The 72,089-nt window shown below is 38.3% G+C and overlaps 2 long non-coding RNA genes and 1 pseudogene across 3 annotated transcripts; 1 reads left to right on the top strand and 2 right to left on the bottom strand.

Annotated features, from left to right (window-relative positions):
* Positions 1-39,896: 39,896 nt before the first annotated feature.
* On the bottom strand, positions 39,897-40,393 carry LOC112664500 (prefoldin subunit 5-like; annotated as a pseudogene).
* Positions 40,394-47,839: 7,446 nt separating this feature from the next.
* LOC112644211 (uncharacterized) lies at positions 47,840-51,093 on the bottom strand. Its single transcript, XR_003126239.3, has 4 exons — positions 51,007-51,093; positions 50,633-50,713; positions 49,647-49,728; positions 47,840-48,066 (listed from the first exon to the last, which is right to left on the bottom strand). It is a non-coding gene; the product is annotated as an uncharacterized LOC112644211 (long non-coding RNA).
* On the top strand, positions 47,984-64,480 carry LOC112644045 (uncharacterized). Of its 2 annotated transcripts, XR_004805646.2 has the most exons (3): positions 47,992-48,346; positions 60,695-60,841; positions 64,298-64,480. It is a non-coding gene; the product is annotated as an uncharacterized LOC112644045 (long non-coding RNA). The 2 variants fall into 2 exon arrangements; XR_007402780.1 differs by lacking the exon at positions 60,695-60,841 and having other exon boundaries at positions 47,984-48,346.
* Positions 64,481-72,089: the final 7,609 nt, after the last annotated feature.

Genomic DNA, 72,089 nt, shown 5'->3' with positions numbered 1-72,089 from the left:
CATTTTCTTAAATAATCTTTTCATGATTTTTTTTTTTTTTAACCAGGAGATTCCAGCTGGAAGAGACCTTAGAGAAAAACTTCTCTTGAAACTTGTTGGAAGGGACCCTATCAAGCACCATTAACAATAAAGACAGTAGTGAAACTCCAGGGAGATAATGTTTGGGTCTATGTTTCAAAACTAAAACAGAATTTCAGAACTACACACAATTGGAAGTCTACTCCAATAGGGTAAGTCAAAATGAGGATTCCAGAAACAATTGATCCTCAGAAATAGCTGACCCAACACCTTTAGAACAAGCAGATGACAATGGATATTGGACAGTTTCTTCCCAAGATGTTAGACCAACACTCCTCTCTAATTCCTTTTTTGTTTATCTGCTTGCTTATAATAATCATTTTATATAGATCTTTTGCTCTTTTCCACTCATAATCACCCATTTTTTATTATTTTTCCCCTCCTTATTATAATTGTTAGGTCATGACATACTCATACCAACACCATTCTTGAGGATTATCCAAACAGTAACCACTGCTGTCAATCTTACTGACTCTTGGATATGCTATCCATCATCAGACTCTGTGATAAAACCTCTAGACAGTTCTGGTTTCATCAAATGAGACCATAGGGATTTACAGCTGATAGCATTTCCACTTGTACCTACATGGACAAATGACCTTAAATAACATGTGACTTTGCTAACACTCATTTGTCCCAGATAAAGAACCAATAATTACAACCTATTGGTCAGACCCTAGGTAATTCTAAATTTGAATTGAGCAAACTTCAAAGGGCAATAGACCAAACACTTACCACCTGGAAGAGACTGATAAGAGATTCAAGTATGTAATCCAACTAATGGAAGGTCTGGTTCCAACCGCATGTCATGAATGACACATTTTTTTCCTTTATATCCGTGTGCCCCTGCTGGATACTACTTTGTGGCCAGGATACCTAGTCTTGTTTGCCTTTAGACTAGCACCTTATACATTTTAGGAATAGTATTATAAGACTTGTCTTTACACAGAGATCCAAATTCTCTAGGTCACCAAGTTTGGATTCAGATCTGAGCTTCAAAATGAGGTCACTCTTGATTATTCAGGCACACTACCTTGGGGAATTACTGACTCATTGTTTATATAAACAATCAGAGCAGTCTTTCCACTGGTGGGAATCACACAAATAGAAAAGACTGTAAGTAAGCCTATCACTAACTCTAGCAGAAGTCATTAAAGACATTATGTCTGCACCAGATAAAATACAGATCAGTCTCAACTCATTGGCATGTGTCATGATGAGTGATTGCATTACTCTAGATTTCTTGTTCAATAGTCATGGTGATGTCTGTGCCATTGCTAATACTTTTTTGCTGTACTTGGATCAATGAAACAAACAAGGTGGAACAGGATATATATTACCTTGAGGAAAAAACTATTTGGCTTTCTTTGGTTGATCCTATGGCCTATGGGATTTGTTTTCTTGGCTTTGGTTGAGCAGTTGGGGTTCCTGGTTTTGAAATAGCTTATAGGGACTATTAATTATTTTGCTTTTGTCATAGTGGTCGTGATGCTGGTCTACTGCATTCTATCCAGAGTATTAAATGCTTCTGTGTGCCTCTTCTCTCACAGATGATCATCATGATATAATAACTAAAAAGGTAAAGAAGATCTTGCAATACAGTTGACTGTGAAGGCAAATGGACAGTTGGAGTAATGAAGAGATTGGTGGTGACTGAGAGGGGTTATGAGGAATAAGTATGATTCTAGTTTAGTTTCAATAAGTGGCTCTGAAATTTCTTTTCACTTTCTGTCATCATTATCCTATGATATTAGTGGAATTGGATTCCTGATTTTGTTACCTGTGGTCTGGGTAGCAGAAAATCTGGCTTAATTGGACATGTAGGGCTGTGTATAGACATTGTTGGAAATGGGAGAGGATGCCTTGGAGCATCTTGTAGATTGGCCTTAGTTTTACATTATCATGGATCCTAGGAAAGTGGACAATGAGGTCAAAGTGATCCTAGATGGTCCCAAGATAGGCCTCTAGTACCCTCCTAAGTACTCTGGATCCTGAGGTCCTTAGTTCAGATAACTGAGATCCTGCATCACCAAGGAGGATAAGTAAACCTTAGTGCCATCCTTGAATTCAGGGTTCTGTCCGGGGCTTCAGAGTATGTCTGGTGGTCCTGAGCTATACTTGGGCTTATTTTCCTGAAACTATCCATCAGAACAGAGGAGCCTTTTTGCAATGAGCCTGGCCTGTTGCCAATAATCTTGGTTTAATGTTACTCCTAGGTTATGTTTGGCTTTAGCACTTCCATTTTGGTAAAAAAGGGAGCAGACCTCGTGGACTTAGTTGCACACTGGTTGTAGGAGAACTTAATGCCTTTATTTATTTTTGGGGGAGGAAAACTTTATGTCTTACACAAGCAACCCAACAGTAGGCCAGCTAGCATCAAGGTTAGACTCTGAAATGAAGGCCTTAGGACTTTGCTTTTAGTCTGTGTGGTCAACAAGATGGCTCTTTGGGAAAGGGAAACCAATCCTTCATTGAAGGGAGATTAATTGATAATGAAAAAAAGAACTTTAATAGTTCTTTATGTGTAAAGCTGAAGCAAAAGAGAGTATGGGGAGAAAATTTCTAATGGAAGAGGGCTTGGAAGGAGGTACTTAGAAGCAGCTTAGAAGGGTGACAGGTTGGCTTGAAAGCTGAAGAATCAGGGCTGGAGTTTGACAGTGAGGAGGCCAAACTCCAAGATGTAGCCAATGTCTCTAAGAACCACCAGTCATTGGGAATGAGACTTTCCTCAGAGAGACCTACTGGAATGTCTTCCAATGTAGATCAGTTTGTAGAAGTAATGCCTTAAAAGAAAGCTTTGTGGAAAATTAGAAGAGAAATTTTAAGAGAAAAGAAACTGCCAATGGCAGCTGACAGCAAAGTTGGTGACAGAAGGATTAAGGATTATTTAATATAACAGGTGAGTCTGAGTCATCAAGAATGCCTAAGAATAGCATGAAGAACATTGGAAAAGTATATAAACTCTATACTAAAGTTGCTTATATCTATTTAGAAAGATATTTCAGAATCAGGTGTATATTTCCTAGGGTCCTCCAGAGAAACAGAACCAGTAGAAACAGAACCGTACATATATATTCATTCATTCATCCATCTATTCATTCATTCATTCATTCATTCATTCTAGGAATTGGTTCATGCAGTTATAGAGACCAAGAAGTCCCACAGTCTTCCATCTGCAAGCTGGAGAACAAGGAAAGTTTGTGTATAAATTCAGTCTGAATTCAAAGGCCTGAGGACTGGATTTGCCAATGGTGTTTAAATCCTGGAGTCTGAAAGCTTGTAAACCAGGAGCTCTGATGTCAAAGGGCAGAAGAAGATGGATGTCCCATTTCAAAATGAGATGAAGGAATTCTCCTTTCCTTCATCTTTTTGTTTTATTTGGGCCCCCAGTGACTGGATGGTCCCTACCCAATTGGTGAGGACAGATTTCTTTACTCAGTCTACTGATTGAAATGCTAGTCTCTTCCATAAACACCCTCACAGGCATGCCCAGAAATACTATTTTATCAGCTATCTGGGCACTTAGGCCAGTCAAATTGACCCATTAGATTCACCATCACAAAGTGGTTTATAACAAATCTGTTCTGATCAATGTGTGTTAAACAGGGTATTACAAAGGATTTGGTAGAGTTGCTTATTATACATATTTCAAAGCAAGCTGCTGTCACAGTGTCACAAATAATTCGGTGTAAGCCATCCTATGAGGACTTAAATGATAGGGTTCTGGTATTGAGTTATTTAATTGACAGGAAGGAACAGTCTTTTTATTGTCAAGCAATTACCTATAAAATCATGCTTTGAAACTGCTTTTGATCAGCATTAGATGGCAGAATTGTGAGATTATACTCCTTCAGAAAGTCTGGATGGATGATATTCTCTATTAGATAGTTGACTTGGGTGTATCCAGATATCATGGTTAGAAAACTGTCTTTCTTTCATGAATGAAGCACAGATTTTATTTTCTTTATTCTATTTTACTTTGAAAAATAAAAAGTAGGAGCTTTTCTAACATCAAAACAAATGGGATAATGAATTCTAAGTTTTTAAAAAAGATTTTATTTATTTATTCATAAGAGACACACAGAGAGACAGAGACAAGGCAGAGGGAGAAGCAGGCTCCTCACAGGGAGCCTGATGTGGGATTTGATCCCTGGATCCCAGGATCATACCCTGAGCCAAAGGCAAATGCTCAACCACTGAGCCACCCAGGCATCCCTATTATCAATTTCTAAATAACATATTTATATCACTATTTGTTGACTCCCCAATTTCCACTTGTTAAATGAGTACTTAATACTTTTATACCTTCCACCCCTCCACACATATAACACTCTATCCTACTATTATCACATATATCATAAATCAATTTTTAAGTTTACTATGACTGTGTACATATCCACAGATGACCATGTAGTATACTATAATTTTGTTTACTTTTTAATACAATTTTAGGTTTTCTATGTATTAAATATAGTATTTATTTAAAATTTTCTAGCATTTCAAATTTATTATTATTTTTATTTATTTGAGAGAGAGAGCATGTGAGTGGGAGGAAGGGCAGAGGGGAAGAGAGATGGAGACAGAATCTAAAGCTGACTTCACACTGAGCGTGGAGCCCTATGTTGGGCTCCAATCCACAATTGGAAGATCATGACCTGACCCAAAACCATGAGTCCAACGCTCAACTGACTGAACCACCCAGGCACCCCTCTAGCTTTTTTATTGACCTATTTAGTTTAGTTCCAAACTGCATCTGTCAGAACTATACATTTCATCACAACACACTAACACATAGGTTACTTTTTTCTTTTGTTTTCTCCCTTTCCTTTCCTTCCTTCCTTTCAATCTTTCCCTGTTCCTTCCTACCTCCATCCCTCAGTCCCTCCCTTCCTCTCCTTCTAGCTCCCTCTACCTTCTCTATCTCTTTCTCTTTCCCTCCTTCCCACCCCCTTGAGCCTTGTGACTTTCTATAGCCCTGAGTTCTGCCCCAAACTGGATAGATTCTCTCCTAGAGGGTTTCTGAATATTGGTTTTCCTTTTACTATCATCCTGGAAATTCTTTTTCCCTCTTTCTTATGTTGGATTACATGCCTTCCTCTTTCTTAATTTATTCCTATACTTGGTTAAGCACATTCTCTAGAAACTTCTGGAAACAGGATTCATGTTAGTTAAATTTTTTGAGATTCTGCATGTTTACACGTTTTCATTCTACTCTTATAAGTCAGTGGTTTCAACTATCTATTAATCTGTTCATGGATCCTCTACCAGAATGCCACAAATGGGTGGCATAAACAGCAGACATTTATTTTCTCACAGTTCTGGAGGCTAGAAGTCTGAGATCAATGTTCCAGCTGATTTCATTTTTTGGTGAGAACTCTTCCTGACAGTTGCCTCCTGACTATGTCCTCGTATGGTTTTTCTTTGATAAGTATGGAAAGAGAGCAAGAGAGCTCTCTAGTGTCCCTTCTTTAAGGATACTGATCCTTTCAGATCAGTCCTACCCTTGTGACCTCATTTAACCTTAATTACTTACATAGGGTCATAGGGTCTCTATCTCTATATACAGTTATATTTGGGATAAGTGCTTCAACATATGAATTTTGAGGGTTCACAAATATTTACTCCATAGCAAACTATATATATGTTTTCTGTGCATTAGAAGTATTTTTCTTCTAAGCATTTCAAGGGCAATTTTCCATCATCTTCTGGCTTCCAGTGTTGTTGAGAAGTCTGAAATCATTTTTTTAGCTTAAAAAAAAAAAAAAAGGTTTACTTAAACATTTGAGAGAGAGCAAGTGGGAGGGCCAGAGGGACAGGGAGAGAGAATCCCAAACAGATTGTATAATGAGCATGGAGTCCATTGCCAGGGCTTGATTGTATCATCCTGAGATTACAACCCGAACCAAAGCCAAGGGTTGGATGCCCAGCCGCTGCACCTCCCAGGCACCCCTGAAATAATTTTCATTACTGAACTGTTTTTCTTTCTGGAAGCTTTTAAGATCCTCTCTTTATACCTAGGCTTCTGAAATTTCATGATACTGTGTTTTGTGTGTTTTCTTATTCACTGTATTGGGCACATAGTAGATATTTTCAACTGAGAAGTTCTGGAATATTAAATTTTTCTTAGATAATTTCTTCTCTCTTTCTTAAAAAGAGATTCTATATTTCTGATTTAGGTCTGATCTGTTCATTTTCTTACAAAATTTTATTTCCTCTGTCATTTATTTTTATTTTTATTCCCAATCTGTCTATTGGATTTTGGTATTTGTCTATATAGCCATGAGGCAAGGCAGTGCTTCCTACTACAGGAAGGCAACTACTTCTGATTAGATTTAATAAGAATGAAAAAAAAACAGCCAAATGCACACTAATTGCCAGGGGCTGATTTTTTTTTTAAAGATCTTATTTATTTATTCATGAGAGACACACACACACACACAGAGAGAGAGAGGCAGAGACACAGGCAGAGGGAGAAGCAGGCTTTATGAAGGGAGCCCGATGTGGGACTCGATCCCAGGACTTGATCCCGGGACTCCAGGATCACGCCCTGGGCCAAAGACAGGCACTAAACCACTGAGCCACACAGGGATCCCCTCCAGGGGCTGATATTAATTTGCTCCAGTGCTGATACCATATCTGAATTGCATAGTGATTGGCAACACTATTTGTTACTGTTTGTGATACTGTACAGTCATCTTTGTGCTCTTTCTGGCTTTTTCATTGGGCAAACACAAGTGTTAAATGGTGTGTTAAGAACACCATCCCTGGTATCTAAAGCAGTCAAATTGACAGAAACAGAAAATAGAATGGGGGTTACCAGGGCCTGGGAGGAGGGGAAATGGAGAGTTGTTTAATGGGTATAGAGTTTTAGTTTTGCAAGATGAAAAGGTTCCAGACATCTTTTACACAAGAATGTGAATATATTTAACAGTACTGAACTGTACACTTAAAGAAGCGTAAGATGTAAATTATGTCATGTGTTTTTTATCATGGTTTTTTTAAAAAGTAAAAAAAAAAAACAACACATGAATTATCTAATCTCTACATTTCTCAAATATTTGATGATGATGACACTGATTGCTGCAGTTACCTCAGGGATGTTGTATTGGATGTGGTTTACTATCTTGGAAAGGGTGGAAGTAGTTCCAGAGGCTTCCATTCTCCCCTGCCTACCCTTACATCAAGGCTAGGCAACCAAGGTAGAGATTCTTCCAGTTACTAGATCTATCTATTCCCACTCTACATTCTGGGATTAGGGGATAATCACAGATAGAATGGGTCTGTAGTCCCATTTGGGGCAAGACTCCATTTATCTCCTGATCTTAATTCTTCACTCTGACTCATAGACCACAGTGATATATCAAATCTCTGGAGAATAAGGTCATTTCAGAGACAGTATCTAGTAACTGCAAAATATCTGGTGTTTCATCTGCCCCAGTGTCCAGTTATTCTCTTAACTGGCTTTTGGAACTTCTGGGAAAGCCTTGAAGGATGATTTATGGATAGATATCTGTGACTGCCTTACAGGATCCTTCCCCAAAGTTCTTGCTCAGCCAAGGGGTTCTGGGTCTGTGAACTTATTAAGATGTGGGAACTGGTTAAGAGGCTGTGAATGCCTCACTACAGTAATTAGAGTTAGAGGTCTGCCCAGCAGACCTGGAATTCTTCCATATATAGAAACCCAAGCAGCATCCTCTGTAGATTGCCATCAACTTTATTTCAGGGGATTTCATGATCAATGAGATGATCTTACAGAGTCCTGTGAGTCTAAACCTTCTGATAACAACTTTGGTCCTTATGGCTTATTGCAGTAATTATGTCCACCTTTTCTGTGCTGGTGAGGGCTACCACCTGTCCTCTCTATTCCTGGACCCCATTATTTCCACTGAAACCAGGGAGTGTGGTTCCCTTGCATCATCCCTCCCTGATGTTGGTAGAGGACAGCTACTACAGAGCTTTTCAAAGTGGCTAGTTACCATCCTTCCTCACCAATAAATATCTTCCCCTCTCATTAATAAACATTTTAATTTCCTAATGTCTTGGTGGAGGACAGTTCCTTCTAGAGGATAAGATCGATTAGGTTAGGGGTGGTTGAGTAGGTCAATTAAAATAGATCTGGTCCAACATTTTCATCTAGTTGAGATTTTGGATTCCTTCTTCTATAGAAGCCAGAGAATTTTTGGGATTTTAACATCATTGACTGGTTGTTACTGTTGAGTCCAGGCTTTAATTAACCAGTCCAGTAGAGTGTTAACACCACTCCTGGGTGCTGAAGCCAATTTATTCAACTCTAATTCCTGCATGAGTGTACCCATGTCAATAAATCATTCCAATCAAGCTTTGTGTTTCAGTTCCTCTGGTGTCACAGTCTTCAAATCACTTTTGTATATGCTTTTCAGAATCCTGTGAAACAGAGATTTCACTCCTTTGGCTTGCTCTCTTAGTATTGAACTCCCAGTATGAATTTTGAGGCAAGAAAATGTTGATGGGCTGTCCTGAGGAGAATAAGCATCCATATTTGAAGCAACTACTCCAGGTACAGTCACTGAAATATTTTTCTCCCCTAGAAGGTTGCATCCTTCAGATGGAGAGTGGGGAGGGGTTGGCTCCACTCTTAAGGAAAGTTCAGAAAGATCTAGGGTTTCAGTTTTCTGCCTCATTTCTGATCACTCAAATAACCTCTTCCCACATCTCAGGTTCTCATTTCATCACCACCAGCCAATAGCCCTATGTTGGTGAAGAGACATAGAATCTTCTGCCATAGAGTCTTCCTGATTTTCTACTTATGTTTTCAGTTGAATGGTCAGAAACTCCATTTATTGTTTTCTGCCTATAAGTTCTCTAGTGCTGTCAGAAGCCAGCTGGTTTCTCAGTCTTTCTAATCAACTGCCTAAAATTTTGATAAGCAGAATTATTATCATAGTAGTGATAAGTCCCAGACATAGTCTTTCTCAGCAACTTGCCTTCTACCTGTAGTACATCCCATGCCCTGTAATAATTTGAGTAGTTGTGATGCCAACCATGTCATGGATTACTTGAATTCCATTTTGTCTCAGCAGAAAAGTTATCTGTGAACTTTTCAGATCACAGAATTCTGTTCTAAAATTTTTTTCCTAGGATCACTCTGGGTCCCAATTACTACATCAGTCAGGGTCCTGTCAGAAAACCAATGGTACACTCAAAGTAGTTATTTGAGGAGGACTTGATAAGGGACTATTTATAAATGTGTAGGTAAGGTTTAAGGAAACCAATAGGGAATTATGTACTACTGTGGGTTGGTAATTGTGGGGAGCTGATACCACTCTGGTCTGAAAAGGCAAGGGACAGAAGTGGTTCCTGGAATCTGAAGCAGGAAGCTCAGTGGAGAAAACTTCCAGATAGAGATTGTGGCCTTTGGGAGGAGGAGGCAGGCCACTTAAAGCAAACTGGAAAGGAGGGAATTGAAGGGGAAGGGAGAGAATAAATCCCCCAACCTCTTTCCTTCTTTCCTTCAATCTGTTCCCAGGGCCTTCCATTGGCCAAATCTAAATGGAAGTCAGCAAGCAAAGGATCCCATTGATGTAGCATCTAGCAAACCTCCTTGGGCTCACAGTGAAGGAAGAAGGTGGAAGTACATGAAAGAGGGCAAAGAGCAGATAGCATAGGGGCTAACTCTAACATAGTCTAAAATACTGGCTTGCTTGGCAGAAATTGGTCAAGTTTCTCTCAGATCTGTGATATGTATGTGCTATTCTCTGTTACCTGATTTAGTAAATATATATGAACTTTACAAGGGGTTATTTATTTATTTATTTTGTTTTTTGAAAAGATTTTATTTATTCATTTGAGAGACAGAGAGAGCACAAGCAGGGTGAGAGGCAGAAGAAGCAGACTCACTGCTGAGCAGAGAACCCAACCCAGGGCTGTATCCCAGACCTGGAGATCATGACCTGAGCTAAAGGCAGACACCTAACTATCCGAACCACCCAAGCACCCCAGGAGTTTTCTATTTAGGTCAATGGTATGTCTCCTGAAGAAAGTTCTATTAGAAAGTGGTGGTCCCATTTCTTGAGAGTTCCAGATAAAGCCTCATTTATTCCGCTTTTAATATAGGAATAATTAACTTCTAATGTAAAAATAACCTTCTATTCTTCCAAATATTAAAAAACCACAATTAAAAGGAATTACTTCAATTTTACAACCCAGGAGCTTCTTAGTGTTCAATAACAAAAATTCAACCAAGCAAATTTTAAAGGTCTAATTGGATTTATTAACTGATGCTAGTGAGTAGAAGGGAGCTCCAAAGGGCTACAGAAAAGGAAAGGTTTTTAAAGGTAGAGAGGGAGGGGGAAAATGGAAATTATTTCCAAAGAACCTTTTTTTTTTTTTTTTTAAGGCAAGGTTGCCCTCCTAATGGGATCAGAAGGGTCTATCAGTAAATGTCCTAGCCTAGTGCTGACCAGGAAGTCCTCATGCTGACTAGTTAAAGGTGACATTCCTAGGTGATTGGAATTGTAGTTAGGTTAGGCATTAAGTCTTGGTTAATTGACTTGAGGCTTTAACCCAAGTGATGCCATTTTGGGCCTGTGCATTTGTGTGTGTGTGTGTTTTTGTTTTGTTTTGGTTTTCATCAGTAAGGAAGTGATGGGTAGAGAAGAGACACATTTTAAAGATATTAAAATGCTTTGTTCAGCTTTTGAGACTGGATTGAGGGAAGCTCAAGTAATGGTGCTCAGCTTCTCTCCCGGGGAGAGTGGTTGTATGGTAGTGGTTTAACCAAGAGAGGGAAGCTGGCCCTGTTGGGAAGACTGCATTGAGAGATACCCAGCTGTGTGTAGGCTGAGTTTAGAGGTACTTCTGGGACATGCAGAAGAGGAAGAGGCAGGCTTCGAAACACATAGGGAAAGAATTTGGGAATTCAGGTAAGAGTTCCAACCTGGAGATGCTGATTTGGGTTTGGGGTGGTTTCCATGATGTGGATAGAGATGGTGATCATTCTAATTCTCTTTGGAAATGTTCTAGCAGTAAGACAAACCAGAAAAATCATGAATCTCAGGGGAGGGGAGATAATGTTCTATTTCTGCTCAGGAGCCCAAGGGGGCTGGAAAAGTATACTTTGGGAGGATACCAGGGACACATTCAACCGGCTCATTTTTTTCTTGGGCTGGCTCAGATGGTGGTTCCTGAATAAATCAAGTCTCAGGGGCACCGAGCTGCCCCCAGCCGGATTCAGAGTGACTCATTCTCTGTGACAGCCGGGTGTTGAGGAAGTGCTGGCCACCTGTCTCCCTCCAGGGCTGTAATTAGTTTGGGCTTTTCTGCCTTTTGTCATGTTAAATGGTGCCTGCCTGGGCCTAACTTCCGAGAGGCTTGCACTTAATCTGGGAGAGAAAAGAAAGGGTGACTCATTCTCCTTTTTCAGGCTGTTATAGAACTCTACCTTTCTTCAGCGGACCTCAGGGGGAACCCCTTCCAGGATCAGTACGAAATTTATCTTCATTTCATTTCAAACTAGTTCCCATTTCAAACTTTTCCTTTCCAACTAGTTCCCATTTCCTGGGGAGAAGCAGCCTTCTGCCTGCTTAATGATTGATTTTGGGGAGCCCTTATAGATTTCTCCTCTTTGCTAGGGTTTTTCCTATGTAATGTAGTGTATAGCTCTCTCAGATCTTGGTAAGTAGCCAGGCTTCACATCTTTCAAACTCACCAATAGTTCGATAGACTATTTATATCAATCCAACCCTCCAAATGCTCAAGGGGTAATGGCCATGAGGAATGGAATGAGAAGAGAATCTGTCTACAGTACAAAATCCATTTCAGTACTCACTCAAGGTCACCAGAAGGCTCATTTCCCAAGGGTTTTGGGACTTATCTTTCCATGGATGTACACTTTGGTCTCTGAGTTGATTTACTAGAAAAGCCTTCACCAGATGTGATGCTGAAAGGCCATCTGCTCTAAGGTTTAACGTGCTCTATGCCTCACAGAAACGGGATTTGTGATCTATAACAATACTTGGTTTGAGGTCACCTTCAGCTACCCCGTTTGTGGTTTCAGAGCTGAACAGTGGAAGCAATAGCTCTGTCCCTTAGGAGGTGATCTAAAATAGCTTTAAAGGACATTTACAGTGAGAAAGGCTTAAGTTGGACAGACTTCCTAAGGAGCTTCTTTTTAAGAGACCACAGAAAGAAATGAGTGGGGAATCCAGAACCTTCCTTTTTTAGCTTCTTGTAGCAAGAAGGTGGTGATCTATCCTTCCGGCTATTCACAGCTTCCTTGTGGCTCAGAAGTGCTGGCATTTCTGCTAGTGGAGTGTTGTTATGATAGAGCTATTCAGAGGAAGCTCCTGTTGTAGCTTTAGTTGTAAGAAGTAAGAGTTTTCTGTTTTCTTATTCCCCAAATTCCTCAGCATTTTCTCTGAGATGACTGCCAGCACTGGCAGATGATAGAAGTGGATTTTCCTTTGTTGTCAGAAGCTCTGGTTCATGATTACTACTTTTTTTTAGGTAATAAAAGCTGACTTGAATTTAATAAAGTATCTTAACCAGGGAGATAACCAAAGGATAGAGATAACCAAAAGATAACCAGGGAAATTTACCAAAGATGTAAATTAGGTCTACCCTAAATTATAGGTCTCTATTTTATAAAAAAAAGTTTCTCTTGTGAGACTCCCTAAAATGGCTTAATTATTTGAAATAAATTTGATTTACACACATTCAGATTTATCTAACATATAGACAATTACTTCAATTTTAATACTTGTTAAAAGATCAAGTGTGTACTTTTAAGCCAAACAAAACAAAACTGCTCCAGCTATCTGTTGATTGTAAAGGCATTAATATTCAAATATTAACTTCATTGTTTTATGCCCAATACTGTGATGTCTAAAATGGAAGTTTTTTTTTTTTTTTTTTAAGATTTTATTTATTTGAGAGAGAGAGCGAGCACACATGTGTGCACCCAAGTATGTGGGGGAAGGGTAGAGGGAGAGGGAGAAGCAGACTCCCTGCTGAGCAGGGTGCATGACCTGGGGCTCTGTTTAGGGACCCTGAGATCACGACCTCAGCAGAAGACAGATGCCTAACCCACTGAGCCATGCAAGCACCCCTAAAATGCAAGTTTTATGTTAACTAACTTGTTTGCTAACAAGTTATAAATGAAATTACTTTTCCTAGGTTCTTCCTACAATAATACTTCAAACTATGGTGTTTTTTTCATAAGCGGACTTAAAGATTCAACCTACTGTGTATGCCTGACTTACCAGGAGGCGGCTGGAGCGAAGAACTGGGTGCATTCATCCTGATGTGCACTTGGGGAGAGCAAATGGCTGGCAGCGCCCATGGATATCTGTGTGCTAGTCATGGGACACATGAGAAGAAACCAAGTACCCGGAGGTACCTGGCAGAACATGATTGTCTGATCATGGTTGTCTTTTCCATCTTATGACAGTCCCTTCTTTGCAACTAAATGCTAAGGAAAGTGTTGAGTTTGTGACTGGATCTGCTGTTTGGTAAGAGTTGATAGAGGATTACTCCTCTGTGTATTTGGCTATCTCCACATGGCTATGTGACTCTTCAAGTGCAGGGTTGTTTCTCTCAGGAGTTATCAGAATATGTTCCACATTTTCCCTTTACTTGTCTCACAGGGCAAGCTTCCACATGAAGACTCCCTTCTAATAGGTGTCCCTAGATATGACTTCATCTCCCCATGGAGAGAGACTTTATATTTGTCTTGGAGCTCCCACTAGAGTCCTGAAATAACTCTGAAAGGAGTCTAAAACTAATGAAAATCTTTTGAGTTTTGGTTATAAGAAGTTATCTAGGACAATGAGTTGAAGAGACATTGATTACATGGAAAAATATAGTCTCATTTAGGGCATCTGGGGGGCTTAGTGGTTGAGTGTCTGCCTTTGGCTCAGGTCAGGATCCCAGATTCCTGGGATTGAGTTCTGCATTGGGCTGCCGCAGGGGGCCTGCTTCTCCCTCTGCCTGTCTCTGTGTCTCTCATGGATAAGTAAATAAAATCTAATACACACACACACACACACACACACACACACACACACACACACATAGTCTGATTTTACTGATGAAGAAGAGAGAACTATGACTTGAGTATTCAGTGAGATTAAAAAAAAAAAGCACCCAGTATAGTCAGTATTATAAAAAGAAATAGAAAAAAAAGAAATAGAATAAATAGCATCTGAAAACAGATTGTGCATTTACCAGAAGCTAAAATATTGGCATAGTGTAACTATGTAGACGAAATTGTTGGTAGGATTTAAATACATTGCAGCTGTGTGTGTATGTGACTCTACAGGCATGTATATCTGTGTGATTGTGCATGATGAATAGGGTGGGTAGAGTTTAGCCTATAGGTTAAAAAAATAAAGCCATTAGATTTTCTCCCTGAGAAATTGGATGTGTTAAAGAACTGATCTACTTTTCACTTTCTGGTGGCGGTGCACAACTTTTCTTCCAATTTGATCCAGCTTCTCCTTGCTATTCTTTTTTTTTTTTTTTAAGATTTTATTCATGCATGAGAGACACACACAGAGAGAGGCAGAGACACAAGGCAGAGGGAGAAACAGGCTTCCATGCAGGGAGCCCGACATGGGACTTGATTCTGGATCCCAGGGACTTGATCCCAGGATCACGCCCTGGGCAGAAGGCGGCACCAAACCGCTGAGCCACCTGGGCTGCCCATCTCCTTGCTATTCTTATAGAGAGTTAAGATTTAACTCCTGATCTTAGTTGGTAGATAAATGGGTCATTAACCCTACTGTTTTAGAGGGTCAGGCCCACCAGCTGCCCCTAACCACTTTTCTCCCTTTCAGCCCCTTTGGTGTCCCAAACTGACAGTGTGCTATGTGTGCTCAGGACTCATATTTTGAAATGCAGTGTTACCTGATCATTTATTGAAGGTGAGAGTATTCTCATGGAGGTAGGGGTGTTTGAAAGTCTAAGGAAGCAGAGATCAGTGTGAGGAGCCCTCTAGAATTAGTTCTGCTCATTTATGGGATACTTAGAAGCCAGCTGCACAAAGACACCCACTGCGGGCTGAAATGTTGGGGGTAGTGATGGGACCCAACACAACAGTCAGACTCAACAACGTGCAGAACTTAAAAGAGAGAAGCATACTTTTAAAAAAAATCATTGACCCACCTAAAGCAAAAAGGAAAAGCATCCGCCGTTGGTAGCTTTCTGGAACATGTGGAAGGTGAAACAGTTTAGCTACTTACTTTCTGCAGGATCAAGGCTGTCCCTTGGCAGACTGGTGATGGGGATGAAGATGGGCCAGGTGTGGGGTCACTCCCTGAATAAGCCTCCTGCCTCTTAGGAAAACTCTTCACCCTTTGGGGGGGTCTCACATGGCCTGTGGGGTGCTCAGGATTCTGTTAATGTGTACCAATAGTGGGACAAGATTCATGCCCCAGAACTTCCTACTTCAAACTCAAAATTTACTAGTCAAATGACCTATTTTAAAAGTCTGCCCTATGTTGGGACAACTAATAAATTAATTCTTCTAATATGTTAATTACCTAATTCTTTACATTCTTTCCACAAATATAATATCTCGGCACAGTTAAAATGCACACTTCATCTTAAAAAAACTCGAGAATAATTCCTATGGCAACGTGGAGCTAGAAGAGATGTTCTGGAAGATGGGTTAAGTCCAATCCTCACATTTTATAATCAAGGCAAGAGAGGCCGCTGAATTGAAACCACCCTACAGTATTATATGACCACTTACTGTCTCTGGGCAGAAACCAAACCCTGGCCTCCTGACTCTGCATCATATGTGGTAAGAATCAGAGCCACAATAATATACAAATGAGGCCTTTTTGTGTTTTTTGTTAGGGGAAGTATGGCCACTCCCCAAATCAAGAGTCCTTTCTATATGTAGGACACTGTGCTTGGAGCTGGTAATAAAAGAGGGGAAGATATTGCTTCTGACTTAGAGGAGAGACAGCACAAATATGCTTAAGAGATAAATCCCAATCCTAGGGAATATATCTCTTCCAATGTGTGGAGCAGAAAATTACCTCCTGAAAAACTGAGTCCCTTACAACTCATATATTTTCCTTAATTTCTGTTTCCTCTGCATTTTATAACTAGTTAATGTCAAGTGTTATAAATATGACCGTCCTCAAAATACGCTTGTTGCCTCTTTTTTTTTTTTTTTCCTGAGGTTGGGAATAAATTAATTTAAATTACTCTAAACCCTGAAACTCAGATGAAAATAGAAGGGACTTGTTCCTGGAATACAGGTACCTCCAAGAATAAGGTGGTCCCAAAACTTAATAGAGGAATAGAAGGCAAAATCAGGTTTTAGGCTTGACTTCACAATAAGAACACTTGAGAGGTAAAAGGAAAATGAAGAAAATGCTGTGAATTGAGCTGGAGGAAGAAAGGAATTTCCTTAGGAGAAAGATCAGATCAGACAGATGGGAAATATGTGGGATGTGTGTTCCTTTGGGCATTGGCTTAGGAATAGGGGATCTTATGATGGTTAATGGATTGTTGAGTTGTTTGAGGAGCAACATTATAAATAAAACTACTCTTCCCTGTCTGGATTCAGAACCAGCTAAGTATGAAGATGCCAGGAACACAAGACTCAGAAGGAAAGTGGATGTTACAAATATGTGATATATGGAATGGGGGTGCCTGGGTGGTTCGGGTGGTTAAGCATCTGCCTACGGCTCAGGTCATGATCCCAGGGTCCTGGAATCCAGCCCCAAGTTGGGCTCCCTGCTCAGTGGGAAATCTGCTTTTCCCTCTCTCTTGGCCTCTCCCCCTGCTTGTGCTCTCTCTCTAATGAATAAATGAAAATCTTTTTTTTTTTTTTGAATAAATGAAAATCTTAAAAAAATGTGGAATGGATGCAGGGGGTCAAAGGTCACCTCAGGAAATACCTGGAGACTTAGAAGGACCACCTTGCAAATTTCCCTATTTCCTTGCTCATGGGGAGGATGTGACCTCTGGTTGACCCTAGGGCTGGACCTCTGCATCTCCTCCCTGCCTCCTGGGCTTTTGGAATGTACAATCCACCCGCATCCCCACAGCTGGAGCCATTGTCAAAAACACAGCCCTGAGAGAGTCATGCATCCTTGAGATCATCTAGGGGCTATACATGACCGAATCCAGTTAAGGCCCCTATATAAGATCCTAAGATTCTGGCAGGTAGGTGTGGAGATCTATTCAGCTTGCAGCCACCCAAGAGGAACCCAGTTGATCCTGCCATCTACCAATCTGGAGTGGTCTGCCTTTGGTCTCTCCTTGCATGGGGGTGTAGGGGCAGGGACAGTTTCACATTCACCCCGGGGAGCTCCTGAGGTTTCCAGCCAGCATGCTGGAAGGACATGAATGTGTCAAATGCCTTTCAGGGAGAGGGTGCAGAATGTGTAGGTGAATTGTCTTTCCTAGGACAGAAGGTGTATATATCACAATTACCTTTTTTTTTTCTTTTTTTTTTTTTATTTATGATAGTCACACACACAGAGAGAGAGAGAGAGAGAGAGAGGCAGAGACACAGGCAGAGGGAGAAGCAGGCTCCATGCAGGGAGCCCGACGTGGGATTCGATCCCAGGTCTCCAGGATCGCGCCCTGGGCCAAAGGCAGGCGCCAAACCGCTGTGCCACCCAGGGATCCCACAATTACCTTTTTGATGGTATATGTCTCCTAGTGTGATTCTGGATTGTTTTAAATCCTGGATTTTGAGGCGATTGTTTTGTTTGGAGAAACTATGGTAGGAGCTGGTCAGTTGTTTTTTTCTACATCTTGTGCCCGGGGTGCTAACGCTTGGTGTCTTATTTTTCCTGTTTACTCTGACTCTTTGGACAAGTGGTTTAAGGGAGAGACTTGGGTTTTGTTAATTCAGCTTGGGAGGTGATGAAGGAGCCCATTCCGTGACAGGGACCTGATTCTGCCCAGGCCCGGAGGTGAGATTCTCTTAAGTGGAACAAATTTGGGAATTCTTTCAACTGTACTGTACATAAGGATTTTGTTTCCAGAATCCAATTTGTCTCCGGATACTTACCATTCAAGGGGGTTCCTATTATCTAAATTTGGTGCCTATTTATATTGCTGCTGAAGGGTTTGGGGATTTAAGAATGTCCTCTGTGTGCCTTGCACACTTTTTGGGGAAGATATATTAGACAGTGTAGCTGGGCATAATGTGAGATGGGAAACAGGTAGGGAGTGAATTTTGGCTCAGGGTACAGTTTGGCCTTGAAGTTAATTTACTATATGTTCAGTTTCACCATCTCCGAACCTTTAGGTACAAAAATCTTGTCCACATAAGCCCAAAGAAAATGCATAAAGAGCAGTAATAGTTGTGGGCCGAGAGGTCTTGTAAAAGTAGAAGCAAAACTGGGGTGCCTGGGTGGCTCAATGGTTGAGCATCTTCCTTTGGCTCAGGTCATGATCCCGGGGTCCTGGGATTGAGTTCCACATTGGGTAGGGAGCCTGCTTCTCCCTCTGCCTATGTCTCCACCTCTCTGTGTGTGTCTCTCATGAATAAATAAATAAATAAGAAAGTAAAAGCAAAACTGCCCTGATATCCTGTAGGTTTTCTTCCCTGAGAGAGCCACGCTCCTAAATTGTATGGACTTGGTTGTTCAAGCACTGAGAAAGGCTCTGTGTATGTGTGTGTATGTGTGTGTGTGTATGTGTGTGTGTGTGAGAGAGAGAGAGAGAGAGAATGGGGTGTTATTATTTTGGGGTGTTATGAAAGGAATATCTCCCCCATGATTTTTGCTTTCAGGGAAGGGCTACCTGTTGGTTGGGTCCTGCTTTTCTGTCAGGAGGCGGTTAAATCTGCCATTGATCAATGCTCCTGCATCACATGGTTTCTTGTACCTGCTTTAAAAAAAAAAATTAAATTCAACTTGCCAACATATAGTATAACACCTAGTGCTCATCTCATTGTGTGCCCTCCTTAGTGCCCATCCACCTCCCCTTCTGCAACCCTTTGTTTCCCAGAGTGAGTAGTCTTTCATGGTTTGCCTTCCTCTCTAATATTTCCCAACTCAGTTTCCCCCCCTTTCCTTATGGTCCTCTTCACTGTTTCTTATATTTCACAAATGAGTGAAACCATATGATGATTGTTGAAAGACAAACTTGACTTTTTTCACTCACTGTAATACCCTCCAGTTCTATTCACGTCAAAGTAAATGGCAGGTATTCATCCTTTCTGATAGCTTAGTAATATTCCACTGTATATAGACCACATCTTCTGTATCCATTCATTTGTTGAAGGACATCATGGGTCCTTCCACAGTTTGGACATTGCTGCTGTGAACATTGAGGTGAAGGTGTCCCGTTGTTTCATTACATCTGTATCTTTGGGGTAAATACCCAGTAGTGCAATTGCCGGGTTGTAGGGTAGCTCTATTTTTAACTTCTTGAGGAAACTCCACACTTTTCCAGAGTGGCTGCATGAGCTTGTATACCAACTAACAGTACAAAAGGGCACTTGATGAGATGAGCACTGGGTGTTATACTATATGTTGGCAAATTGAATTTAAATAAATAAAAAAAAAAAAACCACAATGAGATACCACCTCACACCAGTGAGTGGCTAAAATGAAGACTGGAGAAAGGGGAACCCTCTTGTGCCTGCTTCTTAGGAGACCCTCCCTTCAGGCACCCTGCCTCTCAGCTTCACATTCTGGTTTCCCTACTCTGGGCTTTGCCTGATTTTCAAACTTCTTGTTAAGTCAGTGGGTAGTCAAGTCAGATCAGGCCTCTGCTACAGCTGTCAGGGGTTGCAGGAACTGATTATTAAAACTGGTAACTTGGTTCAGGTTAAGGAACGTATTACTTAAAAGGTTCTTTGCTTTGCCTTTTACATTTGGCATTCTTCTTTCACCTGGAGAGAGAGGGGGCTTGATTGGCTGTCATTTTAGTTCTTAGAGAAAGGCCTGAGCAGTTTCATGCCCAAAAGTTATTTTACAGAAGTTGCAAGAAGAGAAAGGAACAGAAGAATGAAATATACTCAAAGTTTCTTGTATCTTTTGGTCTTTGAGAAATCAGGCATAATTATTATTCTGTAATATTTGGGAAAAAAGAGGAAGCTCAGCTTTAAGTGACCCAAATAAGAAAAGTTACAATTTCCTCTCATTACGTTCATCGGCTCGATGTAAAAGGAGTCGGGTGACTACTCTTGGGGCACGAGGGGGCAGTTCTTACCCTTGGAGCTTGATGGTGGACCAACTTCTCTGGTTGCCACTGTTCAGGCATTTGAATGAAATGAAATAACCCTTACTAGCAGAAGTCTGAGAAAGCAGCTCTAGCGACTTGAATATTAATGATAATTTGGGTAGATATTAATCACTTACGTAGTAGATTTGGACCAATGTTTATCTTTTAGAATTCTGAATTTTTCATTACAGCTTTGTATTTATATTTATTTACTTATTTTTAAAAAAGTAAATAAATTTTATGTATTTATTTGTGTGTGTGTGAGAGAGAGCATGGGGAGGGGCAGAGGAAGAAGCAGGATCCCTGCTGAACAGAGAGCCCAACATGGGGCTTGATCCCAGGACCTGAAGATCATGATCTGAACCAAAGGCAGACACTTAACTGACTGAGCCACCCAGGCACCACTTTATTTATATTTATTTAAAATCTGCCAAAGGAAACGGCATATTCCCTGATCTTTGGTCAGGAAAGTCCCTAAACACTTTTATTACATTATTTTTTAATCAAAATTTTTAAACTTATCTGTAGTCAAATTAATCTTTTCCTTATGCCTTATGGATTTTGTATTCTGTTAAGAAAAGTGTTTCCACTTTGACATATCTATGTGTATGTCTGTGTGTGTATATGTATTGTACACACACATATATATAGATGTATACTTTATTATCTACATTCATTTATTCTTTGGTCTATTATATATGTATATTATATATATGGTAATATATATTTTTTTTATTAAAGGAGAGAGACAGAGAGGCAGAGGGAGAGGGAAAGTCCTAAGCAAGCTCCCCACCCAGTACAGAGCCTGACATGGGGCTCAATCTTAAAATCCTGAGATCATGAACTGAGTCAAAATCAAGAGTTGAATGCTTAATGAACTGAGCCACCCAGGTGCTCCTGGTCTACCTTATACATATTGTCAGGAATATTCTATTTGCCTCCTCAAATTTGCCTAGCTGCATCGTCTAATATAACGCACCAGACAACTGCAAGAAGTAGACATTTGTAGAGTTTATTGGGCAGCCGTATGGAGAATGGGTTGGAGGGATGCGGAAATGACATGAATGGGGCGGAAAAATCAATTAGGGCTATGGTGTGTAGTAGCAACTGGTGAAGGGGGAGGTTGGAGGCCCAGTCAAGTGGTAGTGTGGGCATGACTTAGTGACCATTGAATGTGAGCATGTGGGACAAGCAGCAGCAGCGGTGAGTGGAGGCTGGCAAAGACAGGAGGCTTTGGATGGGCATGTTTCTGCTGAGACATTGGGGGCGGGACCTTGGGAGGGAAGCAGGGTCACGCAGGGAAGGAGTCTAAGGCAAGTGCACTGACCTTCCCATCTACGATTCTACCCACTAACCCACTATCCGTTTTCTATTCCTCTCTCAACTAAGAAAGCCCAAGGAAAACCCACTTTACAAGTAACTGTTTTTCACACGTGGTTTCTCGTTTTGGAGGTGAAGTTGTAATTAGCAGTGACTATGTGAAACTGTTCAATGAAAAGCGAGCGGTCCTGTCCGTAAATGCCCAAGTACGAATGGTACAAGTGTCCCTGCAATTTCTGTATTAGCCACAGGGTGGCGAGCTCAGTTCACAGAAACCCGAATCTGCACCCCAGAAATTTCTTTTTCTAACATTGTTAACAAAAGGAAGACTCTGTTATGGCCGAGACTGGCTGCTATATATAAATGAGAGACTAGAAACTTCCAAAAAAATTATTTAATTGAATAATCAATTTGGGCATTTACAGCTTTATGTGTACCTTACAAAAGCTTATTGCTTTTTTATTTTCTATTCCTCCAGGACACTTGATTTGAGAAAGCAATTGATAAGGATTAATTTAGACAACCAGGTGCCACAATGACATAGTGATCAAATTCTATTCCTTAACTAGACTAGATGCTTTTCATTCGAAGACCATACATATCTAATGTATCCCTTAGTCCTTGCTAGGGGTTGAATTGTGTCCCTTGCCCCCACCCCCCCATCAATGTAACCGTATTTGAAGATAGAACTTTTAGGAAGTAATTAAGGTCATAAGGGTGGGGTCTTAATCTTAAATGACTGTTGGTCTTAAGAGAATTTAACATTTCAGAATTATTTTAATGATCAGTAATACTGGGAGTTGAAGAAGTCCTAAGACAGAAGACTAGTAGGATATCTTTCTCATTCCAAATGATCTTAAACAAAAACAAAACAAAACAAAAAACAACCCCCCCAGAACTTATGTTATATATATATAGTATATATCTATACTTGTGTGTACATTTTTATTAGGAAATTACAAGATATCCAAATGACAGAGCCAGAGAAAAGTCGACAGTCTATGGCAAAGCTTCCAGAGTCTTCTTTGCCAATTTTCCCCTATGTTTGCTAAAATTACCTACCTGAGGACAAGACCATCAAATCTGCAATTTGGAATGAGACTTAAAAGTGCATATTTCTAGAAAGTTAAAGTATTGTCTTAAATCCATCCCAAGGTGTCAAAGATGGATCATTTTACATGCAGATGTTTCAGGGAAGTAGACTGGTAGTGGTGGTAATAAAGAAGAGAGGAAAGATGAGGAAAAGTATAGAGACAGAAGGAGGAAAATGAGAGAAACTTTCCCTTTTGGAACTAATGAGGTTCAGATCTGCTCAGAAGACTCCATGTTTTGTTGTTTTTTGCTCACTTACAAAAGGGAGACACTTAAACATGGAAACAATCCATATTTTAACCGTAAATCAGAATTTGAGGTTCAGTTTTGACATGTATGCTTTTGGGCAAGGTGCTTTCTAATCCTTTTTCCTAATTTGTAAAACAGAGCTAATGCCTACTTGTGGAGGCCTGAATGAGAGGATGCCTACAAAGCTTCTAGCCTTGTCCCACACAGAGTTGGTGCTTGGGATTATTTGGTGGGGTTTAACATCCTACTTAAGAGTACAGCCCTTGGGGATCCCTGGGTGGCTCAGTGGTTGAGCGTCTGCCTTCAGCCCAGGGCGTGATCCTGGAGTCCAGGATCAAGTTCCACATCAGGCTCCCTGCATGGAGCCTGCTTCTCCCTCTGCCTGTGTCTCTGCCTCTCTCTCTCTGTCTCTCATGAATAAATAAAATCTTGAAAATAAAAAAGAGTACAGCCCTTGGAGGCAGATAGTCTGGCCTGAGTCCAGCTTGGCCAGTGACAAGGTAGGCTGCTGGAACAATCTACAAGTTTCTTCATCTACAAGCTGTAGGTCATATGTACTCTCTGTTGTTGTGAGGATAATACAACACACCTCAAGTTCTGTGTAGTGAGGGCTACTTAGTGGGAGCTCAGTGATCAGCAGCTGATACTGTCACCCATTAGGCTTGGACATGGTACTTGGCCCTTGGGGGAAAATCATGGGTGGAAGCTGGAGGAGCTTCTTCTGCTCATGCCTCTGCACCTGCTTTTACACTGTTCTCCTCTGACTTAGCTTTGATCATGCATCATGTGTTTATGGATCAATATTTAGTGCAACATTTTTCATTTTTTAAAGACTTATGACTCCTTTTGATAAATGTAAAAAAAGGACAACCTTCCTATTCCTTTTCAGATTTTGATTTCCTGCCCCTCTGTCCATCCCCTACTCCCATCTGGGCATTGCCTTCAGGGGAAAATCTCCCATCTGAAGGCTCGCTATTGCCCAAGGCAGAACTTCCCAGTCCCAGGCCAGGGCACTTGGAACCTGCAGTGGCTTATAGGAGTGGCAAGAAGATGATCCCCCCCAGCTAGGTGGGGAACAATCCATCCCTCTTCTTATTTCCTGGTGAAGTCTCCTATGAATCCTACAAGTTCCCTTTGAAACATCCCTGCTGTAGGAGCCCTGTCCTAACTGTGGCCCTTGTGTTTGGCATAATTCCAAAGTGACCCCAGCAGTCCATGCTCTTGTATAATCTGCTCTCTGTGTGTGAGCAAGCCTGTGAGAATGATGAGATCTTGCTCCTGTGATCCTGTTACATTGTACCTTTACACAGCAAAGGTAAAGGGATTTTGCAGATGTAATTAAGGTCCCTAATTAGTTGATTTTTGAGTTAATCAAAAGTGAGATTATCCTGGGTGGGCCTGGCCTGATTAGGTAGTTTTTAAAAGTGACAAGCAGCAGCAGGCATTCTCCTGCTGGCTTTGAAGCAAATGCCTGTGCTGTGAACTGCCTAAGCAGTGCAGAAACAGCCAGGAAGGTGAAAGAAAATCTGGAGAGAGGAATGTGCAACATTTTCAGCAGTGTGGAGCCAACTGCTTCGGAGAGGTAAATTAAGACAAGGGCTGCAAAATACACATTTTATTATCCAGCAAGCAGGTGGTCAGGATATATTCGGTGGAATGGCATGGACAAAATCAGATTGCAGTGTTATGCACAGTGAATGCAAGATGCGGAGTAGACGGAGCAAGCACAAGCTGAGTCTTTCAAGCAGCTGTGCTGGGGATGGAGAGTCAGAGGGCAGTAGTTGGAGGTGGGCCCCTAGGGCTACAATATGGTTTTCATAATGGGACATGCTGAGGCTTGTAGATGCTACTGGGAAGGACAAAACAGTGAGAAGGAGAAGAGGAAGGCACTTCATGGCATGATGTTCCCAAAGAGATAATCATGAACAAAGAGGGAGAAATGTTCCCTGGGCAGGAGTGGGCTAGCTCTTCCACTGTCCTTGGAAAGAGAGCTGTGTTAGGTTCAGGTGCAGGTGAGTGTGGAAGGGGGAGTGATTGATTGGGTAGGGCCGGAAGAAGAGGCATGTTTTACAGATGACCTCTACCTACTTTCTCTGTGAAGGAGGAAGCAAAGTCATCCACTCATAATGAGATGGTGAGTGTCTGGTTTGTGGAGTGGGGAATTAAAAATAAAAATCTTTAAAATTTGATTATAGCACACATACAGAAAAGTAGGTAAGTTGTAACTATACCAACCAATAACTTAATACAATTTGAATTCAATCATGTAACCACCACCCATTTAAAGACCTAGAATGTTACAGCACCCCAGAAGCCTTTTCTGTGCCCCCATTGAACAGCAAATGCTTCCTAAAGGAACTGCCACCCCGACATCTAACACCATACATTAATTTTGCTTTCTTTTTGGTACTTTGTCTGATTGGAATTCTATGGTATGTATTGTTTTATACTTGATTTCTTTTACTCAACATTGTGTTTGCAAGATTCATCATGTTGTTGGGTATAGAAGTATTTCAGTAGTTTGCATTGCTATATAGTATTCCATTTACAAATATATCACAATTTATCTTTTCTAATGTTGATAGATATTTGGGTTGTTTTGCTTATCACAAATAGGGCTTCTATGTAAAGACATACTACATATTTTTATAAGATTTTATTTATTTATTTATTTATTTATTTATTTATTTATTTATTTATTTGAGAGAGAGAGAGAGCACGTAAGCAGGGGAAGAGGTGAAGGGAGAGGGTGAAGCAGGTTTCCTATTTATTTCCTACTGAGTAGGGAGCCTGACAAAGGGCTCAATCCCAGGACCTGAGCCGAAGGCAGATACTTAAATGACTGAGCCACCCAGGCACCTCCATACTACATATTTCTTGGTGTCCATGTAATGCACTTGGGTTTAACAGAAATGTGGGAGTGGAATTACTATCAGAAATATAGGAGTGGAATCACTATATGTTGGGTTATACATATATTCAGCTTTCACAAATATTGCCTGGGAAGGAAGGATCTGGCAACAATCTTGCAATCAATTTTTCTCTCTTTAGTGAGGATGCCTGGGAAAGAAAAAAATAAATGACCTAGATAAACCCTTTGTAAACGTGCTAATAAAAAGACTTGCAGGCAGGTACGCTGATGGTATTTACTAGCATGAGAGTCTTTATCTATGGAATGCTTTTTAGGATGTACTTGAATCATTTAGGTTGCTTTTTGTAAATAAACCTGGTATATGTCTCCTTAAGGGTTATGATTTCCAAGAAAATAGTACCTATGATACTGAATAATCAGAAAATAAAATGTAGATGTTTCACAATTTCAATTCTGAAAGAGCTCCCATTTGCTTATGTGATGGCCATATGCATTATAGCCTCCTAACATGTCAAGGAAGAATGTGAACAGTGGTGGTGTTGATCACTGATCTTTTCTTGCTTTACCTATGCCTCACAATGACCTGTATCCTTGTAATTATTTGTTGAACATGGGAAGCCCTCTGAATCTTCTATTTGACTGATTCGTTGTGTTATCTCACTACCAAACAATATCCTACATGATTGCTCCAATTTATGCTTCCAACAGCAGTGTAGGAGAGTTCCAATTGCTTCCATTCTTGCTAATACTTGGCAATGTCATTTTTTTTATTTTAGGCATTCTGGAGTGTGTGTGTAAGTCTTTTGACTTTATTTTTTTTTCAAAATTGCCTCATCTCTTCTTTTATTTGCATCTTAATTATAAAAGTAGCTTTCCCATTTCTACAACAAATCTGCCTAAATTTTGATTGAGATAGCATTAGAGTCATACACAAATGTGGAAGAAAGGCCAAATTTTCAGTACTTCATGTTGTGGGTTGAATTATGTTTCCCCCACTCCCCCAAAAGTTATGTTGAAGTCCAACCCCCATATCTATGAATATGACCTTATTTGCAAATGAATCTTTGCAGATGTGATCAACTTAAAATGAGGTCAGAGTTGATCAAGGTAGCTCCGAAGCTCAATGACTGGTGTCTTATAATGATACCATAGTTGACTTTAGACTTCTTTCTTTCCAGAAATATATTTACTAAAGACTATAAATTCCCTTCTAATTACAGATTTAGTCATATCGCATATTTTTAAATGTGTTTACACCTTCATTTTCATTTGCTGATTTGCCATTTCTTCTTTGACCCAGGGTAATTTTGAAACACTTAATTTGAGAAATATGGATAATTTCTGGTTGTATTTCTGTAGTCAAGTCCTAGTTGAATTTCACTATAATCAGAGAACATATTCTAAGTATTTTTTTATTTTTATTTTTTAAGTGGTTTTGATCCTTTGGAATTTATTGAGAATTACTCTATGGGCCAACATGTGGCTTAATTTGGTAAATATCCTATATATACTTGGAAAGCTTGTGTCTTTGCAGTTCCTAGGGTCAGTGTTCTATATGAGGAGATCAATTTGTGTTTTTCAAATATTCTCTATCTTTAACTGATTTTTTTTGGTCTGCTTGTTCTATCAACTCTTGAGAAAGATATATTAAACTCTTTTAGTATCATTGTGAGTTTGTCTATTCCTCCTTTTAGTTCTGTCAACATTTCCTTTATTTTTAGATTATATTGTTATATGTGTACACACTTAAAATTGTTATAACTTCCTGCTAAAATGGAACTTTTATCATTATGAAATATCACTTTTCTTCTATAATAATGCTTCTTGCCAAAAGTTTACTTTAAGTAGTATTAATATAGGCACACAAGCTCTTTTGGTTAGTGATTGCATAATACATATTTCTCAATTTGTACTTTTAGGCCCTTTGTGTTGAAGGCATGTCTTTTATAAAGAATACAAAATTAAGTTTTAATTTTTGTTTTCTAAATCTACCAATATCTCTCTCTTAATTGGACTGTTTAGTCAGGCTAAATTTGTTGTTATTACTTAAATATTTGTCTTTAAATTTATTATAGTACTGTTTTATATTTTTCCAATCCATGCTAAGTTCTTTTCTCTCTTTCAATGTCTCTCTCTCTTTTGTAGACTTACTGGTGCTAAGTTCTCTCAGTTTTTATTTGTTTGAAAATGAATTTATTAAATTTTTACCTTTAAAGATATTTTTATTGTATATAGAATTTTAAAGTACTTTGAGGCTATTATTCCATTATTTTTTGGCTTTCAATATTGTCTTTAAAAAGTTTTTGCAAGTCTTAGTTTTTTCCAGTTTGAAAGTAATCTTTAAAAAAAAAAAAAAAAAAAAAAAAGAAAGTAATCTTTAATTTTTAAAAAAATATTAGCAGCAATGTCCACAATAGCCAAACTGTGGAGGGAGCCTCGGTGTCCATCAAAAGATGAATGGGGGGAAAAAAAAGAAAGATGAATGGATAAAGAAGCTGTGATATATATATATATATATATATATATATATATATATATATATATACACATACACACACACACAATGGTATATTACTTAACCATTAGAAATGACAAATACCCACCATTTGCTTCAACGTGGATGGAACTGGAGGGTATTATGCTGAATGAAGTAAGTCAATTGGAGGACAAACATGATATGGTCTCATTCATTTGGGGAATATAAAAAATAGTGAAAGGGAATAAAGGGTAAAGGAGAGAAAATGAGTGGGAAATATCAGTGAGGGTGACAGAACATGAGAGACACCTAACTCTGGGAAATGAACAAGGGGTGGTGGCAAAGGGGGTGGGCAGGGGGTTGGGTGACTGGGTGATGGGCACTGTGGGGGGCAATTGATGGGATGAGCACTGGGTGTTTTGCTATATGTCGGCAAATTGAACTCCAATAAAAAAAAATACAAAAAAAAGGAGTAAATAAGTAAAAAAAAATTGGCTGCTTTAAAAAGTTTTTAAAAAATTTATTTATTTATTTATGAGAGACAAACAGAGAGAGGCAGAGACATAGGTAGAGGGAGGAGCAGGCTCCCTGTAGGGAGTCTGATGTGGGACTTGATCCCAGGAGCCTGGGATCATGACCTGAGCCAAAGCAGACTCTTAAACACTGAGCCACCCAGGAGTCCCTAAAAATTTTTTTTATACCTTTGATTTTTAGCAGTTTTAGTTCAGTAAGTAAACTAGTAAGTTACAGTAAACTGTAACTAGTAAGTTACAGTAAGTAACTTATTTTGATATATTCAGTTATGATTTTTAAAAGAGATTTTATTTACATATTTATTTTTTCACTCATTTATTTAGAAAGAGTGAGCAGGGGAAGGGGCAAAAGGAGAGGGAGAGAGTATCTCAGGCAGACTCCCCACTGAGCACAGAGCCTGACACAGGGCTCCATCTCATGACCCTGAAATCATGACCTGAGCTGAAATCAAGAGTCAGACTTTCAACTGACTGAGCCACCTAGGCACCCCAAGATACGATTTTCTTGATATTTATCCCTCTTGGGGTTTGTAGAACATTTTGGGTCTGTGGATTGATATCTTTCATTATCTTTGGAAAATTTGTAATAGTATTACTCCAAATATTGCTTTATTCCCATTCTCTCTCTTTTTTTCCTAGAATCCCAATTACATGTGTTACATTTTTCTTTTTTATTGTACTCCTTTGGTCTTAAACTTTTTTAGATTTTCTATTTTTTCTCTCTCTCTCTATGAGTCATTCTGGATATTCCCTTTAAAAAAGCCTATTTTTTACACCAGTTTTAGGTTCACAGCAAAACTGAGTGGAAGGCACAGAGATATCCCATATATCCCTTTGCCCCTATGAATGTATTGGCCTCCCCCATTATCAACTTCCTCCCATTAGAATGGTCCATTTGTTGCAATTGATGAACTTGTAATGACACATCCTTATCACCTCAAGTCTATAGTTCACTTTGGGGATCACTTTTGATATTGTATGGGTTTGGACAAATGTATAATGACATCTGTTCATACATATAGTATCATGGAAAAAGTATTTTCACTGCCCTAAAAATCCTGTGTTCCACCTATTTATCCTTTATTCCTATCCCATTTCCTGGTAACCACTGATTTTTTTTCCTATCTCCATAGTTTTGCCTCTTCCAGAATATCATATAGTTTGTATAATATAAATGTAGCTTTTTCAGGTTGTCTTCTTTCACTTAGTAAAATGCATTTGAGTTACCTGTATACTTTTTCATGCCTTGATAGCTAACTTATTCTTAGCATTGAATATTTCATTGTCTGGATATGCCACGTTTTATCAGTTCACCTACTGGAAAACATTTTGTTGATTCCAAGTTTTTGGCAATTGTGAATAAACCTGCTGTAAACATACATGTGCAAATTTTTATGTGTACATAAGATTTCAACTCCTTTGAGTAAATACCAAGGAGCACAATTGCTGGATTGTGTGGTAAGAGTATGTTTGGTTTTGTAAGAAACCATCAAACAGTCTTCACAAGTAACTGTACCATTTTGCATTCCCACCAGCATTCCTACCTGTTGCTCCACATCCTTGGCAGCAGTTGATGTCACTGTTTCAAATTTTGGACATTCTGTTAAGTGTGTAGTCATATATCATTGTTTTAATTTGCATTTCCCTTATGATATATGTGGATTATCTTTTCATATGCTTATTTGCCATCTCTATATTTTTTTTGTAAGTCGCTGTTAAGCTCCTTGGTCTATTTTTTAATGGAACTGTTGTTTTCTTACTGTTGAATTTTTAAAATTCTTGTATATTTTGGATAAGAGTCCTTTATCAGATGTATATTTTATAAATGTTTTCTCGCAGTCTGTGTGACTTCTCATTTTCTTGCTAGTGTCTTTCATGGAGCATAGTTTTTTTAAAAAAAATTTTAATGAAATCCAGCTTATCAATTATTTCTTTCATGGATCATGCCTTTAGTGTTATATCTAAGTCTTTATCCCCATAACAAAGGTTATCTAGGTTTTCTCCTATATTATTTTCTAGGAACTTATAGTTTTGAATTTAGCTTTTAGGTGCACAATACATTATAAGTAAATTTTTGTTAAGGGTATAAAGTCTATGTATAGATTCATTTATTTGTATGTGGATGTCCAGTTGTTCCAGCACCATTTATCAAAAAGACTTTCTTTTCCCCATTGTATTACCTTTACTACTTTATAAAAAGGTCATGTGATTATATATATATATTTTTAAAATTTTTATTTATTTATGATAGTCACACAGAGAGAGAGAGAGAGAGGCAGAGACACAGGCAGAGGAAGAAGCAGGCTCCATGCGCCGGGAGCCCGACGTGGGATTCGATCCCGGGTCTCCAGGATCACACCCCGGGCCAAAGGCAGGCGCCAAACCGCTGCGCCACCCAGGGATCCCCGGTCATGTGATTATATTTCTGTGGGTCTATTTCTGGGTTCTCTATTCTGTTTGATCAATTTTAGAAATTCTTTTGTTAATATCACACTTTCTTGATTACTGTAACTTTACAGTAAGTTTTGACATTGAGTAACATCAGTCCTTCAATTTTGTTCTTCTTCAATATTGTGTTGACTCTTCTGGATCTTTTGGCTCTTCATATAAACTTTAAAATCAATTTTTTAAATCCACAAAATAACTTGCTGAGATTTTGTTTGAGATTGTGTTGAATCTATGGACAAGGTTTGGAAGAACTGATAACATGGAGTCTTCTTATCTACTCAATATTTTCTTTTGAATTATTTTCCTGTCATTAATTCTATCTTAAGTTGATAATATTGTGTTTTTCAGTTTCCAAATTTCTATTTGATGTTTAAAAATCATTTTCAGTTGTGAAATTTTCCATCTTGCTTTTTTATATAGAATATATCAGCCAAGGCTATTTTAAATTTTGTGTCTGACACATTCACTATTTGGATTTTCTATGGGTCTGTTTTGTTTGTCTGCTTTTTTCCCTTTAATTTTCAGGTAATTCTTAACTTTTTTGATGCCTGATCATTTTTTTCAAGGTTTTTACTTATTTATTCATGAGAAACACAGGGAGAGAGAGGCAGGCATACCGGCAGAGGGAGAAGCAGGCTCCATGCAAGGAGCCTGATGTGGGACTCGATCCAGGGATTCCAGGATCACGCCCTGAGCAGAAGGCAGGCGCTCAACCACTGAACCACCCAGGCATCCCAATGCCTGATAATTTTTGATTGGATGTTGTACATAGTATATGAAAAGTTATAAGAAGAAGCTGAGGCTGTGGACAGTGTTTTCTTTCTCCAGTGATGATTTACTTTTGCATCTGGAAGATAGGCCAGGGACTCTTTACCTCAATTCAATCAGCTACTGAGATGTTTTGAAGCTAAACATCAGTCTTTGTGAGGAGAGGCTTCTAATGACTCTCAGAAGAGTGAGGGATCTTTGTTTGAAGTAAAGTTCCTCTCAAGACTAAGTGGCCTGAATATGCTCATTTCTGAATCATTCGCTTTTGACTTGAATAATATAAGAAATAGTGAAAGGGATTATAAGGGAAAGGAGGGAAAATGGGAAAAATTAGAGAGGGTGACAAAACATGAGAGACTCCTAACTCTGGGATATGAACAAAGGGTAGTGGAAGGGGAGGTGGACGGGAGAATGGGGTAACTGGGTGATGGGCACTGAGGAGGGCACTTGATGGGATGAGCACTGGGTGTTATATTATATGTTGGCAAATCAAACTTCAATTAAAAAAAGGTAAAAAAAAAAAAAAAAGAATGCTATTCACAAAGTAGTTTAGGTCTCATTGACCTTAACCAGTTAACTGTGGCAAAGGTAATGGGACCACACTGATTAGGTTAAAACTATCAGTTTTTATCTCTGGAAGTGGGCTGAATCGAATTCTCCAACTATTGCACAATAGGTGGAAAGGATTCAGGGAGAGAACTATAGTCTATGATACATGCTGACTGCAAAGAACATTAAACCGAGGCTTGGGAAATCTGAGTTCTAGGCTTGACTTTACCACTGATGTTAATATATAGGCTTGGATGAAGCATATTCTGTCTTTAAACTTTAAAAGATTTCAGTAAAGTAAGGGAGTAGGATTATGTTCCATACAGGTGAGTCTCTATTTTTATTGTAGGCCAAAGGGACCTCATTTCACTTCAGCAGAATAGCCTTATTTGAGGTTTATGTGTAAGATTTCACTTGATTAAAGAGCTTCTCAGCTAAAGAAATATTAAAAAATCAGTGGACTAAATGATTTAAAACATCTTTAGTTTTGTTCTTTTGTAGATGAAAGGTAGTAGTCTAAATGTTTTTTTTTTGCTTGTTTTTGAGTTTTTAGAACAAACTCTAATCACAATCCTATTTAATTTCTTTAACAAAAAAGACACTGACCACAAATTACATTTTTTTATGGGAAATCATAAAAGCAGAAATTTTACAATGGTATAATGCAATATGTCCAGGTTTGCCAGGAACATGACATTATTAATATATATATATATATATACACACACACACACACACACACACACACACATAGTGAGCTTTAAAAATCTGAGTCTATAGGTTAGAGACAGAGATAGTCAAAGATTTGAAGCATGAGAGAGATTCAGTGTGCAAGAGCTTCTCCATTACCGACTTAAAGATGCAAGAGACCTGTAGAAGCTGAGGATGGTCCCTTGGCTGACAACCATCAAGGAGATCCGGACTTCAGTCTTACAACCACAAGAAACTGAATCCTTCTACAACCATTAGGCTTGAAGGATGTATTAGCCTGCTAGGGCTGCCATAACAAGATGCCAAAATGGGGTGGCTTAAACAACAGAAATTTATGTTCTCACAGTTTTGGAAATCATGATGTTGGCAGGATTGGTTTCTGGCGAGGCATCTCTTCCTGGCCTGCAGACAGACGGCTGCCTCCTCACTGTTTCCTTATATGGACACCATCCCTATCAGATGAGGACTGCACCCTATGACCTCATTTAACCTTAATTATCTCTCTAAAGTTCCTTTCTTCAAATATAGTCACACTGGGGATAGGGCTTCAACATATGAATTCTGTGGAAACACAGTTCAGTTCATAACAGAAGACCCTAACCTGTAGATTAGAATTGTAGCCCAGGCTGGCACCTTGATTTCAGCACAGTGAGACTTTGAGCAGAGAATCTAGCTCTGGGCTTCTAGTTTCCAGAAACCGTGAGATAGTAAACCTGGCTTGTTTAAAGTTACTGAGTTTTGGTAATTTGTTATAAAGCAATAGAAAACTAAACAGGGGCATCTAGAAATTCTAGGCTAATCTCATGTTATTTATAAAGAAGATGGTACCCAAAGAAGTACAGAGTAAAGCAGCTGTGGAGTTTACTCTGCCAGTTAGACTTGCCAGGCGATGAGCACTCCCCAGTAAGCTCGATCTAGAGCTTTTTCCACTGTAGTGTTTACTTCTTGACTTCCTGCTGATGTAGCCAATGAGGTTTTATTCTAAAGAGAGAACATTTTTGCCTCAAATTCTCTTCTTTCTGGACTAGGCACAGTGAATGTATAGTTTTCCCCTTTTCCTAGTGACTAGGAGAGCAGGATTTCTGTTCTAGGTCTTCAGCATTCCCTGTAACCGCTCCATTCTAGAGATTTAACTCCCAACTTCTAGAAAAGTCTTTCTTCTGGTTCACTTGATGTGCAAGGTTTATTTAAATAACATCCTTAGACCATCCCTATTTGAATCACCTCTGGTGCTTGCTAAAAATGCAAAATCTTGACCCTGTTCCCCAAGAGGTTTGGATTCAGTAGGTGATACAGATGCATACTGCAGTTGCAGAAACACAGTGACATCCTTTGTGCTGTAGTGTGTGCCCTTTCCTACTTGTTGGCTCCTCAGAGGAGAGCAGAAACATCTGTTCATCATTCTATGCATAATAAGCCATAGCATAATTTTGATTACCTCATTCCCATAAGACTCCGGTGAGATGGATTTATCTTATCATTGTGAAATGTCCAATGTTAGGAACCTTATATTCTTACCTCAGCATTCTGCTTGTTTTCCCTAGGCTGTCACCATCATTTCCTTCCCTTTGTTCTGCTTGCTGTAGCCAAACCCATTACCACTGAAGAAGAATGATTATTAGGAATTCCCTAAATGACCCTCCCCTGCCTCATTGAAGATCTTCTGTTTGGGGGTTGCATATAGATAGCTTGCTTTTGAGTGCTGTTAATATCGAGATTTATGTTTCAGACCATAATCAAGGTTTTAGACTTGATCCCTTTTTCGGATGTTGGGGGAAAAGATCCTACAGTTCTTTGTTAAAATAAAAGTTACTACCATTTTCCCTCTGTCAACCTTAAGGAGGTTAATTCTCAGTCCCTGGCATGGGTGATAGAGTCTTCTGCTTTCCTTGCCTTATTTGGTCCCTCAGTCATCTAGGTGTGTGTGCTCTTAACATTTATATTTCCTTTTGTCTGGATACTTGCTGTCTATTTGGGTAGATGGTCACACAAAGTTCATTGGTCCATTCTACATATTATGCAAAATTTATGGTGCCTGGGGCTTTCAATGTCATAACATGCTTTGGAACCAATGAGCAGGAGGATTAATTTTACTATGGGCTATTCTTTTTGTAAAGATGCACATATTTAAAATGAAAACATCCTGACAAAATAGCTTTTAATACTGAGTGGTAGTGTAGGAGATAATTTAGGGGAAACTTAAAAATATCTAATCTGGAAGCCAGCATTATGGGGCAAAGCATAGTTCATTTCTGTTATAAGTACATTGAGAAGTGGATATTCTGGACTGGCTAAGAAGTTATAAGGTACAAGGCCTTCTTTTTTCACTCTTGGCATAGTTGTCCCAGACTCTGTTCACATGGCTGGCCTTTGGAGATTAAAGGTCTTGAAGAATTATGTGGATTAAAGTGTTTTCAAATTCTATTAGTGATGCTCGGACACTCTAGGATACACACACACACACACACACACACACACACACACACACACTCTAGGCTCTTGGTTGCTCCTGGACCTTTGCCAACTTAAATCTTGTTATGCCACAGGCAATAGAAAGTGCTTTTACCAGAATATGGGCCAGGTTAGGTGGGCTCCCAGGCATTGAATATAACAATGGGGAGAGTGCAGTCTACTCCTGAGAATTCACTCTGTTAGACCAGTGTTTCTAAACTCTTTTTTCAAGATAAGTTTAAAATCTGATTTTATTGTGAGATTTATTGATTTTTGGCTATATGCACCTCATTTGATTTTTAGAACACTGCGTGCCAATCAAAATATATCTGTGAGCAGGCTTTGGACTTTTAGGCCACCAATGTGCAATCTGAATATTCTCATTCTTCATAAAGCTAAAGGAAGTATCTGGAGAAGGTGTCCTGCCTGAGAGCTATTCAATGACAACTTTGAAACTGTGTGTCTAATCCTCTGAGTTTATTTTTATTAGCTTGGTGGAAATGCCTTAACTGATTTGAGCTAGAGTACCATTAAGTCAATTAAAAAACATCACTCCTTTACTCTCCCACCCTCCAAAAATGATAGGTCTTTTATCTTATTAATCATTTCTCACATGTATGCTACTGTGGTGGATGCTGTGATGGGCCATCCAGGTTCCTGTTCTGAACTGAAGCCCTTAGTCTTCTAGCTGCCAGGAGTGCTGGCTTGTCACAGCTCACAGCAGCATCTCTCTTGGGGAGTCTCAGGCTAAAGGGAGCTGCTTCATCAAAAGTTATACTATCTCCTGCAGGTGGGGGGCAAGGGAGCAGTCTGCATTCAGTGACTGGTCATTGCAGGGGTACATAGGCCAGGACAACTTGTCTCAATTTGGAACAACTCTGAAGGTCCATACATCCCAGGTCAAGAGCTCCACAGGATTGCTGAGGCCTCTGTTAAGAAGTTTTGTATGTCAGAACTGATGATAGGAGATGCTGTTAACAGAATCATCCCTGATTGGGGCTAGGTGGCATTGCTTAACCATCTGAAACAAGATGAGTGCCATTATTGTAATGAACGCCAGGGTTGGAATGGTAGTGAAGTGGGCTTGAACTTCCAAGAGCTATGGAAATGGTTACTAGCACACAATGTTATTTGGGTCCAGATAGATGACAGTTCATGAGAGTATTGCATAATTTATACTATCAAGAGAAATTAGGGATGGGTAATCAGCAGGAAGCTTATATCAATTAGCCCAATAAAATGTCACTATCTTTGTCCAGTTTTAGGACTGAGTCAATTCTCAAACACAGAAGCTATTGGCTAAAGGAGAAGGTGGTTCCCATAAGGAAAAATGCTGAAGCACTATGGCAAGTGTAAGCATTAAGGAGTTTCTCTTTTCTCTTTCAAAGGGATCATGGACATTTACTTGGGTAACCCTGTACTGGGGAAACCCTATGCCGTGGAAAGGGGAATACCTCGAGATTTTGAAGACTTTTCAGTGCAAGGTCCAAGTTGACACTGATATCTGGGGACCCAAAGGCATTATCATGCCTCTCAGGTAGAAAGGTGGTATCTGGATCCTGATAATAAATGGAGTCCTGGCTGAGTCTACCTCACAAAAAGTCCTGAACCCACTTAGTGGTCATTTCCTCATTCCCAGATATTTAATTAGAATGGATACTCTTCTAAGTAATCCATAGGTCAAAAATAAAAACACAAAGGAACTTAGGAAATATTTGAAATTGAATGAAAATGACAATATAACACATTGAAATTGTAAGATGCAGCTAATGTCATGTAGAGGGAACTTTTAAGCTTTAAATGTTTATATTTGAAAAGAAGAAAGGCCTTTTGTCTCATCGGAATGGACATACTGGGAAGTTGGTAGCACTCCCATAGTGTTTCTTGGTCTATGGTCAAGAGCTGTCATATGGGTGGATTGAATTGAAGTTTTGGCTGCAAAAGTTCATTTTCACAGCATTAAAATAAAGACACATTCTGATCTTTTTTTCTTTAGGGCATATGCAGCTTAGAGATTTTACAGGATTTTCAAATGAGGTAGACCCATATGCCTTTCCCTCCACTTTATCCTGTTACTAAGAAGAGAAAATTAAGCAGTGTCCTTTATATAGTTCTCATGGTTTTATTTTTATAGAGTAGGAGAAATCTTAGTAAACAACTGGGTCTATTTAATTATTAGCAAAAATTATTTCAGAATAATCATTCTAACCAATCATAGTTTAGTAAGCATTATCTTATATCTAAAAAATTATAGCTTAAGCAATTGAGAAAATCAGTTTATTTAATTATATAGGAGTATGCACAGTTTATGTTAGAGGGTTCATCAGAAAGACACAATTCTTGGGATGCTTGGATGGCTCAGAGGTCGAGTGTCTGCCTTTGGCTCAGGACGTGATCCTAGGGTCCTGTGATCGAGCCCCACATTGGGCTCCCCGTGGGGAGCCTGCTTCCCCATCTGCCTATGTCTCTGCCTTTCTCTCTGTGTCTTATTTATTTATATTTATTTTTTTGTATTTTTTTATTGGAGTTTGATTTGCCAACATATAGTGTAACACCCAGTGCTTATCCCATCAAGTGCCCCCACTCAGTGCCTGTCACCCAGTCCCCCTATCCCCCTGCCCACTTCCCCTTCCACTACCCCTTGTTCGTTTCCCAGAGTTAGGAGTCTCTCATGTTCTGTCATCCTCTCTGATATTTCCCACTCATTTTCTGAGTGAAGTAAGTCAATTGGAGGACAAACATTATATGGTTTCATTCATACGGGGAATATAAAAAATAGTGAAAGGGATTAAAGGAGAAAGGAGAGAAAATAAAATATTTTTTAAAAAGGACACATTCTTAAAGTTAGATGCATTCTGAGTACTTCACAGTTATTTCCCTTTTATAGATATGAGCACTTGGTAATAATTGCTTTATAAGTTTTCCGGGTTAATATTATTGTGGCTAATATCTATGGCAATAACCAGTTAGAAGTAACAATGAAAAAAAGATTTGTTCATAATAGTAATAAAAGGGAGAAAATGTCTTTGAATAACACTAAAATGAAATGTGTGAATCTCTATGGAGAACATTACAAAACCCAACTGAGAGATATAAAAGAATTGGAATAATGTTGACATAAAATGTTCTTGAAGAGGAGCAGGATTTATGTGAAATGTCAGTTTTTTTTTCCAAATTAACTTACAGTATTAATGTAATAAAAAGTCCAACAGGATTCCCTTGAAAATTGCCAAAATATATTTTTTAACATCACTTGGAAGAACAAACAGGTGAGAAGAATAGTACTAAGAAATGCTGAGAAAGAAATATAATGTGGCAGAAACAACTTTATTGGATTCTATTTAAACTATTTGTTATCACTTATAAAACTATAGCAATTATATCTGCATGGTACTGGTAGATAAGTGAATAGATAATTTAGAAAAATAACTTCATGTGAATAAGACTTTAATATCTGAAGAGGAGGCAAACCAAATCAATAATAAATGGTAGGATTATTTAATTATTACTTCTAAAATAATTGAAAATTGTTTAGAATTTTCTCTTACTAATTGATCATCTATTTTCTGATGGAATAAAACTAAGTGTCAACAAAACATGAAAATGATAGAAATATAGGTGAATATTATCTGATCAAGGGATAGGAAAGGATATTTTAGCTTGTAGGCAATGAAAGAGACGACTGATAGACCTGACTTCTCATGTAAAAATAGTTTTAAAAACCCCTTTCTCTATTTAAAAATACAAAACCAATACAATACAGAGTAAATGGCATGTAACACATTGGGAAAGTATTTTTAACAAATACTTAAGGTAATTATACTTGGCATACAAAGAAATATATTATTAAGACCAAAACTTATAAAAGGAGGAAAAGATGTGAACAGGTTAAAGAATTTTCTAAGAAAATTAAAAAAACAAACCCTTTACTCTCAAAAAGAATCAGATTAATATAAAAAGAATGAGGTACTGTTTTAGGTATATATAGTTGACCCTTGAACAACACGAGTTTGAACTGTGTGAGTCTATTTATATGAAGATTTGTTTGTTTATTTATTTTCCTGCCCAGCTGGCACACTTATTAGCATGAAACAAGCCCCTCCCGTTCTGGATCCCATGCCCACGAAGTCCCAAGCTCCCACAGCAGGATCCCTCTGCCCCCTTTCTGAAAGGAGCTCTCAGGCCTTGTCAGTAGCCTGAGTTGCCCCAAGGGCTGTGAGCTGCTGAATCTTCTGGCTCATCATCTCCATGACAGCCTGTTTCATGGCATGTTTCTCCTGCAGAGCTGGTTGGATTTTCTCCACTTGCTTCGTAAGAAAGTCTATCTTCCTCTTGAAAAAGTCCTTGGCATCCTCAGCTGTCTTTTCTACATAGTATCCTGTTCCCATTATCAATGAGTACATGTTCCACATCATGTAGCTTCCCAGGGACGTACATAGAACTCGTCAGTGGGACGAATAATTCTTCCCCCTGGTTGTTCTAGCTCAGCACACTCAGACAGTCCTTGGCTTCCCCATACTTGGTCTGTACCACCTTGAGCTGGACAATGGACGTGGACAGGAACTCCACTTCCTGGTCCAGCTGGTTCTTGAGCACATCTAGCTGCAGCAGGTTCAGCATGGTGATGTTAACCAACTGCACCATGTTGGGAAGGAGGACCTCTATATGAAGATTTTAAAAAATAAATACAGTAGGGGGCACCTGGATGGCTCAGTTGGTTAAGAGTCTGCCTTTGGCTTAGTTCATGATCTTGGTGTTGCTTCGCTGGGAGTCTGCTTCTCCCTCTGCCCTTCCCTCTGCTCATGCTCTCTCTCTTTCTCAAATAAATAAATAAAATCTTAAAAAAATACAGTACAGTGCTGCAAATGTATTTATTCATGATCTCTAGTTACTTTATATAAAAATACAGTATATAATTCATATGCCATGCAAAATGTGTGATAATCGGTAGCGGAAACCAGTTGTTTATGCTATCAGTATGTCTTCTGGTCGATAGTAAGCTGTTAGTTAAACTTTTGCATAGTCAAAAGTTACACATGGATTTCCAACTGCATGGGGAAGTTGCTGCCCCTCACCCTGGCACCATTCAAGGGTCAACTGTAGTTATCAAACAGCAAATGTCTAATGCTTGAGCATGCTCACTGCGTATAAATTGTAATTACATGCCTATATTATATTTAGGTTACATATATTGAAAGCCCCCCAAACTATTAATACTGTTTGACTTGGCATCTCCAGTTCTCAGGATATTTCCTAAGGAAATCTTCCAAAGAGCAGATTTTCATAAAATAATTTTATCATTACTTATAATTGAACAGTTATATACATCCAATAAAACAATTTAAATATCCAATGAATGGGAAATGGTTAAGGTAAATTGTGTTGCATCCATATAGTGAGATGATAAGCAGCCATTTAAAATTATATTTTTAAGTAAGTTTTATTGCTTCTGTTACAATGGAATGTGAAAAAATTAATATGCATATTTAAATATATGGTTTCAATGATATTTTGTTTTTTTAGCTATAAACTAATCAGATATCTATTTCATGGAAATATTTGGGGCTTTCTGTTTTGGAGGTCTGGGCTTTTATGACTCCATTGTGGATTTAAGGGGTACTTTTTTTTAAGCCACAAACTACCAATGATAAAAACAGGTTTCTGGAGGCATGGTTCAAAATGTAGAGAACTTTAAGAATAGGGTGTGGAGGTAGGAAGGATGGCCTGACCTGAGGGAGAAGTGGATGGGACAGAAGCAGGGATGGTAAGTTCAAGTGGGGTACACCTTTGCTGTGTTGCCTCTCAGCTGTTTGAAGATGAAGGATCCCAGGGGAAGGAGGCTGATCGAAAAGGGAAGTTGGCATATGTTAGATACTGGAAGGAAGGTACTATACCTCATGACCTTAATTTTATGTTTGGTGAACAGAATATAGACTCAGAAATATTTTTAGGCTAGGGCCATCCCCTAGTTAGTGGAAATGATGCTTGCCAGTAATAAGGTTACTCCTTCACCTTTCTGTTCTTATAATCACTGCAAATCCTTGCATGGTCTTTAGAATGGGCCATGCTTAGGTAGAGTATACTCCAGAGAGAAGACTGGTGAGCAGTGGGGCACTAGGTGGGCACTTCATTGATCTGTGGAGAAGATGGATCACTTAAAGTACGGGGGAAAGGTCTCATTGTCGATATCCATTTCATTACTTAAAAATCTTTTGTTATTTTTAGTACACAAAATTATTAAAAAAGTCCAAAACATCAGATAACTCCTGATGACTTAAAAACAATATATTTAATACATGTACATAATGATATAATTCAAACTATATGTTAAGATATGAAATAGAAACAAAACATCCCTTCCCATTTCACACTGTGTCTTTCTCTCTCTAAAGGTTACCACTTAGCCTTTTCTGTATTCTTTCAGAAAAAAAATTTATGCATATACTAGGATGTGTTTATGCATGTATTCAGTAAGTATTCATTGAATGACTTCTTTATACCAGGCATCATTTTATGTTATTGTTTTTTTATTTGAGTATAGTTAACGTGCAATGTTACATTAGTTTTGGGTGTACAACCTAGTAATTTTGCAAGTTATCCTATGTTCACCAGAAGTACAGCTACTATCTGTCCCTTTACATTGCTGTTATAATCATGGACTGTATTCCTTATGCTCTGCTTCTCATTGCCATGACTTACTCGTTCCATAACTGGGAAGCCCGTATCTCCCTTTCCCCTTCACTCATTTTGCCCAACTTTCTACTTCCCTTCCCTTTGGCAACCATCAGTTTGTTCTCTGTATTTGTAGTTCTGATTTTTCTTTTTTCCTTTTTTAAAGATTTTATTTATTTATTTGAGAGAGAGAGAGAGAGCACGAGGCACAAGCTGGGTGAGGGGCAGACAGGGAGAGAAGCAGACTCCCAGCTGAGGAGGGGGCCCAATATAGGGCTTATTCCAGGACCCTGAGATCATGACCTGAGCAGAACTCGAATGCTTAACCGACTAAGCCACCTGGGTGCTCCTGATTCTGCTTTTTGTTTACTCATTGTTTAGATTCCATTTATGAGTAGAATCATATAGTATTTGTCTTTCTCAGTCTGACTTCTTTCACTTAGTATAATGCTCTCTGGGTTTATCAATGTTGTCTCAAATGGCGTAATCTCATCCTTTTCTATAGCTGTGTAATATTCCATTGTGTTTACTACAATTTCTTTATCTATTTGTCTGTTGATGGACATTTAGGTTACTTACATGTCTTGGCTATTATAAATAGTACTGCTGCAATAAACATAGGGGTGCATATGTCCTTTTGAGTTAGTTTTGGTTTTCCCTGGGTAAATAAATATCCAATAGTGGAATTATTGGATCATATATTATTTCTATTTTTAATTTTCTGAGGAAACGCCATACTGTTTTCCACAGTGGTTATACCAATTTACACTTTCACCGACAGTGCACAGGAGTTCCTTTTTCTTCACATCCTTGCTAACACTTATCTTTCATCTTGATTTTAGCCATTCTAATAGGCATGAGGTGGTATCTCATTGTGGTTTTGCTTTGCATTTCCCTGATGATCGGTGATGTTGAGCATCTTTTCATGTCTGTTAGCCATCTGTATGTCTTTTTTGGAAAAAATCTCTATTTAGGACATCTGCCCATTTTTTAAAAAAGATTTTATTTATTTATTCATGAAAGACACACACACACACAGAGGCAGAGACACAGGCAGAGGGAGAAGTAGGCTCCATGCAGGAAGTCTGATGCGGGACTTGATACTGGAACCCCAGGATCACGCCCTGGGCGGAAGGTAGGGGCTAAACCCCTGAGCCACCCAGGCAGCCCTCTCTGCCCATTTTTAAATTGGATTTTTTTTTTTGGGGGGGGGTGTTGACTTGAATGAGTTCTTTATATATTTTGAGTGTTAACCCCTTATCAGATATATTATTTGCAAATATCTTCTCCCATTCAGCAGATTGTCTTTTAGTTTTTTTGATGACTTCCTTTGCTGTATAAAAATATTTTTATTTTGATGTAGTCTTTATAGTTTATTTTTACTTTTGTTTCTCTTGCCTTAGGAGTTGTATCTAGAAAAAATGTTGCTATGGCTGATGTAAGAGAAATAACTGCCTATGTTCTCTTCTAGGATTTTTATGGTTTCAGGTCTCATGTTTAAGTCTTTAATCCATTTTGAGTATATGTATGTAAAGTGTTAGAAAGTAGTCCAGTTTCATTCTTTTATATAAAGCTGTCCAGTTTTCCTAGCACCATTTACCGAAGAGACTTTTCCCCATTGTATATTCTTGCTTCTTTTGTCATAGATTGACCATATAAATGTTGATTTATTTCTGAGGTCTTTATCCTGTTCTATTGATCTATGTGTGTATTTTTGTACGAGTACCATACTATTTTGATTACTACAGTTTTGTAGTATATGTTGAAACCTGGAATTGTGTGTGATATCGCCAGCTTTGTTCTTTCTCAGGATTTTGGTTATTTGGGTAGTCTTCTGTGGTTCCATACAAATTTTACTTCTTTAGTTCTTTTAGTTCTATTTCTTCTGGTTTTGCAAAAAATGCTGTTGCTATTTTGATAGAGATTGCATTGAATCTATAGATTTCTTTGGGTAATTGGACATTTTGACAATATTAATTCTTCCAATGCATGAACATGGACTATCTTCCCATTTGTTTGTGTCATCTTCAATTTCTATTTTTTTCTTTTTAATTTTTTATTATTTTAAAATTTAAATTCAATTATCCATCATTAGTTTTAGACATAGTGTTCAATAACTCATCAGTTGCATGTAACACCCAGTGCTTATCATATCATGTGCCCTCTTTAATGCCCATCACGCAATTACTCTATCCACCCACACATCTCCCCTCCAGCAGCCCTCAGTTTGTTTCCTATGGTTAAGTCTCTCATGATTTGTCTCCCTCTCTGATTATTTGTTTCCTCAGTGTTTTATAGTTTTCAGAGTACAGGTCTTCATATCATGTCTAGATATTTGAGCCTTTTTGGTGCAATTGTACATGGTGTTTTAAAAATTTCTCTGAGACTTCCTCGTTAGAGCATAGAAATGCTACCTATTTCTGGGTATTAATTTTGTATCTTGCAACTTACTGACTTTTAAAATTACTTCTAGTAATTTTTTGTGGAATCTTTATGATTTTCCATGTATAGTAAAATGTCATTTCTGAATAGTTACAGTTTAACTTTTTTTTTTTTACAATATGGTTACCTTGTATTTCTTTTTCTTGTCTGAATGCTGTGGATAACACTTCTAGTTCTGTGTTGGATAAAAGTGATGAGAGTGGACATCCTTATCTTGTTCCTAACCTTAGAGGGACAGCTCTCAGTTTTTCCCCATTGAGAATGATGTTACCTGTGGGTTTTTCATATATGTCCTTTATTATGTTGAGGTATGTTCCCTCTAACCCAATTTTGTTGAGAGTTTTTCTTTTTCTTTTTTTTTTTTTATCAAGAATGGATGTTGAATCTTGTCAAGTGCTTTTTTTTTTTTCATTTATTGAGATGATCATATGAGTTTTATCCTTTGTTTTATTGATGTGGTATATGATGTTGATTGATTTGTGAATCTTGAACCATCCCTACATCCCAGGAATCAATCCCATTTGATTGTGGTGAATGATCTTTTTGATGTATTATTTGTACAGAATTTGCTAATATTTTTTGAGGATTTCCATATCTGTGTTCATCAGGGATATTGGCTTGTAGCTTTTTGTGATATTTTTGTCTAGTATTGGTATCATGGTAATGCTGGTCTTATACTATGTATTTGGAAACTTTCCTTCTATTTGTTTTGAAAGTTTGAAGAGAATAGGTAGGACTATTAACTCTTAAATGTCTGGTAGAATTCACTTGTGAATCCATCTGGTCCTGGACTTTTATTTTTTGGTTGTTTTTTGATTACTGGTTCAATTTTGTTACTTGTAATTGGTCTATGCAGATTTTCTGTTTCTTCCTGGTTCAATTTTGGAAGATTGTATGTTTCTAAGAATTATCCATTTTTTCTAGGTTGTCCAGTGTGTTGGCATATATAGTAATAATAATATGCCATTATCCTGGCCAAAAGTTTGTCCATTTTATCTTTTCAAAGAAATAGCTTTTGTTTTTTTTTCTATTTTTTAATCCCTATGTCATTTCTTTCTGCTCTGATTTTATTATTTCTTTCTTCTACTCACTTTTCCCTTTGTTCTTTTTCTAGTTCCTGTAGGCATAAGGTGAGACTGTTTATTTGAGCTTCTTATTTTCTGAGGTAGGCCTGTATTGCTATACACTTTCCTCTTAGAACTACAGTTCTAAATCTAAATCTAAGATTTTGGACCCTTGTTTTTCATTTTCATTTGTCTCTATGTATTTTTTGATTTCTTATTTGATTGCTTCATTGACCCATTGGATGTTTAGTATCATGCCATTTAATTTCCATGTGTTTGTGTTTTTTCCAGTTTTTATTTCCTGTGATATATTTCTAGTTCATACTATTATGGTCAGAAAAGATGCATGGTATGATTTCAGTCTTCTTAAATATATTGAGGCTTGTTTTATGGCCTGATATGTGATCTTTTCTGAATAATGTTACATGTGCCCTTGAAAAGAATGTGTATTCTGTTAGTTTTTGGGTAGAATGTTCTGTATATATCTGTTTTGTCCATCTTGTCCAATGTGGCATTCAAAGACATTGTTTCCTTATTGATTTTCTGTGTGGATGATCCTATCCATTGATGTAAGTGGAATGTTAAGGTTTCCTACTTTTTTTTCTTATAATTTTTAAAAGATATATTGAGATATAATTGACATATAAAATTCTGTAAATTAAAGGTGTACAGTGTAATGATTTGATATACAAATATGTATTGTGAAATGGTTAACACAATGTAAAGTTTCCTATTATTATATACCATCAATTTCTTTCTTTATTTCCATTAATATTTGCTTTATGTATTTAGATGCTCCAGTGTTGGGTATGTAGATATTTACAGTTGTTAAAACCTCTTGTTTCATTGATGCTCTTATCATTATGTAATGCCTTTCTTTGTCTCTTATTGCAGTCTTTTGTTTTAAAGTCTATTTTGTATGATATAAGCACTACTACCCTGGCTTTTTTTCACTTCCATTTGCATGGTGAATGTTTTTCCATTCCTTCACTTTCAGTCTCTATGTGTCTTTAGGTCTCAGGTCAGTCTCTTGTAGGCAGTATATAGATGGATCTTGTGTGTGTGTGTGTGTGTGTGTGTGTGTGTGTGTGTGTTTAATCCATTCCAGCAGTCTGTTTTTTTGATTGGAGTATTTTGATCATTTACATTTAAAGTACCTATTGGCAGGTGTGTAGATTTCACCATTTAAAAAAATTTGTTTTCTGGTTGTTTTTGTAGTTCTTCTTGCTCTTTTTCTTTGAGATTGATGGGCATCTATAGTATTTTGTTGGGCTTTCTTTGTCTTTTTTTTTGGTGTATCTATCATAGGTTTTGGATGTGTGGTTACCATGATATATAGCATCCTAAGTAAAGAGCAGTCAATATTAATTTGATGGTCATTTATGTTCAAATACATTCTGGAAAAAAAAGAAAAAGGATTCTTTTTCTCTTCTCCATCTCTTCCCTTTTTACTCCCCTCTCCACATTCCATGTGTATGCTGTCATATTTTACATCTTTTTATTTGTATTTTTATTATGTCTAGTTATGGCTATTTCTTTTCTACTTAAGTCTCTTTAACATTTGTTGTAAGCCTGTTGTAGTGGTGATAAAATTGTTTATCTTTTTTTTTGTCTGGGAAACTCTTTATCTCTCCTTCAAATCTGAATGATAACCTTGCTGGCTAATTTACTCGATGGGAAGATTATGAGAGGAACAGGTTGGAGGAAGTGTGCTGGGATTGGAAGCTTTGGTTTGGGTTATGTTGAGACACCTATTAAACAATCAAGTGGAAATGTAGAGCAGAGAATCAGCAGCATAGATATTGTTTTAAAGGCATAAACTAGATGAGAACAATTGGGTAGTGAATATAGGATATGTATATGTATACATATGTACCTATATAGTACTGTGTAGTATACATGTGCAAAGAACCTTTTAGAAATTCAAGTTTAATATATGATGTGATTAGTGTAAGTCCCAAAGAAACAAGAAATTTCAGAAAGAATTACAGAAAAGTTTGCAGGAGAAGAAGTAAGAATCCTTGGATATGGTTACCATGGAGACTTCAATATCCCAGGAATGATAGGCTGAGTGGACCTAATTGTGACCTAGAGCCCTGTAGAAGGGATGGGATGGCAACCAAAGCAGACTTTCTCCCTAGGACTTTGAGGAGCAGCCGCCTGTAAAAGAAAGGAATCAGATATTTCTTAGAAAACCACCACCAAATTCAAAATACATTCAACTTTCCTTTGTCTGATCTATTCTTCTCCTGAATATGATGTGCAAGATGTTTCCTACAGAAAAATCTTAATAGGAGACCAACAGTGATGGGATGAGGGAAGAATGGAGAGGTGGAGAGTTGGCTCCATGGGCTAGAAGGGGAACAAACAGGAATATGGTAGCTGAGAAAGAACTACATAGAGGAAAATATGCCTTTGGTAGAAGGAAATGATCAAAAAGGTAAGGAGTGCTATTAAATGATAAAGGATTAAAGATATGACTCTATCTTTCTGCCCTTCCCAATTCCCACTAAACTGATAATATTAAGTAAGTAGAACCATAAGATTATTTTAGAAAATGGGAGAAGAGGCAAAAATATGGGAGATGCCAATACACTTTTGAAAGATTGGAAGAACAGAAAAAGATGGAAACCAAGTGCTGCTGATGAGAATTTAGACCTATTCAGGATTTAATAGCTACAGATACATGGAGAATGAGGTTGAGTCATGGGGCTGAAAATGGAGTGGGAAGGTTACCTGAATTTTCTATGTCATAAAGTCTGACTGCCTCCCCAGGTCCCCTTCCTGTGCCCCACCTGAAAAGCTGGATTTAATCTCCAGAGAATTTGAAATGGAGAGGGTCTGGTTTAATGGACAACAAATAACTAAATATATACTACATATATAGTTGTACTTATATATATTATATATGTAGCATATGTAGTCTTTTTGTATATTTTTTATTGGAGTTCGATTTGCCAACATATAACACCCAATGTTCATCCCGTCAAGTGCTCCTCTCTGTGCCCATCACCTAGTCACCCCGTCCCCTCACCCACCTCCCCTTCCACTACCCCTTGTTCGTTTCCCAGAGTTAGGAGTCTCTCATGTTCTCTCACCCTCTATAAAAAATAGTGAAAGGGATTAAAGGGGAAATGAGCAGAAATGAGAAAAAATGAGCATATATAGTTTTGTCTTATATATATATATTATGTTATATACTTTTGTCTTTCTTATACTGATATCATGTTCTCCCTCAAAGTTTGTTTTAAATATTTATATTCAATTTTCTTTAATTTTATCCTTTTTAAACTTTGTTTTCCTTACTGAGCTTTTCATAGAAACTATTTTTATTAGGCTTCTGCCTTGAGAGACTCCTTCACAGAAAGCACCTTTTTTTTTAAAAAATATTTATTTATTCATTCAGAGAGAGAGTGAAGAGAGAGGCAGAGACACAGGCAGAGGGAGAAGCAGGCTCCATGCAGGAAGCCCGATGTGGGACTCGATCCCAGGTCTCCAGGATCACACCCCGGGCTGCAGGTGGCGCTAAACCGCTGCGCCACCGGGGCTGCCCAGAAAGCACCTTTTGATTATCATTTTAATGGGATACAAATAACCCACACCCTGTGTCCACAGACTTCTCACAGACTTCTCTCCAAACCTCCTTTCACATCAGTTTTTCCCATCTAGGTGCTTACAAGTCCCTTACCATCTGGCCAAACAAATCCACTATTACCCATGAATTGGGAAAAGTTTCATACCTCAGGCCATTTTCCCATCCTGACAAAGATGGCAACAACATGTTCTTGGAAGTTTTGATTTATTCATATAATCCAGAGCTATCTGTAAATCAGGAAAAATATTTTTTTTCTTTGTCAACTTAATAGAGGGACCTCTTATGAAGTCAAAAAGATGTCTTAGTGGCAACATGGAAGAACAGTATGAATAAGTACACTAGGAATGGAAAGCAAACTCATACGTTTTATGCCTTAACATCTATTTAAATTCAATCCCATTTATTACTCTTCCATTTTATTATAGAGTTCTGCTGGGTACTCTAGTCTTTATGGCTTAATCCAGGATGGGTCACTCTAGCTGCACATTCATTTGCTGTCCCATGGTCAAGCACTGGTTCTCTGCCAAGGTCTAGTAGCCACTCAAAAGTTTTAATCAAAAGAATACTCACTTGCTAACATCCTGCAGGATTTTGCTGTGATTTTTCTACTGAAGTTTGCTACAATTTTTACACATTGTCCTGGTTGACTATGCAAATTTGAAAATAATTGAATTTGCTGGGTCAAAGTTCACTTGCTATGCAACTGGACAGCTACAAAGCCTTCTCTTGCTCTGAGCCCACTCATTTTTGACTCAAGAAACAGACCAATGTAGCCTATCCAAATATGGTATATATTGTCCATAAAATACAAGTGGGCCACAAATATTGATCAGTGCTATGTTGGTGAGATTAATGTGCAGCAACTTGTCTTGCATATTAAAGGAGATGTCCTAGTATGGCTCAGACCACTAGACTCCTAGGAACTTAGGCCCTGAATTGGATTTTTTTTCTCATTTGCTGGCATGCATGTATCTGGGTACCTGCTACTTACTGCTCCATATTATATGGGATAATGAAACAGTTAGAGGTGAAATAGCACTGTGTCAGTTTTGAAAATTAAGTAAAAGGGGCTTTGTTGATCTATCACAATGATAAGAATTCCTCTGGAATATTTCCAGTTAAAGTCATCACCTGTTTTAGTTAGCAATGATTCAATGCTGTCTTTCAAGATCCAATTCTTCTGGCACAGAGGAGGTGGCGAGTCAAATAGTTCTATAATAGAAATCACCAATCCTGTATCTTTAAGTTATTCATGGTAGCATTGAACTCAAAATTTTTCATAAGGATATATAGAGAGAGTATTACTTTTGGTCTATTATTTTGGTAGGAACAGGGGGATCCAGGGGCTTCCACTTGGCCTTTTTTAGCATAATAATTCTTACTGAATGGGTCAGGAAGCACCAATGTAGGTGTTCTGTCAGTTGGTTGAGTAGATCTATTCCAACCATATACCTAAAAACTAGAAAAATGTCTCTGGAATAGATCCAACATTCAATTGGACTGACCTTGTGGGGACTTAAGTCATAACTCTGTTTGCCACATGGCTTCCATAAACTCCCACCATGATCTACATATTGCACCAAGTATGCTCTGGGTCTGTATGGACTAGCCTTAGGTCAGAAACAGTGGATAGGACGACTTAACATCATAAAGCTGTCAATTATGACACGTACATAGGTGACCATTTGATGGTTAAAGATTCTCCATTGCAGTCCCAATAAATAATGTTGGTTCATTTGGATATCAATATGGAAAAATGGATCTTGACTCTTATCTAATATGCGCAAAAATGAATTCTAGATGAATCCATAGATCATGATATGAAAGGTAAAACAATAAAGCTCTTAGAAAAAAATTGAATTTTTATAATCTGAGTGGAGGAGGTCTAGGACAGATTTCTTAAAGTTTTTTTTTTTTTTTGTAATTTATTCATTTGGGAGAGAGCAAGGGAGAGCATTAGTGGGAGGAGGGTCAGAGAAAGAGGGAGAAGCAGACAGGGAGTCTGACGTGGGGCTCCATCCCAGGACCCCAGGATCATGAAGTGAGTCGAAGGCAGGCGCTTAACCAACTGAGCTACCCAAGGCAGCCCAGGACAGATTTCTTTCTTTCTTTCTTTCTTTCTTTCTTTCTTTCTTTCTTTCTTTCTTTCTTTCTTTCCTTTCTTTCTTTCTTTCTTCTTCTTTTTTTTATTTAAAAAAATTTATTTATGATAGACAGACAGAGAGAGAGAGAGAGAGGCAGAGACACAGGCAGAGGGAGAAGTAGGCTCCATGCCGGGAGCCCCACATGGGACTCGATCCTGGGCCTCCAGGATCGTGCCCTGGGCCAAAGGCAGGCGGTAAACTGCTGAGCCACCCAGGGATCCCCTCAGGACAGATTTCTTGATGGTACACAAGATAGTGTACAAAAGGGGCCAACCATAAAGGAAAAATTGATAATTGACCATATTAAAATTAAAGAGTTCAAAAGAAGGATTAAGAAAGTGAAAGGGATGGGATGCCTGGGTGGCTCAGTGGTTTAGAGCCTGCCTTCGGCCCAGGGCGTGATCCTGGAGGGGATCGAGTCCTGTATCAGGTTCCCTGCATGGAGCCTGCTTCTCTTTCTGCCTGTGTCTCTGCCTCTCTCTCTGTGTCTCTCATGAATAAATAAATAAAATCTTAAAAAAGAAAGTGTAAAGGAAAGCCTCAAATGGGACTTGTGTCCATAATAAGAATATTTACAACGTAATAAGAAAAAGGCAAGGTAACCAATAGAATATGTGTAAAAGATGTAAATCCAATAGAACATGTCTAAATTGTAAGAAATACATGAAACATTGTCAAATTCACTAGCCATCAGAGAAATGCAAATTAAAATAAAAATGTGAGGATCCCTGGGTGGCGCAGCGGTTTAGCACCTGCCTTTGGCCCAGGGCGCGATCCTGGAGACCCAGGATCGAATCCCACATCGGGCTCCTGGTGCATGGAGCCTGCTTCTCCCTCTGCCTGTGTCTCTGCCTCTCTCTCTCTCTCTCTGTGTGACTATCATAAATAAATAAAAAATTAAAAAAAAATAAAAATGTGATACACATACATATCAGAATGACTAAATTGGAAAAGTCTAAAAGTCAAGTGTTGTCAAAAATGTGGGGCAATTTGAATTGTCATATACTTCTGATGGGATTGTCAATTGGCATGGCCTTTTAGAAATTGTTTGGCAGTATCTACTAACATTGAATATGCACATACTTTATGGCCCAGTAGTTGGTATGTGTCTCCCAAATGCATACATGCTTTCATTAAAAGACTTGAAAATATCAGTAATAAAAATAAATAAAAATAATGAAAACCAATGAGCAGATAACATCACAGTGGATTCCCAGGAGTGGAACCCTAACTCCACATTGATCCATATCATCATCTCATCCTGTTACATTTCATCACATTTTAAATTTCTTATTCTGACCTGCTCTCTCTGTATAGCAATACTCTTATTTTAGAGTGGAAATTAAAAATATTTTCTTGAGAATGCGAAGTAGTTGCTTAAAGTTTCCTGCTGGATTCTTAGTCAATAACATTCAGTTATTTGCTCTTCATTTGATCTATCTCCATATAGCGCTCATGCTATTTTTTCTGTTCTTGTTCACCATTAAATTGTGCTGAATCCTTTCAAATTTCACCCTATGTTGACACATGGTGTTTAGAGATTGCACTTGCCTCTAGTCTGTGCACTTAATTTCCCCTAAAGGATCTAACAGATAATCATGTATATGTTCTCCTTTACCGTGAAGGCATCCAAAACCCACTGCTCAGATTTTTGATATTTTGAACCTGATATACCTGATATGCTGCAAGCCCCAGCATATACAGTACCATCATTAAATTGCTTTTTGTCTTTATACCCATTCTTTACTGCTTACTCCCTTGACATAAGCATGGATTGTAGCTAGTAGAACCTTGAAAAACTTACATTCACAGCCATCACTATATAGCACATACTCATAAGCCTTCTATTTTGTGGCTTTAGAACTATCATTTTTTAAACTTTCTTTGCTTTTTTCCCCCTTCTATCATGAGCCCTAGCAGGTAGTTTTCCTTGGGGTACCATTTTTATAATCACTTTATGAATGCTGCTTCATCTAGAAGGTGAACAGAGGACTATTAAAGTTATTTTGAGATGTGGGAGCTGGGCTGTCAGCTGTGCTCACTCATTACTTAAATGACTCATTTCAGTTCACCAGTTTTACAAAGCGTGCAATACAAATTTGTGCTTCAGTAAACTTTTAAGTTTTAGAATTTCAAGAGTCTACTGTTTTGAAGTTGGAATATTAATTAGGTTTTTCCTTAGTGATCTATCACTCTAATTTATGTTGGTATTTAGCGGAATTCCAAGATCATTCATGAATAAAAGAGAGAGGTACTTTGAAATATGGGAGTCCAAAGGAAGACTAGATCCTCAGTAGAAAATTATAGCCATTTCTCTCAGGATTTACTTATGTTGCATGCTATCTCTGTGAATCAGATTTGTTAAGTGCTATTCCTTTTTTTAATTTTTAAGATTATTTATTCATGAGAGACACACATAGAGGCAGAGACATAGGCAGAGGGAGAAACAGGCTTCCTGTGGAGAGCCCAATGTGGGACTCGATCCCAGGACTCTGGGATCATGCACTGAACTGAAGGCAGATGCTCAACCACTGAGCCACACAGGCATCACTGTTAAGTGCTATTTCTTTGAAGCTATCTTTTATCTCTACTTAGACCAAATGATCAATCATGGTTGCTGTTCCTTGCTTTTAGGGCTTGATCTTAGGCTCCAAAGGAGACTGGATTTACATGGTCTTCTATTTTGACATACTTTGTAAGAGAATAATATGTCTAGACCTAGGAATAGCTATGAAATAAAGTATGTCATGAGTGCCCTCAAATGTGTTTATTGTGCTTGGCACTGTTTCTTTTCTTTCCTATCTTTTTCAATAAGTACAACTTATCAGGAGATACGTCTATCAAGAGTACTGAGCCATTTTGATGGTCAATATATTTTGATGGTCAAGTATTATGGAAAGAGCACAGTAATCCTCCTCTAATGGAACTGATGTTAAAGGGATTGCTTCTGGATTGCTAGGCTGCAGTTCTGTAAGTGAGATAAAATAGGTAACAGGATTAGAACATTTCTGCTTTTTCATTTATATACATATATTCTTATAAGAAAGTTCCCAAAATATAAGTACATTAAGATTTCCAATTCCTATGCCTTCAGCCAGCGGTCAGCAAACTTTTTCTATGAAGGGCCAGATAACACATATTTTAGTTTTTACATGTCCTATGGCCTCTGCTGAAACTAGTCTGCAGTGGTGGCATGAAAGCAGCCGCAGACAATATGTAAACAGATGGAAGTGGCTGAGTTCCAGTAAAACTTTATTTACAAAAACAGATGGCAGGGATATTGGCCAACAGATGATAGTTTGCCAACCCCTCCTTTCAGCCCAAGATTACCTATTCTCTTGGGTTGTTCCAGTTTTATTTCTCCCAGATTGCTCCAGCTTCCCTAAAGAGGAAATACTGTAAAGAAAATACAGTGAGTCTTTCATGGCATCAAGATGTAATGAAACGCAGCACTGTGACATCTTAGGCCTCTTAGAAGGTTATTTTTCTGCTACTGAGTCTGAGTCTTAACTTTTGAATTAAAGTGATTACTAGGGCTACGTTTCTGGTGCCTGTATATGACTTCTGGAACTGAAGACAGTACATTCTCAAGGGAGGACAGATGCCCCCAAATTGTACTCACCATCTGGTCGAACACAGTGGGAACCAATTGTCTTGGAGGGCAAGGTGTGAACACCTGTTCTTTCTCACAGATTGAGGATTTACTGTTTCAGGTCCATGAAGGTGTATTTGCCTACAGCTCTGCAGTCAAGCTTATTTTTATAGCTTGAGCAAATACGTCCTCGAGTTGGGCTACGGTTGGTTGATTTATGACTCAAGAATGCTAAATTCCCATGTTGGAATCTGACCAGCAGTTACATTGTTCTGTACACTGCCTGCTGCTTCCTACACAGATAATTACCAGAGGCTAATTTACAGATGCCAGTGGGAACGGAAATAGAGTGAATGGCTGCCCACAGAGCTAGGAATTGGATTTTATCAGGAGTCATGGAGAAGCACGTTTGTTCTCAGAAAAAAAAAAGTCCAGAAAAGTGACTAGTTAAGAAATATGACAGCAAAATGAGTTATCCAAGGGGCAGTGCAGTTTCCAAGCATTGCTTTGGAGTTAGACAACTTGAGTTTAAATCCTTTCTGCTCCACTTAATAGGTGATACCTTGGGTGAGTTACTTAAATTCTCTACATCTCAATTCTTCACATGCAGCATCAGTGTGGTAATAGAATCTGTTCAAAGTTATGAGGATTAAAAAAAAAACCACATATAGAACACCTAGGTCCCTATCTGACACATGGTAAGTAATCAATAAATGTTAGCTCTTCTTTTTTTTTTTTTAAAGATTTATTTATTTATTCATGAGAGACACAGAGAGAGGCAGAGACACAGGTAGAGGGAGAAGCAGGCTCCTTGCAGGGAGCCTGATGCAGGACTTGACCCCAGATCCTGGGATCATACCCTGAGCCAAAGGCAGACGCCCAACTGCTGAGCCACCCAGGCATCCCTAGCTCTTATATTCTAATTCATGTATCAAATTTGGTGTTTACTCTTAAGTTTTCTTATGTATTGAATAATCATAAGTCAACATTTTTACCTTCCTCATTTATTTAAAGAGATTTCAAGAATAATTGATTGGCTATCTTATAGAACAGAAAACTGAGATTCATGAGTTCAAGTGAATTGCCCAAGGTTAGAGACTGATGGAGCCAGAATAAAAATCCACCCATTGATCCTTTTAATAATATAGGATTTTCCAAATTTGATCGTCTCTAGAGCTGATCGTTTTTGCCTCATCTTAGTTCTTATACTACTCCACCAATCTTAGCATAAAAATCAAATTTATAAGTGGAGTGACCTTAGGCAAATTATACTCCTCTCAGTTTTCTTTTATAATATGAGCAGGTTGGTATATAGAGATGATTCCTATGATTTTTTCCAATTCTGGAATTCTAAATCTAAAGGGTTTATAGAGAAACTCATCACTGATATGAACAGCTAAGGTCATTTAAGTAGGTAGGCCATGGTTGACCAATGTCATCATTTTCATTTTCTGGAGGGCACTGTTAACAAGAACTAAAGATGTACTCAGGATTGCAGCTATCACCAGGACTGAGATTTCTTTTCTGTATTTGATGGCCAGCACAAGATACCCTGGAATTTGCATCATGCTGGTACAAGGGACAGACTAGGAAGTTTAGAACTTAAGGAAAACTTCAAGTATATGATGAATCAGCTATGGAGATAGTAAAGTATGTAAATAAGTACTTTTTAAAAAGTGGACAATTAATTGGGCAGATTTATTTATTTTTTAAAGATTTTATTTATTTATTCATTAGAGACAGAGAGAGAGAGAGAGAGGCAGAGACACAGGCAGAGGGAGAAGCAGGCTCCATGCAGGGAGCCGGACATGGGACTCGATCCCAGGTCTCCAGGATCAGGCCCTGGGCTGAAGGTGGCGCTAAACCCAGGTAGATTTATTTTTGTCCTAGAAATTGTGTCACGTTGGTTCCTTTTTTTTTTTTTTTTTTTTTTTTAAAGATTTCATTTCTTTATTCATGAGAGACCCACAGAGAGAGGTAGAGACATAGGCAGAGGGAGAAGCAGGCTCCTCACAGGGAGCCTGATGCAGGATGTGATCCCTGGACCCAGGATCACACCCTGAGCCAAAGGCAGAGGTTCAATTGTTGAGCACCCAGGCATCTGTCTCATTGGTTCTTAAATTAACAATGAAAATGATGTGATTCAGAATTCACTCTAAATACACACACATGGAATGTCTGCGTGGCTCTCAGTCGGTTAAGCATCTGACTTTGGCCCAGGTCATGATCTCAGAGTCCCGGGATCAAGAGTCAGGCTCTTCGCTCAGTGGGGAGTCTGCTTGTCCCTCTACCCCTACCCCTGCTCCTGTTCTCTCACTGTCTCTCTTGCTCTTTCTTAAATAAATAACATCTTAAAAATAGATAAACACACACATACACCCACCCCTTATTTTGCCAGTGACATCTCTCAGTGTTCAGGGTATTTAAACAGAACTACTTTATGTTTTAGGAGGAATTTAGTGATGAAACTGAACAAAGTTACTTGGTTTCCTAAGTTCCAGTGTGATACTCAAATCACTAAATTAAGATAATATTTTTAAAAATAGGGGAAAACAGCACAAATATTTAGCAAGACTCTTAAAGAGCTGTTTAGAAATGTTAGAACTGGATATTAATGAATTTAAATGATGACTGAATAATACATAAGTTACGTTTCTACTTATTTACTAAGTACTTATTTATTTTACTTATGTATTATTATTTCTATTTACTTTTTATTATTTATTTTGTTTATTTGTTTATTTTTTTATTTATTACTAAATAAGAGTAATCAAAGCTTGGGATAAACATATACCTTGATACACAACTTCAAAACCAACAGATTTGGGATCCCTGGGTGGCGCAGCGGTTTGGCGCCTGCCTTTGGCCCAGGGCGCGATCCTGGAGACCCTGGATCGAATCCCATGTCGGGCTCCCAGTGCCTGGAGCCTGCTTCTCCCTCTGCCTGTGTCTCTGCCTCTCTCTCTCTCTCTCTGTGACTATCATAAATAAATAAAAATTTAAAAAAATAAAGATAAAAAAAAACCAACAGATTTTCAGAGATTTATATTTTTTGAGTAATTATCTCAAGATGGGTAATACTCTATAGCATGACATACACTATTCTCTAAAATAAGATACATAAATAACCCAAATTATGCAGTTGATACCCAAATTATACTTTTCTATGTTGGAGCTTGTCACATTCAGGCAATGTAGTGTTAAGTGTTAATATAATGTTAAGTGGTTAAGAAAGTGGCCTCTGGAATCAGACTTCAATTTGATTTTGCTCTTTGCCCCTTATGGTGTAAACTTCAGTAAAGTATTTGACCCATGTAAGCCTCAGCTTCCTTATTGTGAAATACAGAATAACTGTGCCTATTTCATAGAAAGTATTGAAGCAATTTAAACCTGCAAAGCACACTGTTTACCAAGTGTTTTGTGTCTTTCTTAATGGCTGCTTAGCTTTTGGAGAAAGATCCACAGCTCCCTATTTATAGCAGCCCTTGTGTAGGGAAGGGGGAGCTGCAGCCTATTTCTGCCCTCTTGCTTGCCTGTGACAGTCTGAAGCCAGGGGAGCAGTGAGTAGGGGACTGTCATAAGCTTGCAGGTATAGTATGAGTCCTTGAATGCACTGATCAAAACTTTACAAGTTTGCACCTTGAAATGAGATGCTTTTTATTTGCTTTTCATTTGCTGTAGAATTCACTTCTTGGCTTTGGTGGATATTTTAAATCATCTACATTTGCCCATTTCTTTTTAATTACTCTGAATCTCTGACTAATCTCAGTAGAGATATGTATTAGAAAATTAAATCTGATGGAAATGATTTATCTTTTTGGAATTTAAGCTATAGAGAATTCCTTATAGATTTTTAACTTTCTGGAAAAGAAACTATAACTAATATGAACCATTAGAAGTTGAGTGTATTTTTGTCTATTTATATAAAGAAAGAACCATTTTTTAAACTTTTCTACTTTGGAAATTTGGATTCAAAAATTATGTATTATTTATCAATGAACTAATTTACATACTATATAGGAATGAATTATTGTTTTAATTTTTTAATAGAGAACTTGAGATACACTTATAGTCCTTCAGAGTTCATTTAAATATGTCATTTCATTGTACTAGGGTGGAATTCTATTTTGGTAATAGATGATAATGTCTCTCAGTCATCGTCAGAACTGGCAAAAAACATACATAAAATAAAATAAAAGGTGATAAAGAGAAAATTATTTCGAGTTAATTAAAATAGATGTGAAAACTGTTTGCAGTTAATATATACAATACAAATGGGTTTATATGTGTGGGAAATTAGAACAATAGGTGCGTAATAGAAGCCAGGTGATGTTATTATTATAGTAAAGGAAAAAAGAGGGTTTCCTAAAATTTACTGGATAAATTTTGACTTGGTCTTTGATAACACTTAGCAACAGCTACTATTAGAATAAAAAAAAATTTGGGTCCTAATTACTGAGTGTAAGTGCTGGCATACTTCTAGGGTTTGACATTTTTCATTTGATTGAGGAAATTAGGATGCACCTTTTATCTTACAGAGAATTAATAATCCATGGGGACCCCAAAGGGCAGCAAGTATCTTCTGCTCATCAACGTGTTAAGTTATTTTACTTGTTAAGTGTGGGGTGCCTGGCTAGCTCAGTCAGTAGAGCATATGACTCTTGATCTCAGGGTCATGAGTTGGGTGTGAAGCCTACGTAATTAAGAGGAGAAAACCACAACACATTATTTGTTAAGTGTAATCATAGTTGACAAACTGATTGAATCCATACACCAGGAATGTATTCCACATTTAAGAATTTTGGCAGCTAGACTTGGAGGGATTTGACTTTCTGTCTAGTACATGGTCAGTATACTTTTCTTTTCCTAACGTAACTTTACAATTGCCATTTATTTATTTATGTATTTATTTTTAAAAGGTTTTATTTATTTGAGAGAGAGAGAGAGAGAGAGCACTAGCAGGGGGAGTGTCAGGGGGAGAGGGAGAAACAGACTGATAAGAGAAACATGGGGCTTGATCCCAGGACCCTGGGATCATGACCTGAGCCAAAGGCAGATGCCTAACCAACCGAGCCACCCAGGTACCTTCATGGTTGCCATTTTAATATGCAGGAGGCAACAAACCTTGTAGTAGTGATTCTTAACATTTAGATAGTGCTTTAGAGTCTACAATGTGCCATCACTCACGTTACCTCATTTTCATGAGACAGGCCAGGCCGTAGGACTTCCGTTTTAGCTGTGATTCAGAGAAGTGGCCCACCCCAGGTCCTGCTAGTGGCTAAACCCAGATGACTGCATTTTCTACATCATCACAACTTCTTGTACACTGCTGTGCTCATATGTTTAGATGCATGGCAGCCACACCTAAAAATAGTAACAGTTTTAAATAGTTTCATGTTGCTCAGTGACTTTAGCTGATCTATTTTTTCTGTGCTTACTTTTCACTTGAAACCCCAGGACAGATACTTGAACTTCTTTCCTAGTATCATCTGAGGACAGAAGACTGAAAGCCTGGGGCAATAAAGAGCAACGTCTGTTCCTCCCTCCCCTCACTTTTTGAAAGAGCTTGATCATTCTCCTGTAGTTGTATGCATTGGCATCCAGGTAGGTCTTGAGAAAATTAAGTAAGGAAGTGGCAGACTGTAACATCAGTAGTGCCCAGGAAGCTGGCAATAAGGCAGATACTGCATTTTTTTTTTTTTTTAAAAAAGGATTATCAGTTAACAGGGAACATTTCTTTTGGAGTCCTCTGTAGCCACTATTTTTGTTTCTTTTTGAAACTTCTCAATCACAGTGAGGCAAGTCAGGAGAGCTGGTCTTGGCTTCTTAGCAGTAAATTAGATCACTACTTCATTTACTCTAAGGGTGATGATAGAGTTCTCATCTATTTTGAGGACCCTCATTCAATCTGTTGGCTACACTGAAGAGTTCCTCTCCACTTATTCCACTAGCTATGATTGTACTCTCCATTTTGCAGAAAATCCAACCAAAATACAGAAAATTTGGTAGAACTATCAAAGATAAGTGACAGAGTCTGGAAAAATTTAGTGATCATATGTCGCTTTGCTCTCATAGAGGCCACAGCTTGGGAAAGCAGGGTCTCTGAGTCAAGAAGTTCTAGAAATGTTCTTTGTTTTCTGTAGCTTCTTAGACTCCTTTCACAATAAGCAGGTCCATCTAGAAGCTCTATTTTTACTTTTTTCTTTGACTCTGCTTTCTAACTTCTTGTTTATTTTGATTTTTTAAAGTTTTTATTTAAATTCTAGTCAGTTAACATATAGTGTAATATTGGTTTCAGGAGTAGAATTTAGTGATTCATCACTTTCATGCAACATCCAGTATTCATCTCAATGAATGTGCTCCTTAATCCCCATCCCCCACCCACCTCCCTCCATCAATCCTCAGTTTGTTCTCTCTCCTTAAGAGTCTGTTATGGTTTGCCACCCTTTCCTCACCCCCTTTCCCCTATGTTCATTTGTTTTGTTTCTTAAATTCCACATATGAGTTGAAATCATATGGTATTTGTCTTTCTCCGGCTTACTTATTCCAACTTCTTGTACAGTGTTATTTTTTTTTTCACATTTTTTCCATTGACTTCAAACAAAAACTAGGTCAATTGTCTTGTAGAATTTGCCCCATTTTGTTTTTTCTTTCTGATGTCATTTAATTTGATCTCTTGTCTCTTGTATTCTCTAATCGGAGTTAGTGTAGAGGATTGATTAGATTCAAGTTCAGTTTTCTGGGTAGGAATACTACATCCGTGGTTCTGTGTGCTTTTGATTGCATTGTATCAGTAAGCAACCAATGTCTGGTTATTTCTGTTTGAATCTTTAAAAATTCAGTCTGAGTCCACAAATAGCTAGCTAACACTTTGAACTTCACCATTTGCTACCCGTTTACTAGCTAAAGTGAGGGCTTAGCCATGTTAACTAGATTTCTAAAGTGAAATAAACCTTTACTGCCAAATGTGCTTTGCAAACAGATTTGAGGCACCTTAAATGAAAGAAGAAGCATAGGGATCCCTGGGTGGCGCAGTGGTTTAGCGCCTGCCTTTGGCCCAGGGCGCGATCCTGGAGACCCAGGATCGATCCCACGTCAGTCTCCCGGTGCATGGAGCCTGCTTCTCCCTCTGCCTATGTCTCTGCCTCTCTCTCTCTCTGTGTGACTATCATAAATAAATAAAAAAAATTAAAAAAAAAAAAAAAAAAAGAAAGAAGAAGCATAGAATTAGGACATCAAAATTTTGTAAAGAGGATACAGAGAGGGAAAAAGACATTGGGAAGTCACAGTGGGGCATGAAGATTGAATGGCAGATGGAAGCTGAGGAGTCTGCCTATGACAAGAAAGATATGTGGGTTCTTCAGCAAATAAGCATGCCTCTAAGTCTCCCTTTGAGATGATCCCAGAGGCTTATCTGCTTCTTCAGATAGTGGTTTTAATTCCACAAACCTCTGTTGAAAGCCTAAATATTCAGAGAATCTATGAGGTTTCATGGGACATTATGAAAATGAACAAGTCAGTTTCTATCCCTTCAGATGCCCATGATTTACTGAGATGACACATACAAAGTTACTTTAATCTAGTTGGATGGTGTCAAGTGCTGTAATAGTTGTGCCTGTGTCCAAACTTGGAAGCTCAGAGGAAGGAATTACTAATTTCTGACTGAATAAGGAGTTCCTCAATGGATAGGGCATTTGAATTGGATTTGAAGAAGATAAATGGATTTCACTGGGTGGAAAGAAGAAGAAAGGGAATTCCAGTCTATAGAAAGAGCTTGAACAAGATCCAGAAGTATTTTAAAGTATACAGCGTTTTCAAGGAATGGCAGGAGTTCCACTCTCAGGAAGTACCTACTGTATGTTAGTATGCGCATATCTTATTTTGTTGTGCTTTGCAGATAGTGTGCTTTTTACAGTTTGAAGGTTTGTGGCAACCCTGTGTTGTGAGTCTCTTGATGCCATTCTTCCAATAGCATTTGCTCACTTTGTGGTCTCTGGGTCCCATTTTGGTAATTCTCGCAATATTTCACACTTTTTCATAATTACTATATTTGTTATGGTGATCTGTTTAGTGCTTTTGATGTTACTATTGTAATTGTTTTGGGGCACCATGAACCATGCCCATATAGGATGGTGAACTTAATTGATTAATATTGTGTATGTTCTGATTACTCCACTGACCAGCTTGTTCTTTCATCTCTCTCCCTCTCTTTGGGCCTTCCCATACCCTGAGGCACAACGATCCTGAAATTTGGCCAATTAATAACCCTGACAAGGATCCCTAAATGTTCAAGTGAAAAGAAGAGTCACGTGTCTCTCACTTTATTTAAAAGATTTTTTTAAAAAGATTCATATTTATTTATTTATTTAAATTTTATTTATTTATTTGAGAAAGAGCCCAAGCAAGGGGGAAGAGAAGAGGGAGAGGGACATGCAAACTGCACTAAGTGTGGAGCTCAACATGGAGCTTGATCTCAGGACCTTGGGACTGTGACCTGAGCCAAAATCAAGAGTTGGATGCTTAACCAACTGAGCCACCCAGGTGCCCCATATTTATTTATTTTAGGGGGAATGTGCATGTACACGTGTGAGTAGGGGAGGGACAGAGGGAGAAAATCCCAAGCAGACTCCTCGCTGAGCATGGAGCCTAAGGTGAAGCCCGACTACACTACTGTGAGACCACATCTACAAACCAAGAGTTGGACACTCAATGGACTGAGCCACCCATGTACCCCTTATTTTTTTTTAAATTATTTTTTAAAGTTTATTAGTAATCTCTATACCCAATATGGGGCTTGAACTCACAACCCTGAGATCAAGAGTTGCGTGCTCTGCTGACTGAGCCATCCAGATGCTCATTTCTCACTTTAAATCAAAAGTTAGAAATTATTGAGCTTAGTGAGGAAGGCAGGTGAAAAAGCTAGATAGACTGGAACCTACGTGTCTTGCCCCAGGTAGCCAAGCTGTGATGGTAAAGGAAAAGTTCTTACAGAAATTAAAAATGTTACTCTAGTGAATACATGAATGGTAAGAAAGTAAAAATGCCTTATTGTTGTTACAGAAAGTTTGAATAGTCTGGGTAGAAGATCAAACCAGCCACATTTCCTTGAGCCAAACCCTAATCCAGAGAAAGGCCCTAGTTTGCTTCAATTCTGTGATGACTGAGAGAGGAGACTTCAGAAGAAAAGCTTGAAGTTGGCAGAGATTGGTTCATGAGATTTAAGGAAAGCAGTCATCTTCATAACCATAAAAATGCAGGGCGAAGCAGCAAATACCAATGTAGAAGCTGTTGCAGTTACCTAGAAGACCTAACTGAGATCATTAATGCAGGTAGCTACATTAAACAATAGATATTCAGTGTAGATGAAACAGCCTTATCTTGGAAGAAGATGCCATTTAGGACTTCTATAGCTAAAGAAGAGAAGTCAATGCTTGGCTTCAAAGCTTCAAAAGACTGATTCTCTTGTTAGAGGCTAATGCAGCTGGTGATTTTAAGAAATAAGCCAATGCTTAACATTCCAAAAATCTTAGAACCCTTAAGAATTATGTAAATCTACTCTTCCTATTTTCTATCAATGGAACAATAAGGCTTGGATGACAACATATCTGTTTACAACATGGTTTGCTGGATATTTTAGGCCTACTTTTGAGACCTACCACTTGGAAAAAAAAAAAGATTCCTTTCAAAATATTACTTCTCACTGACAATGCCCCTTGTCACCCAAGTGATTGAGATATCCAGTGAGATTGCTACTTTTTGCATGCCTGCTTACAGGCATCCATTCTGCAGCCCATGGATCACAGAGTCATTTGACTTTCAAGTCTTATTATTTAAGAAATACATTTCATTAGGCAAAGCTGCCACAGACTGTGATTACTCTGATGGATCTGGGAAAAGTAAATTGAAAACTTCTGGAAAGAATTCACCATTCTAGATGCCATTAAGAATGTTCATAATTCATGGGAAAAGGTCAAAATAGCAATGTTGACAGGACTTTGGAAGAAGTTGGTTCCAACCCTCATGGATGACTTTGGTTCCAGACTTCACTGGAGGAAGCGACTGCAGATGTGGTGGAAATAGAAGAGGACTAGAATTAGAAGTAGAACCTGAAGTCATGATTGACTTGCTGCAACCTCATGATAAAATTTCAATAGATGAAGGGCTGCTTGTTATGGATGAGCAAAGAAAGTGGTTTCTTGAGTTGAAACTTACTCCTGGTGAAGATGCTGTGAAGATTATTGAAATGACAATAAAGGACTTAGAATATTACATAAGCTTAGTTGACAAAGCAACAGCAAGATTTGAGAGGTGTGCCTCTACTTTTGGAAGTTCTACCTTGAGTAAAATGCTATCAAATAACATCACATACTATAGAGAAATCATTCATGAAAGGAAGAGTCAATGGATGGGGCTTCACTGTTCCCTTAAGTAATTGCTGCAGACACCCTACCCTTAGCAACCACCATTCAGCAGCCATCAAACATTGAGGCAGGACTTTTTACTAGCAAAAAGATCGCAACTCTCTGAAAACTCAGATGATGATTAACATTTTTTTTTTTTTTAGCAATCAAGTATATTTTAATTAAAGTATGTAAGTTTTTATACATAATGCTATTGCACATTCAGTAGACTATAGTATAGTGTAAACATAACTTATATCTACTGGAAAATAAAAAAAATTCACTTGACTTGATTTATTGCAATATTTGCTTTATTGCAGTGGCCTGGAACTGAACCTGCAAATTCAAGGTATGTCAGCACATGGAAATGAAGCTTAAAAACTAAGTAGAAAAACAGATTAAAAAGAAAGTAGAGAGGAAAAAAAAAAAAAAAGAAACTAGAGGGCCGGACTGGGAATATTTTTAATTTTAAAAGCCATATTAAGGAGTTAAAATTTTTTTCCTGTGGCTAATAGACTGTTTTTATTTATGATTTTTAAAAAAGATTTTATTTATTTATTCATGAGAGACACAGAGAGAGGCAGAGACACAGGCAGAGGGAGGAGAAGCAGGCCCCATGCAGGAGCCCAATGTGGAACTTGATCCCAGAACTCTGGGATCAGGTCCTGAGCTAAAGGCAGATGCTCAACCACTGAGCCACCCAGATGTCCCATTATGTATGATTTATTTATGATATATTTATTTATTTTAGAGAGAGAGGGAAGGAGGAGGGCCAGAGGGAGAGGGAGAGAGAATCTCAAGCAGACTCCCTGTTGAGTGTGGAGCCTGATGCGGGGCTCCATCTCAACACCCTGAGATCATGGCCGAGCCAAAATCAAGAGTTAGATGCTTAACCAACTGAACCACCCAGGCATCCCTGGATCATTTTTAAAGAAGAAACATTATAAGAATTATATGAAAGATAACTTTGTGGGTAGTCTAAAGAATCAGTAATAGCCGGTAGAGAATAACCCATTAGGAGGCCACCTGAAATGTGTAGGACCTTGAGAAGGGAAGTTATGAACTCAAGAGACATTTAGTGATAAAATGGAAAAGCCTTGAGAAATAATCAAATATGAATTTAGAGAAGTGAGTAGTTGAAGATGACTCTCATATTTTTAGCCACAAGGTAGATGGTTATGCCATTCGACTCAGAATTTAGGTGGATGAACAATTTTGGTGAAAGAAGCAAACAAGAAGAATTTGACACCGTTGAGTCTGAACTTCCTGTAGAGTATTAATTTATTTAATAACAATGACCTACTCTAGGTGCTTGGAATACAAAGCTTAAAAAAAAAAAAAAAAGAAAGAAAAGACAGATAAGGTCCTAGCTCTCATGGAACATGCTTTCTCATAGCGGAATAGTGACACAAACCAGGTACAAAAATATGTAGATTCTAATAAGCACCAAATAGCCAATAAAATAAGGTAATGGAAAGAGAGTAACTGGATGGGGGGAAACTGTTCAGTGGTCTGGAAAGGTCTCTATGATGAGAGGACTTTGAAACAGACACCTGAGCTAGAAGAAGTCTGTCATATAAGGCCCTAGAGTTGGAATTCTGGGCAGAAGGAATAGCAAATGGAAAGGCTGCAAGGTGAGAACCAGCAATGCATGCCCAAGGATGAGAAGGTCTGTAGCACTGTGGGACAGAGAGGTAGATGATGACTTACACAGAGGCAACAGAGATGCAGTTGTGTTGATCTGGTGACGTAGTGAGTTTGTTTTCACCCTGAGAACACAGGAAGAGTGGTCAGCAAAGAAAAGATATTCTGTGACTTACATTTTAAAAAGATTACTTTGATTGGGGAGGACAGACACAATGGAAGTGGTGAGACCAGCGAGGAAGTGCTTGTAATTGATGAGTGGTGGCATAGGCTAGGGAGGTGGGGATGGGGTGGTATAAAGTGGTCAACATCTAGATGTGATTCAAAGGCAGAGCCAGTGAAACTTGCTAATGGAGTGTGTGTGGTGGCAGTGGGGTGAGGCCAAAGCAAGTGAGTAAAAGTGGCGCCATTTGTTGAGAGGATGGGAACCAATGGTAGATGGGGGAAGTCTGGTATTCGGAGTCTCAGGTATGTGACAGGGACTTGACAAACTAGAACTGGAATGCAGGAGAGCAGTCAAGTCTAGAGAGATGGATTTCAGAGTAATCTCCCATGTGATCAGAATCCTTGAAGAATGTTTTCTAAAAAGAATTAGGGGATTGGTCATTGGGGATGAAAACTACCCATATGACATTTCTAGAAACAAAAATAATGGCAGAAAAAAAAGAAAAAAAGACAAAGATTGTTTCCCACTGTGTAGTAGCTTGTGTTCCTACAACAGGAATCAGGCTAGAGAGATCACAGTGCTGCCTGTTCAGTGGCTTTCTGAAAGACTGTGAATCAGGAAAACATAGCAAGTAGGCAGATGAAGCCAGTGCCAACAGAGATTCTAGTTTGACTGAACTAGTGATGAAAAAGAGTTTCTGGCCAGTTATGGGATTAAAGGCATGCAGCAGTGTGCAAGAAAATGCTCGTAAGTTGAACCTGGAAATGCGTGCCCCCATGGGCCTTTTGTTGTGGAAAGGGAATAAAGAATTGTTATAAATTCAGTTATTGGGTTTTGCAGATCAGGTGTCTAAATGGAGTCAACTCATTTAAGATGAGTAAGATGTGATATTCTTAATACTTTATGTTAACTAAACTTTTTATAACTTTGAAGAAAAATACTTTTTTCATGTGTTTCCTGGTGTGTTGAGAAAGGTGTATGTGCGTGTGCCACCTATAAAGTTGATTACCTGAGGGAATTCATGAAAAATTGCAGGGATTATAAGGTTACACACCATAAACTATATCTGAAGTCTAAGGCTGGATGATAGTATGTAGAGAAAAGGGCTGAAAATAAAATTCTCAGTGATGTCCACAGTCACAAGTTGATAGAGAAGAACTAGAGCACAGGATCCTGAGTAAGAGCAAATATTCTAGGACTTGCACCAGTAAAATTTGACATTAACATTATAGTCCTGGATGTTAAGTAAAATTACTGTGGTGAATATTTCGCCATATTGACTCATTCTGTTACTATATGATACTAATATAATAATGTCATATGTCAATTATAGCTCAATAAAAAATAAAAAAGTAAAAATTGAGTAAAATCTAAATATTTAATAAACTTTATTCCCCTTTCTTCTTTATACTTCATTGTTTCTCTTTCCCTCAAAATGCCAAGAATGAATAGAATATAAAAATAAGAAAAAAACCCCAAATTATAATCTTCAACTTTTTGTTCTTAACAAACTTCTTTATTTGGATGTGTCTTAGGCACCTCAAATTCAAAATCACCATGAAAAAAATCACAATTTCTTCCATACCCCCAATCCTAGTCCTCATCTTACTAATGAACTCAATAGATGGCGCCATGCAGTTGCTCATGGTACAAACCCTGTGGTCAACCTTATTTCCTTTCCCTCTAGTAGCTCCCATGTCCTATCCATCACCAATTCAGGTGCTTTTCCCTCCAAATATTTCTTCTCAGTCTGCTCTAGTCTTCTCCATTCCTGCTGTCACTCCTCAGTCCAAGCCACCTACTGCAGCTACTGCCTTACTCACCTAACTGGTTCAAGGCAGTGTTTTCAAAAACCAGGGGACATCTGGCAGTGTTAAGATAGTTATGATAGTCACAACAGGAGATACTACTGTGCTACTGGCATTTGGTAGGTAGAGACCTGGGATGCTAGTAATCATTTTACAATGCACAGGACAGCCCCCCAAAACAAAGAATTATCTGGTTCAAATTGTCAGAAGTACTGCTGTTGACAAAGCGAGGTAAAGGGACATCCACTCTTACCACATATCTTTTTCCTTGATGAAATTTCTCCAAAGCGGTCTGTGTAATCTCAAAAATAAACATACATGATTATATTTATTTATTTACGTATTTATTCGAGAGAGAGGCAGAGACATGGGCTGAGGGAGAAGCAGTCTCCCGGGAGCTTGATGCAGGACTCAATCTCAGGATCCCAGGACCACAATCTGAGCCAAAGGCAGATGCTCAACCACTGAGCCACCCAGATGCCCCGCTTATCATTATTTTAAAATGAGACCTTTCTATCTGTCACTGAAACCGAAAATGGACAACCATTTTATACCTAAATGACAAATCCTATTAAACAAACCCAATGTTCCAGTAATTAATGATTGTTCTAATAGTTAACATTAGGAAAGCATTGATTATGTTAACTTACATTAGAAAGAAATTTTCATTGCATTAATTTCTCTATAGTGTGCTCTGTACCTGCCCTTGTTAACTTTTATAACTAGAATGATTTTTACATTTAAGAGTATGCTCACTACTAGAATCTGCATATATGATATTCAGTGTTTAGTAATCAATCTTTTTTTTTTTTTTTAAAGATTTCATTTATTTATTTGAGAGAAAGCACTAGCAGGAGTTGGGGAGGGGCAAAAGGGGAGGGACAAGCAGACTCTCTGCTAGCAGGGATTCCCAGGAGGGTCTGGATACCAGGACCTTGAGCAGAGGGCAGACACTTAACCGACTGAGATGCCTAGGTGCCCCTTTAGTAATCAATCTTAATGTAAAAATCCCAGCAAAACAGTAAATGCCAAGGAAATAAAAACACTGGAAACAATATTCATATTCACTAAACAAATTGACAGCATGGAGGGAACAATAAATGAAATTATCACTGCTACAAACTAACTGCTGAAACTAGCTAAATGCAAATACTCCAAAAAGGAGCATTGAAAATAACAAGGTGAATCGTGTAATTGTAGCGTTAGCTGCATAGGAGCTCACAGTAAATGGGGAAAAATGCCTCTTCATCTGAGGTGGGGTTTAAAATGGAATTTCAAATATAGTTTCCCAAAACTGCATTGGATATGGTAGGGTATGATCATATTATATTTATGTTGTTTTTATATTAAACACCATTGTGACAGTGAACTTAATCATGCCATGTCTGCTTAATATCCTTCAGTGGTTTTCTTTGTCCTTTGTATTAAGCTTAAATTCTTGAACACAGCTTAAAAAGCTGTGTGAGTTGTGGTCTCCATACATGCCATCTTTCCTCCCTCTCTAGAATTCTTCCCTCCCTTTCTGAACTTCTTCAAGAGCCTTGCACATGTAATGTTCACTCATCCTTTAATCTCTGCTACTTTGCATGTGCTATTTGCTCTGTCCGGAATATTCTTCTCCACCCCAATCCTCCACTTTCCTGGCAGGCTTCTCTAATCCCCTGATGCCACTGTCAGATTTAGAGTATGCATTGTTGTTTTGTTGGAAGTGCTGAAAATCCTAAATGTTTCAGTGGGTCTCATTTAAGTTTCCAAGAGAGTGCAAACTGTCTCTCCCCAAATTAAAAAAAAAAAAAAGAAAAAGAAAAAAAAAGAACTGTTAGAAGCAAAGTAATAAGTATTTTATCTGTATTTGTAAGTTGTGCTCCAGTAATACTGATTTTTGGCCAGGATGCAGTACTTTTCTGTTATCCATTGGACCTTCATTTATATTTTGGGTTTTCCATAGCACAATTGTGCTATGCTAGTATACAACTGAATGGAGCCCCCACAAATTATTATAAATAGTAAAATAAAAGGAATTAATAAGAAATGAAAATAGAAGAGTGCATCACTAGGAAGGTAGACTCCAGAATAGAGTTTGAACTCCTGAACATTCCATATGATATTCTTTTTTTTAAAAAATTTTTTATTTATTTATGATAGTCACAGAGAGAGAGAGAGAGAGAGAGAGAGGCAGAGACACAGGCAGAGGGAGAAGCAGGCTCCATGCACCGGGAGCCCGATGTGGGATTCGATCCCAGGTCTCCAGGATCGTGCCCTGGGCCAAAGGCAGGCGCCAAACCGCTGCGCCACCCAGGGATCCCTCCGTATGATATTCTTGATCATTCTCTAATACTTCAATAAAATTACCTAGGGATGATCACTTTTTTTTGTATGATACCAGATCCCATCATTTAAGTTTAGTTATGGTATTATCATCTCCAAGATATATCATTTTAAAAACTAACTTTTCCAAGGTGGAATATAATTTTCATCCTGAGGATAATGTTTTGACCTTCTTTTCAGAAGAGAAAATTTAAAAATCATCTTGATGCTTAGTGATGGGGAGACTGTGTGCCGACTCACCCTGTGATATTAGGAAGTCCATTTTGGCTCAGTTTGAATTCTGGTTTCCAACAGGGCTGTGCCCTTGCTCTGCAAGTCCTCTAAAGTTTTAGCTGATACTATTAGGGAGTAAAATATGATAATCTGTCAAACTGTCAATGAATGCTTTCCTTAAATATAATAGGAGCTTTGTGATCAAATGGCAACTCTGTTTGAATTTTATTTTATTTGAACAGTAGGTCCATAGTTATGCATGGGACATTATACTGTTTATATAAATTATGGTG

This window comes from Canis lupus, chromosome 16 (genome assembly GCF_003254725.2).
Source record: "Canis lupus dingo isolate Sandy chromosome 16, ASM325472v2, whole genome shotgun sequence".
Lineage (NCBI taxonomy): Eukaryota > Metazoa > Chordata > Mammalia > Carnivora > Canidae > Canis > Canis lupus.
Note: the sequence above shows the minus strand (reverse complement) of the source record. Positions and strands in the feature narration are given on the sequence as shown.